The 72,089-nt window shown below is 36.0% G+C and overlaps 3 protein-coding genes and 2 long non-coding RNA genes across 10 annotated transcripts; 2 read left to right on the forward strand and 3 right to left on the reverse strand.

Moving 5' to 3' along the window:
- Positions 1–36,318: 36,318 nt before the first annotated feature.
- On the forward strand, positions 36,319–37,199 carry LOC147488952 (protein PARTING DANCERS-like). The gene is made up of 6 exons (XM_086574532.1): positions 36,319–36,383; positions 36,450–36,545; positions 36,616–36,711; positions 36,798–36,892; positions 36,979–37,019; positions 37,098–37,199. The coding sequence occupies exons 1-6, from the start codon at positions 36,319–36,321 to the stop codon at positions 37,197–37,199; spliced, it is 495 nt and encodes a 164-aa protein (XP_086430658.1).
- Positions 37,200–37,254: 55 nt separating this feature from the next.
- On the reverse strand, positions 37,255–40,032 carry LOC147488953 (uncharacterized). The gene is made up of 4 exons (XM_086574533.1): positions 40,014–40,032; positions 37,981–38,717; positions 37,343–37,750; positions 37,255–37,281 (listed from the first exon to the last, which is right to left on the reverse strand). Exons 1-4 carry the CDS (start codon positions 40,030–40,032, stop codon positions 37,255–37,257), a joined length of 1,191 nt encoding a protein of 396 aa, XP_086430659.1.
- Positions 40,033–41,892: 1,860 nt separating this feature from the next.
- On the forward strand, positions 41,893–44,374 carry LOC147488954 (uncharacterized). Of its 2 annotated transcripts, XR_015201938.1 has the most exons (4): positions 41,893–41,907; positions 42,024–42,089; positions 43,453–43,571; positions 43,788–44,374. It is a non-coding gene; the product is annotated as an uncharacterized LOC147488954 (long non-coding RNA). The 2 variants fall into 2 exon arrangements; XR_015201939.1 differs by lacking the exons at positions 41,893–41,907; positions 42,024–42,089 and adding an exon at positions 43,228–43,311.
- A 1,355-nt stretch (positions 44,375–45,729) lies between these two features.
- On the reverse strand, positions 45,730–49,431 carry LOC147488955 (uncharacterized). 5 transcript variants are annotated; one of them, XR_015202229.1, is made up of 3 exons: positions 49,123–49,419; positions 46,582–48,987; positions 45,730–46,381 (listed from the first exon to the last, which is right to left on the reverse strand). It is a non-coding gene; the product is annotated as an uncharacterized LOC147488955 (long non-coding RNA). The 5 variants fall into 5 exon arrangements; XR_015202230.1 differs by having other exon boundaries at positions 46,582–48,830; positions 48,903–49,418; XR_015202232.1 differs by having other exon boundaries at positions 46,582–48,030; positions 49,123–49,414.
- Positions 49,432–52,595: 3,164 nt separating this feature from the next.
- On the reverse strand, positions 52,596–56,172 carry LOC147488956 (cation/H(+) antiporter 15-like). The gene is made up of 3 exons (XM_086574914.1): positions 55,650–56,172; positions 54,313–55,314; positions 52,596–53,882 (listed from the first exon to the last, which is right to left on the reverse strand). The coding sequence occupies exons 1-3, from the start codon at positions 55,851–55,853 to the stop codon at positions 52,749–52,751; spliced, it is 2,340 nt and encodes a 779-aa protein (XP_086431040.1). The 5' UTR covers positions 55,854–56,172; the 3' UTR covers positions 52,596–52,748.
- Between the last annotated feature and the right edge of the window lie 15,917 nt (positions 56,173–72,089).

A 72,089-nucleotide genomic window follows, 5' to 3' on the forward strand; every position in this document is an offset into this window, starting at 1 on the left:
AGGGAAGAGAAGGAAGGAGGTGAAATTTTAGGTACCCATCGTTTACCGAAAGGTACGCTTTTTTCGTGTTGTAGAAGACATTTATACTCGCCTCAAAAAGAGTTTTCGTGGACTAAGGTTCCGGCGCTTGCAACCACACACTTCAAAGAACTTTGGAGATCATAAGATAGAAGATGGCCCGACTACCAAAATGGTGTACCCTCTATAGAAACAAGATTGAGTACGCCAAACGAAACATCTAGTCAGTGTATACTGGATTCTGAAGAAGAGTCTGTTCAACATCTGGTGAGCGTAATTCATGGTAATGTTTTAGGCGTTGTCCATTGACTTGAAATTCAATCGCTATCTTTTGATTAAGCAAAGAGATTGCCCCATAATGTTTCACAAATGACACAATGAAAGGACCGCACCATCGTGTTTTCAATTTACCGGGAAAGATGTAATAACTGAGTTGTATAAAGAAAACTTTTTGGCCAATTTTGAAATCCTTACGCAAAATGTGCTTGTCGTGCACTCTTTTCATATTAGCTTTGTAGGATTTCAAGAGATCATAAGCATCACTCTGAATCTCCTCCAGCTCATTTAATTGCAGTTTTAAGCTCTCGCCTCGATGATATTGTAATTGAGGCTTTTGATGGCCCAAAAGGCACGATGCTCAAGTTCAACCGGATGACAAGGTTTTCCAAAAATAATGCGGTAAGGAGACATCCCTATAGTGTCTTAAATGCTGTCGCTCGGTATGCCCACAAGGCATCCGATAAGCGGAGAGACCCGATCCTTCCTTGAGGGGTTGACAGCTTTTTCTCGTAATAGACTTTATCTCTCCTTGGAGACTTCCACTTGGCCACTCGTTTGTGGGTGGTATGGAGTAGCAACCTTGTGAGTAACTCCATATTTCTTCATTAAAACCTAAAAATTTTGTTACAAAATGTGTACCCCCATCATCGATGATAGCTTTGGGAACACCAAAACGAGAAAATGTTTTCTTTTACAAATCTCAATGACAGTCTTATGGTCATTTGAGCGATATGCGAGTGCCTCAATCCATTTGGACACATAGTCTACAGGGGACTAAAATGTATAGAAAACCTTAAGAAATAGGAAAGGGTCCATAAAATCAATGCCCCAAACATAAAAAAATTTCCACAATCAAGATAGGATTTAGGGGCATCATATTTCGCTTGGTAATTCGACCTAGGTGTCGACAAACGAATGCAAGCTATGCAATGTTCGTGGTGCATCGTGAAAAAAGGGTAGGCCAAGAGAAACCACATTGTAACACTTTGGCCGCAGTTTCTTCCCACTAAAATGACCTCCGCAAAGATTGTTCATGGCAAAAGGATAATACGCCGGTGTGTTCCCGGTCGGGGAATGCAAATGACGAATGAATTTGGTCGAACAATACTTAAAAGAGGTAGGGTTCATCCCGAAATAATATTTTACAATGGATAAGAACTTTTATGATCGGGGCGACCAAAAGGAGGGACTTCCTCAAACTAGGTAGTTAACGATATCCGCATACCATGGGGATGAGAAAATAGAGTACAAGTATTCGTCCGGGGAAGGAATCACCGATAGCTTCGGAATCACTATCGATGTCACCAACCAGCCTTGATAAATGGTCGGCTACTTTACATTTTCGGTTCCTTTCTTGTCTTTGATTTCGGGGTGAATTCTTGTAAGAGAAGGATCCAAATGGAACAATCGTTGTTTTTTCGTCCTTTTTCGCGAGTAGTAAGTACCGAATTGCTGCATGGTCAAGATATATATGATGGTCGATGTTCCAACTAGGTAGGGCTTAAACTTATCCAAAGCATAGACAACAGCTAGGAACTCTTTCTCAGTTGTGGTATAATTACGTTGAGCGTCGTTAAGAGTTTTACTAGCGTAGTAAATGACAATGGGTTTGTCATCACGTCGTTGGCCTAGCACGGCACCAATAGCAAAGTCGCTAGCGTCACACATCAGTTTGAATGGTTGAGACCAATCAGGGGGTTGAATGATAGGAGCGGTAGTCAAAGCGGTTTTTAGAGTATCAAAAGCTTGTTTGCAATTGAAATTGAAGTCAAATATCGCATCCTTAAGCAGAGATTGGTTAAGGGTCGAAAGCAACTTTAGAAAAATCCTGAATGAATCTCCTCAGAAAACCAGCCATGGCCTAAAAAGGCACGGATATCACGAATCAGACGCGTGGAAAGGTAGCGAAGAAATTTTAACAATTTTAGCTTTATCAACCTCTATCCCGTCTTTTGAAACAATATGACCTAGAACAAGTCCTTTGGTAACCATGAAATGACACTTCTCCCAATTGAGTACCAGATTTTTCTCTTCGCAACGCGTTAATACTTTAGAAAGGTTGGATAAACAGTCGTTAAAGGAATTTTCGTAAATGGAAAAGTCGTCCATGAAGACTTCCATATAACATTCCACCATATCACTAAAAATGTGAAGCATGCAACGTTGGAAAGTGCCTGGGGCATTACAAAGACCAAAAGGCATTCGTTTGTATGCAAAGGTTCCAAAGGGACACGTGAAAGTTGTCTTTTCTTGATCGGCGGGATCGATGACAATTTGGAAGTATCTGGAATAGCCATCAAGAAAACAGTAGTAAGCATGACCGGCTAAACATTCTAGCATCTGGTCAATGAATGGGAGAGGGAAGTGATCTTTACGGGTTTTGGTATTAAGTTTGCGATAGTCAATGCAAATTCTCCATTTCAAAGGAATGCGAGTGGAGATGCACTCACCATTTTCATTTTGTACAACTTGAATGCCGGACTTTTTGGGAACAACGTGGACAGGACTAACCCACCACTATCCGAGATAGGGTATATGATACCCGCATCAAGTAAACGTAAAACTTCCTCTCTCACTACTTCCTTCATGGCGGGATTAAAGGCGTTGTGGTTCTCGCTATGTCTTTGTGCCGTCATCAAGATGTATACGATGCGTGCATATGCTAGGGTCTATTCCCTTGATATCATCTAAGGACCATCCGATAATGAAGTGGTGTTCACGAATGATATGAATCAAACGTGCATCTTTATGCGTAGTCAAGTGCGCAAAATTATTATAGGGTGACTACCATCGAGATTGAGATGCACGCATTTCAAATCGGAGGGTAGAGGTTTTAAATCCGAGTTGGTGGATTGGGGATCAAGGATTCGTGAGGGATCATCTCTTCAATGGAAAAGAGCGAATCCGGTTCTTCTGAATCAGTTTGCACCGAAGCATTAGGGTCAAATAGTGGTACTGACTCTAATAATGCATGGACATCCCTTATGTACGAGTCATCCTCAAACTCCGGATTATCAAAAGAAAGAAATTGGTGTATCTCATCTGGGGGAAAAGAGTTTGTGAAATAATCATGTTCCAGACTATCAACCAAGCTAATCTCGCCCTCCATTATAGGATCGGGAAACTGTTTCATTAATTTGAACACGTTGAGTTCGACAGAAAGGTTCCCGAAAGACAATGTCATTGAACCGTCCCGACAATTTATGAGAGCGTTAGCAGTTGCAAGGAAAGGACGTCCCAAGATGATAGGGATGGAGTCACAGGCTACTTCAGTATCTAGAATGACAAAATCCACTGGGTAGTAAAAATCTTGGACCTTTACTATAACGTTCTCTACTATGCCTTTTGGGTACTTGATGGAGCGATCCGCGAGTTGCAGAGTCATATTGGTAGGTTTTAATTCATGAAGACCTAACCGCTTAAATAAGTAGTAGGAAGTAGGTTAACACCGCACCTAGGTCTAAAGTCAGATAGCGAGATATATATTTGTCGCCCAACGCGTGGATGGTACGGTTAATCGACACGGTCCTGTACTTTACCACACCATTGGTAGTGGTAATCGAGGGAAACCGCCGATGAGGAACGCTTGTTGAGGTACATTCGTACGTTGTTTGGTGGTGCACATGTCCTTCAAAAAATTGGCATGCTTGGGCAAATGCTTTAGCGCATCTAGGAAAGGTAAGTTTATGGTCAAATTTTTGAAGGTTTCACGGATCTCATCAAAATGTTCATCATGTTTGTTCTTTACCAAACGGGCAGGGAACGGAGCTTTTGGACGAAATCGCGTATAAGGATCAGTGGCGTCTTTCCCTAAGGACGTAGGTGTAGATTTTGAAGGTACAACTTCGTCCGTTATAGGTTGCGAGGTAGGAGTTGGAAGGACTTCAGTCGTGACTTTCGTCGATTCCTCGCCTGGCATACGTATATTATTGTCGATGGTTCGGCCAGAACGAAGAGTGGTAATGGCATTTACCTCACCCTGGCTTGGATTACTAGGTCCTGGTGCATTGTTGAGTTCAAAGGCAGTGTTTGTAGGCTTAGGGTTTGAACCGCTTGGCGGGGAACACGCCCTTTGACTTTTATCCCGAGCTAACAAACAAGAGACCGCTGGATAGAAGCTAGGATTTGATTATGTTGATTCATGTATGTCAGGAAAGTTTCAGCCGTTTTATCGGCTGTGGATTGTACCAAGGGAGTAGCAAGAACTAGTTCATGGTTATTATTCACGGGTTGATTTTGGTAGCCATATCCTTGATTAGCGGGAACAAGGTTGCGGTTGTTTTGGTACCCTATATTTGCGTTGTTGGGAAAATTACCTTGCCCTTGCTGGAATTGTGGAGGATTTCCTTGATGATAGGAATTATAGTTCGCGGGTGGTCGTACAGGAACGTTGTTGCCACCTGAAGGAGCTTGTTGTTGGACAGGGGGTGCCCAAGCTAAATTCGGATGTTGTCGCCAAGGTGCATTAGGGATGTTGAAAGCACAAGCCTCTTCAGAAGGTTGGGGAGGACACTCGTATACCAAAAGACAATAAGAATCGGCATGCTCAGGACTTAAACAAAGAGGGCATAGGGAAGCGTTGGCAGCCATGACCTGTTTGGGTTTTTGTTCATTTACTTGTACCGAAAGAGCATCGACCTTTTTGTTTAGGGACTCGATTAGAGTTTTTAATTCCGGATTAGGTTTGACCTCGAACATAGACGTAACTTTGGTAGGAGTGTCTTTAGAAGATCTAGAAGAATCAGTGTTTCCCCAATGGGTGCTTCGTGAGGCCTGTTTCTCAAGAAAAGTGTATGCTTCAGTAGCGCCCTTGTCCATGAAACAATCGCCGTTCATGATATCTAATGTTTCCTTTTTGATGGTCGAGAGACCATTAAAGAATGAACGGACTAATATAGCGGTGTCGAAGTTGATGATGGGGACATTCGAAGTAGATCAAGAATCTGCTCCACGCTCAAAAGGATTCCCAGGGGTCTTTGGCGAAGAATTGAATCTTTTGAAGTATTTCTATAGTTTTCTTCTGAGTATAAAACTTTATCATGAATGCTTGAACAAGTTTGGCCCATGTGTCAATGGATTGCGGCGCTTGTCCGGCGAGCCAAACTGAAGCTTTATCAGCTAAGGTGAAGGGAAACAACCTAAGCAAGACTTGTTCGTTGGTAACGGTCGGATGGCGGAAAGTGGTGACTACTTGTTGCATCCGACGAAGATGATTGTACGGTTTTTCATGGTCTAACCCATGGTAAACAGGTAACAAACCGAAAATGTTTGGCGGAATACGAAAATCACCTACAATCGCATCGAGTTTAATGCAGGAAGCAGGTCCTTCCTGTAAGGCAGTATAGAAATCCGAAAGGGGTTTCTCGACTGTGAGATTTTCCTCAGCCATAATTAAAGGAGATAATGGCAACGGAGATGTTTGACGAGGTTGATTTACGGAGGAGGGACTATGTCTAGGAGATAACATAAACAGTTGTTTCTTGTATTTTCGACGATGATATGTAAGTTCTAATTCCTTATGTTTACCGGACCGTAGTCTCATACAAATATAAATTTTAATTTAAGGCTCATAAGGAACGAACAATGACTGGAGGTTTTAGATTTTAGAAAGGAGGGAGTTGAAACACGTCTTCCTGAGCTGTTGCTAACTCGAGCAGGGAAGCTAGGATAACGTGTGAATATTCCAGCAGCCAGGCCACCTGAGAGAATTAAGGGAGGTTGTTCGTGCTAACACCTTCCTTAATTAGGCAACCTCATTTTTTTTTTTTTTTTATTATTTTTTTTATCAAGTTTCCTAGGCACTGATGGAATAGGATGATGATTTATGATGGTGTATTATGCGGGGTGTTATTAAGATGATTTAGATGAAATTTTTAATTACTATGAATTATATATATATATATATATATATATATATATATATATATATATATATATATATATATATATATATTATATTTATTTTAATTTACGTAATTAGTGTATTATGGAGACATGATTACGAAATATGCAATTAAAAACGATAGATGCCAAAATAAAAACTAACTAACTAACATATACTAGTTTACGCAGAAAGTCTACTCATGCAAATCTATATGACCTATACGTGCAACTATATGTAAGTTATACGTGAGCTAGGGAAATGTCGAGAATGAACTTATGCAATTGAATACCGCGTACGTGAATTGATGTAACATACACATACAAAAATATTCTAAGCAGGTGGTTTGACGCTACGCATATATCAAAATATATTCGAATCATATTAATTGTGTTACGTGAATATGTAATGACGAACCACCTTTACATGCACGGAGTTCTCATGCCAACATACAAATATACGAGGTAAAACAGGTTATAGCGAATAATATCCTCGACAAAGTTTGAGGAGTTTAAGAGTTTGAAACCCGGCGGCCCCGCCGATTCCTCGATAGCGATGACTACTCCCCGAGCTTATGCTTACTAAAAACAGGACCAAAAAGAGCCCAAAAGAGTAATCGAAAAGGAAAGTGGCTCAGACTGAAAAAAACGGAGTGTTGATACTCCAGGTTAGTCTCGCGTGCTACTAATTCAGTCTCGTCCGAGACTCTTTTGTCTATTCAGTACTTCAAATTCCTACGGAGTACTTAGACTGTGCTAATGAAAATAACAAACTTGGTTCACATATATTTGTTAGTAGAAAAAGTTAAGGTAAACTGTTCCGTAACTCGTTAGTATTGTAATAGAAATGAAAATTAAAAAGATGAGGAGGTAGGGGAGGGGGTTTTTATGGATGTATTCCAGTTATTACGTTAAGTCCAGAGTCCTTCGGCGTGCAGCGGTGCCATTTGATAAAACACTCTTTATCCACGTTTATTGGTTTTCAGTTACTTATTTTCTTAAGTCCGAGGTCCACAGTCCAAAGTCCGAAGTCCAAAGACCCAAGTCCAAAGTCCAAATTCCAACGTCCGTATAGTCGTACGTTTTAGTCAAGTTACCTTACTCACGTGGGTTTGGTAGGATAGGTCGAGTAAGGGATCGTCCAAACCTTAGGGCTCGGATAGGTTCACAACTGGAATTACAACTTTTGGTGAGTAGGATGTTTAGGTTTCTTTTTAGTTGGTTTTAATTAAATTAACGGTAATGCAAATAATGTAAATTACTACGGCGATTATATATAGGTAAACAAAAATAGAGAAACAGGGAGAGAGTTAATCATGCTCATGCAAGAATCATTTTTAACAGTTTATATTACCAAGTCACTACATCTCTACTTCATCTCGTTTTCGGAGACAACGTCGAGTATTGATCCCTAGCGCATGCCCACATCTCTAGGTCCCATTTCACTAGCATAAGGAGTTTCAATAATACCTCATCTCTGGTATATTATTTCAGCTCCTGGCTTGATTTCACATTAGTTGGACGAATTGGAGAGTTGTCTGACACCAGAGAGTCGCGCGCGAGACATTTTGGGTCACGCGCGAGACTGTCCTGGAGCATCAGCAGACCAACTTTGTACAGTCTCAGTCATTTTAGGACCGGATGTCAATTCTATGCCTAATTCCTAAGTAGTGATTCTAGAATATTAACGAGTCAATCCGATTTTCGACGACGAGCGGATAACCCTCCCCGAGGGGAGGGGATTAGCTCTTAGGTCATAGAAGGAATAATAAAACTTGTCAGATACATTAAGTAAATAAATGCATGACAGAAATTAAACTAGAAAAGAAATGACTGTTATTAAGGGTAAAATAACTTACAGTATTTAAGCTGCTGGAATGGAAATGGCAGAATGTAAGTACTGAAGGAAAAATCTAACTAAGCGGAAGCTAAAGCATTAATATGCTGAAGGGGTAATAATGAAGGCGACCCTCTCATATATATAGGCTGGAAACTGAAGACCCATTTAATTGAGTTTTGTTCGGTAGCTAATTGATTTCTTCAAAACTTTGAAAATCAAAGTTTTGTTTTGATCTGTTTTAATTTTTTGTCTTTTTGCTGATTTAAGGTTTTATTTGTTAACTCATTTCAATTCAAACCACCTGGTTTGAATTGGTACGTGTCTTCTCTCTTGCCAGGTGGTATCAAATTGAAACCATCCTTTATTTGCCACCTGCCTATTCTGACTCATCATGCCTTCTGGGCCCGCAGAGTGGATCCACCTAGTGTGTCCAGTGGCTGCGCCGATTTTGGCGTTTTTACGACTTTTTGTCCTTGCGTTGAGTTCGTCGCCCGGGTCGCTATGGCAGCTTCACTAGCCAACGTCGGCATCTAGATTTATCCGATTTGAGCTTTGGAAGTTTGCTGCTTCTTTATATGTGGACCCGCTCTGCACTGGTTTTGTTCTTTTGGAAACTTCGGCTCTAGTCAGGCTTTGTTGGGCTTCACGGGGATTGAGTGGGAAACTCCAAATATTCCCCAGATTCCTCGTATTTGGCAGCTTCACTAGCCAACGCCGGCATCTAGATTTGTCCGATTTGAGTTTCGAAGTTTGTTTGCTTCTTTTTATATATGGACCCGCTCTGCACTGGTTTTGTTCTTTTGGAAACTTCGCTTTAGTCCGGGCTTTGTTGGGCTTCACGGGGTCGAGTGGGAAACTTCAATTATTCCCCGTATTCCCGTACTTTGATGCATGTTTTATCACTATATTTATTTTAATTGCGGAATCCTGCAAAAATACGAAAATATAATTATTACATGATTATTAAACACATAATCGACCAAAATGCTATGTCTCTCGGGGTTTAATATTACAGTTTTGGGTGGTTATCATCTACCATCCAGGTTAGTCGAATCTTCATTCTTTTTATTTCATTATTAGTATAGTTGCATCGTAGTTTAGTATTATTGCTTTCTAGTATAATTGCATTTAGGACCTTTTCAATAATTGAAGTTGTAAGTCAACACAGTGAAACATCAAACTCTAGGGTTTCTTGTCTGAATCTTGACAAACAGACTATCGTCTGTAGGCCGTGGTACTTAAGCAATCCAAGTGATTCACCATAACCCTAGAAGAGACAGCTTTAGACAACGGGCGAGATACTAGCTGCAAAGCCCAACCCAGTTGAAGGAAAGTAGTTTTGCATATTAGTTTAATTTAGAATAGTTGCATATTAGTTTAATTGCATTCAAGCATAGTAGAATAGTGTTCGTCATTTTTCGCATAGCATTTTCTAGTGTATTCCCCGTCGCCCATATCGTCGTCCGGTAAGAACACAACAGTGGACAAGGTTTAACAATCGACTCACAAGAATACTAGACGAGATTGATACAATAGCTGCACGCAATGACGGAGGTGTTATGGAACCGAATAATGGTGAAGTTATCCCACCCATCAAGCACAACAGAGGAAGAAGCTGAGCGATTTCTATTCGCCAATCATTAGAGACCCACCAAGCAGTATTGTTTTTCCAGAGACAGAAGCTAATCAGTTTGAGCTTAGAGCATCAGTAATCTCTATGCTTCCAAAGTTCAACGGTTCGCATAATGTTCAAATTTTATGTTCACATGAACAAATTTCTTTCAGTCCTCAGAACATTCAAAAACCAGAATATCAGGGATGAGAGTATCAAGATCATTCTGTTCCCACTCTCACTCGAAGGTAAAGCATCTGAATGGTTAACTGCACAGCCAATCAATTCAATAGACAACTGGGAGAAGTTGAGAACAAAGTTTATGAACAAGTTCTACCCACCCCAGAAGACAGATGTCATGCAACAAGCCATCAGCAATTTCAAAGGGAAGGTGACTGAAGAATATCATCAAAGCTGGGAGAAATTCAATAATCTGCTAGTCTCATGTCCACATCATGGTTATGATAAGAGCACACTTGCTCATTTTTTCTATCGAGGACTCTCAATGATGAACAAGTAGATGATACAGTCAATGCACAAAGACAAGTTTACATTGATGGATGGAGATGAAGCTTACAACTTTCTCGAGAATTTAGCTGAAGAAACACAACAATGGACTACTAGCAATGAGGACGTAGCTAGAATGGAGGGGGAGCCAAAGCAATTTGGTTACCAAGCACATGAACAATCAGATCAAGAACTGAAGTCTACATTGGCCAGCCTGGCCACTAGCATTGAAACTCTGAGTAAGAAATTCAACCAGTTCTCCATGAATCCCTCCAAGATCAACAAATCTTAAGCTAAATCTCTCCCAGTCATGTAAGCTAGCCGATATTGCGAAGTCTATTCAAACACTTCCCATGCAACTCTAGAATGTCCTGGTTACTATCAACATGCATCAGTTGGAGAGTACAATATAAACTCATTTCAGAGGCCCAACCAAGGTGGTAATAACTTTCAAGGCAATTATTGGAGACAGAATGCTAGACCCCAAGGTTCTCAAGATCAAAGTTATATTCCACAGACAAGTCAAGCTTCACAGTTGGTTCCTCAACAACAATTATACTCTCAGCAGAATTCTAATACAAGTGGAGAGTTAGTGCCTGATCCCAGGAGAAATTATGCCCTCACCTGCCAACCTGGAGAATGTTATTACTTTGCTATTATAGAAAAATCAGAAGTTTGAAAGTGTTCTAGAGCTTATTGCACAGTCTCAGCTCAATCTCTAGCAATCTCAGGCAAGTCAATGTTTTAGAATGGAGTCTTTAGAGGCTAAGGTCAACCAACTCACTACTGCTTTGTCTGACACAAGCCACTTAACCTACCTTATTGGAACCGATATCGAGGAGTGAAGATGTATGCCACATTGGGACAACTTCTAGGACTAATCACCTCCATGATCATGTCAACTCAGTTACTACTCTCAGATCAGGATTGAAGATAGACAACAAGGTTGACTTACCTTCTCATGATGACATTGCTACAGAGCAATCGGTCAAGATTTCAAATGAAGTTTGAAAGCAAGTGGGAGAAATCTTTTCAACTCCCATTTGTCAAGATAACCAAGACAGGATAAGCAAGAATGCCAAAAAGAAAGAAGAGCAGACACATGCTGATGTGTTTGTACCAAAGGCACCTTTCCCTATATTTTTTTCTCAAAGTAAAAAGGACAAGCAATTTTTAGAGATGAAGGAGGCATTTGAGAAAGATAAAATAAATATCTCCTTTCTCACAACCATCAAGCAGTTGCCATCATATGCCAAATTCTTGAAGGATGCATGCAACATAAAGAGAAGTACTCATGTTCCAAAGCGAGCGTTTCTAGTTAGACAAACAACATCTATTATCCATCAGCAAGCTCCAATCAAGCTTAAAGATTCAGGAAGTCCTACAATATCATACAAGATAGGAGAAAAATTCACGGGTAATGCTCTTTTAGACCTTGGTGCTAGTGTTAATCTCTTGCCATATCATGTGTACCAAGTGTTGGGCCTGGAGAACCTAAAGCCTACAAAAGTCAAATTAAAGTTAGCTGACCGTTCTACCAAGATTCCCAGAGGCATAGTTGAGGATGTTCTTGTTTAAGTAGCCGATTTCTACTATCTAGTGGATTTCATTGTGATAGACACCCAGGAGGCCTTTGATAAAATTCCAATTATTCTAGGCCGACCTTTCCTCATTACTGTAAAAGCTTTGATAAATTGTCACAACGGTGAAATGAAGATCAACTTTGGTAAGATGTCCATGGACATAAATATCTTTCACCTGTTGCATAAGGATTGTGATGATGCTGAAGGTGAAGAAATGTACTTCCTTGATAGTATGATACAAGAATTCGTCCCATTCAAAGATACAATTGAAAGTGCTCAATCTACAGAGAATTGTGATGAACCTGAGAACCCCACCACAGAGGCATTGCTAGCCATGTTCTTGGAATCTCTACATAAAATTCAGGATTTAAGTGAGCAGAATGGAAAATTGACAGAGAGAGTATCATATCTTGATAAGATGAACTCTACATTTAAGGATGAACAACAGACTTCTACCCAGAAAAATCAGTTGCTAGAGAATCAGCTTAAAGAAGTTTTAGAAAAACAACAGAATCTAGAAACTGAAATGAGTCTTCTGGAGCAGAAAGTGGACCATATTGATAAGAAGCATTGCACTGTTGAAGCTTCTTGTACACCATCATTGTCTAAACGAGAGAAGTATGTGAACCAGTCTGCCGCCCACCTTGAGCACAGTCAGCCAGACATCCATTATCATTACTGTGGTGGTAAAGGGGACATCAGATACTATTGTCCTGTTAGAAAGAAAGATTTTCGTCAATCTTCTACACAGAGGAACCATAAGGCCTATCACACAATCATCAGACCTGAAATAGTTCAAGGTAGAGAAGGAACTTTACCAGGATATCAAGGAGTATTTTTGACGACCCACAAGGTGAGACCTTCTCGTCCTCCAAACATATGTTAGATTTGGGTAAGAAAATCTGATCTCCTTACTCCAAATTGATAATGCATGATATAATACTAGTATTGAGGATCTGACTATAAAGGACTCAAAAGTCTTGAGAATCTGACTTTAAAAGACTCACATTACGTCTTGTGGATCTGACGTAAAAAGACCTAAATTGATTATACTGATATTCAACATCAATGGTAATATCATACCTTTTTCTCATCCATTTTATTTACTTCTTTATACATTGAGGTCAATGCATGCATAAGTAGGGGGAGGGTGTACTTGATAAATGAATTTCAAAAATTAGTTTTCAAAAATAAAAATATTTTTGTTTCTATATCAGTAGCATGAGAAAAATGAATTTTAATGATGAGTCTGGGATATAGACTCTATACGTACTGCTTAGTGTTGAGTTTGATAGATAGTTGATATTATTGATTTCATTACCGCTTAGACTATTTATTATGCTCGGGCATAGTTCTTGTTGATAGAATTCTTTATCAAGGCACCACTATAGTACTTGGTCAGTTTTGTGTACTTTTACTAGAAAAGAGATTTAAACCCCTAGTAAACTGGAAGTAGATTTTTTTTAGACTTAGCTCGTGAGACTTGAGCTTTATATCCATTCTTTGGAGAGTTCTTACGAAAAATCCGAGTCTGCGTGACTCAACCTCTTTCAATTCTTTATTTCATTGTAATATAGTCTCATTATTTGTTTATTTGGTTAATCACAAAGTGACATCAACTGGGGAGATAGCCATTAGGTCTTGTAGTCTATTCGAAATAGAGTATCATACTGATAAGTCAAGTAGTGAACCCATTCAGCCTTAATCCCACCTAGTAGGACCATCATGTTAAACCCTTTTGAGCCTTATAATAAGCCATTTCTTTCATAAAACCCTTTACCCTTTATCCAACTCCAGACAAGGAGTATAGCCAAAACCTTTATCAGCCATACCCATATGTTTTTGAGAATACGAGGGGAACAAGGAGAAAGAAAGAGCACAAAAGGAAGATTACAAGGAAATATCAGAGAGATACAATGAAGACCATCATTCTGTTCAAAGTGAAAGAAGCTAGTGGAAAACAAGCATATCCAGTACTAATCAAGGATATACCACTGAGCTTAAAAAAAAAAAAAAATGAATGGATGGAAAAGCTAAGACAAAGGAAGAATTTTCTCTACAATACAGGATTTGAAGAAATCTTCCAAAGAAAGAAGTAAAACCCTTAGTGTTTTCAGAAACAACCTTTGAATCCTTTTTACCTTTTCTTCATAAACCAATACCTAAGCCAAATTACAACCCCATGACTTATCACTACAGTATGGTACGAAGTCTAGAATAGGTGAGAGGATGCTAAAGTGAAGGACCCGACACTTTATATGTGATTGACATTCTTTCCATGAGACTACTTTCATTTAGAAGTCCATTTTTCAAGGTAGTATGTGGGATGTTCGTATTCATTATTCTTTTCCACACATACATGAGGTAAAATAGTAGACCATCTTCTGAGAGATTCTTTTCTGAGAGTATGACCGGTGAGGATTGAAAGTTGAGTTTATCTGTCTAAAGGTAAACTAGGGATTCCGTTTCTTGGATAGGAGAGTATAGGAGATTGACTAAGTACACACATAAGCCTTGATTGAGAATTTTGTCAATTTTTACTATCTCCCATCATAATCTATGAGTATTTGCAGCAATGTAGTTAGCAATGGAGACCGTCTGTTGGAGTAAGCACTAAGTGGGTAAGGAATTTCTCTCTCTGAAAAATACTATCATTCTTGAACATGCTATTGATTGATCTTGTGGGTATATCACCTGAAAACCCTCACGAGACTATAACTCGTCCTTTTTGGGGAACTTAAAGGTTTAAAGTCTTGTTGCATATGGTAAATGCAATCGCGATACCTATGAAAGTGAGTTAGGATTTTATTTTTGTTATTAGGATGTAATTTTGATCACTTATCTATTTTTTATCTTATTTGCTAAGAGACTAGCAAAAGGCTAGTTGGGAGTTGTGATAAATGCTCAAAAAGTGCAATTTAACCCTCGATTATGCCTCTTGTTTAGCCATCTTAGTGGACTAATAGTGTTTGTAAGTTATGTTTTATGATTCTACAGGTGAAAAAGAGAGTTTTGTAGGATATTAGATAAAAAAAGGGTAAAACGGAGCAATTCAGAGCATTAACGATCACATGGGAAGCCCGCAGACAATCATGGAGAAGGCTAAGGAATTGAAGCTATTAAATATGCGACTTGGACCTATTTTAAAGCCTATTTGGAAGCCCAAGGCCAAAGGATTCATTGCTTGGACCAAAGCCCGCAAAAGAGGAAAGAAGGATGGAGCAAAAGAGGAAAAATATAGTCTAGCGTCTGAGACTCAAGGATTGTGCGTCCAAACGCATGAAACAACATTATAGCCAATTCCTTCTCAGTTTTGGAGACGAAGTTGGACTCTGAAAGAAATTGATTTGTATTAGAAAACAAATGGCGGTTTGGAATGCTCATGTAACCCCTATAAATAGAGGACCTAAGTGCCTCATGTAATTTGCTAATTCACTTATACTCTTGTCTCCAGAACTTGAGGCAGAGAGATTAATAATAAAAGATTCGGTTTTAACTAGTCGAGTCTTAATAAATTAGTCTTTCTAGTCTTATGTTCTTTGACTCTTCTTCTCGTTCTTCGTGTTCTTCTTTCTTTATGGAAGGCTAATCTTCTTCTTCAAGGGAGAAGATGAAGTCGGTGCTTAGGGTTTGATGATTTTTCTGGTTCATGGTGTTCTTCAATCAGGTTAGTTCTTTATGTTTTTAGTTATTAGTTCCATTGCCCAGACCAGGAGATGGAAGTATAGATTAAGGTTTTTATTTATTGCAATCGAATATCATGCTAGTTTAGGGTTTTATTTATCGCAATTAAATATTTGCTAGTGACATGCTTTTATTTATTGTAATTGAATATAATGCTAGAATAGGGTTTTATTTATTGTAATTGAATATTATACTATTATTTTCTACTTTTCTTCTAGTTGTATATTGTTTTAGAGTAAGGGAAGTATTCCTTGTGTTTGCCTTAGATGGTGATTCATTGAATAGCTGCCCAAGCTCACATAAAAGGAAAGAATATATTAATAACATAAATATAGGAACAACCTTAAGTAGAGTTATTCATTAACGATGTTTTGTCCAAGAGGGCATCAACACTCGCTCGATTGCCTAATTGTAGTCTACTTGTGAGAACAACTATAAAGCATAAGGTCACAGATCAAAAATATTGGTGGATTCTAATATCTTGAATTTCCTCTCCTATAAATTCTCGATAGTTTATTTAGTTTAGTTTAGTTTAGCATTAGAATCTACAATATCTATAATAATAGTTTTTAATCCTTCAAACCCCCTTTCCAGTCATGTCCTTCATATAAACATACACTTAAAAGTGGAACGATACCCTACTCATCCTTTACTTATTGAGGGATAATTAGGTTTTGATACGCTTCTATTTTGTTCAACGACCATCATCTATCTACATCATCCATATCTCATCTACAAACACAAAAGAGCACGTGTCAGGTACGACTCTGTATCGATTTCACCAACGTCAACAAGCATTGCCTAAAAGACAGCTTCCCCCTACCCCGATTGACATACTGGTAGATCAAACTTGCGGACATGAACTTCTATCATTTATGGACGTATATAGTGGATACAATCAGATATCACTTGCAGAAGAAGAACAGGAAAAAAAGTCATTCATAATCGAACAAGGAACGTTCTGCTACAATGTCCTACCATCCAGCTTGAAGAACGCCGGAGCGACCTACCAGAGACTTGTCACAAAAATATTCAAAGACTTGTTGGGCGACACTATAGAACTCTACATAGACGACATGGTAGTCAAAAGCACAAAGGCTGACGACCACATTTCTCACCTGCAAGAAGCCTTTGAAAGATTGTGCCAAAACAAGATGAAACTCAACCAAACAAAGTGCATATTTGGGATAGCCTCAGGGAAATTCTTAGGATACCTCATTTCACAAAGATGCATTGAAGCAAACCCAGAACAAATATGAGCTCTCCTTGAAATTCCAGAACTAACTTCCAAACAACAAATACACAAGCTATCTGGCTTGGTTTCAGCCCTCAACAGATTCATCTCACGTGCATCTGAAAAATGCAGACCGTTCCTGCAAATACTAAAGAAGGGCGTAACATTCACATGGACAAACGAATGCCACAAAACTTTCAACGACCTGAAGACTTACCTATCAACTCTGCCCATCCTGTATAAACCAAATGAAGGAGAAACACTGGGGTTTTACCTTGCGACTACCGATTTTGCCATCAGCTCGGTCTTCTTTCGTGAAAGCGAGGGAATCGAAAAACTAGTCTATTTCACCAGCAAGACATTGACAGATTCAGAAAAGCATTACTCTCCAATTGAGAAAACAATGTTATCTTTGTTATACTCTGCTCGCAAGTTTCGACCATACTTCCAGGCTCATGGCATCAAAGTCTTAACAGATGTACCCATCAAGCAGGTCTTGAGTTCTACTAACAAAACAACCTGCATGGCCAAATGGACTGAAAACTCGGAGAACATCACATCGAATTTTTTCCCGAAACGTCTCGCAAAGGTTAAGTCGTTGATGACTTCTTTTCTGGCTTCCCCATCGAAGATATCAACTGGGAACCCGAGCCTATTACTTCACTCCATCAACTAACAACCCCAGACACATGGAACCTCTACGTAGATGGAGCTTGCAATAACAATGGTAGCAGACTGGGGGTTGTGTTAACTTCACCAGAAGGAACCCAGCTACAAAAGCCAATAAAGATCGATTTCATAACATCCAACAACAAAGTGAAACATGAAGCGTTAATCATAGGCCTTTGCATGGCACAACAATTACAAGTCCGAAAGCTCAAAGCGTACAGTGACTCACAACTAATCGTCAAACAAATCACCAAAGAGTATGTGACAAATGGAGCAAACTTAGCAAAGTACGCTCAAGTTGTCAATGATATCATCGCAATGCTTGGCTTGCGATGATATCACCCGGTCATTGTTTAGTTTTAGTTAGTTAGGCTTAGGTCGATTTCTTTTAGTTTGTGTTTACCCCTAAGGGTACTTTAGGTAATAGAACAAATATGGATGATTTCTGAGCGGGGTCGGAATGGAATGGGGGGACTTTTGTGATGATTCAAAATTTGGGGGGTAAACACAAAAGCATGTCTTAAAATGGGGGGTTATCACTATAAATAAAAAAAAAAAAAAAAAAAAAAAAAAAATCGACCTTCTCTTCAGCTACCTTTCTTCTCCAACAATTCTCTAGCAACTTGGTACCCAAAATAATTAGTACCCAACTACAAAATAAATTACCCCTCCCATCTCTCTACCGCTCGCGGTATACAACCATTTCTTAATGATTGTTGTCGACTTGTACCTCTTTCGAGCTAGTTTTTTTGCAGTTCAAGTTTTTTACATTATGATTCATATTTTGCAAACATTCTGCTAGTTTTTCAGCAACAACAGACATCCCCTTTTCATGTAAAATCACATGATAAAAATTGTAAAAGAGGACCCCATTCTTACATGTAATGCTACATTATAATTTGTCGTTAGTTAGAAGTTCAAGATTTTCTTTGTGGTACAACCTCGACTCTTTATATTCAGATGAGATGTTGCTTCGTCTGTACCAAAAAACAAAGATATTGCTTCATCCATTTAAGCACAGTGTTAAAGTTAGATTATAAATAAAGTGCCTGATTCAAGTCGCCTATTCCATTTCCACTACATTAATCTAAAATTGCATACATAAAATTCATGAACTAAATATAGAACCAAGACTACCACTAAAACTTCATTACATAGAAATTCATTGGACGACATTAGAAAAGTGAGTACACTGAACATATAAATTCATCACATAACACTACTTTTTACATTGAAGTTCGAATTCCTTCGACACGGTATCGGTATTATCGGCACATTCAATCATAATTTTCATTTTTTTTGAAGAGGAAGAACTTGATGCCGAAGAAAAGCTGGGGTTGAAATTTCATTCGATCAGCATTGTGTTCAACCATTGGAAGTCATTACCAATAGTATATCCACTTATCCCCGCTTACTACTATCTACATACTGTAGAGGTAGTATTTGCTCGACTGAACTCGGTTATGTCGAGCTGCCTATGTATCGAGTTCTTTAGTAAACTCGAATCAAGTCGGACGTAGTTCAAGCTTTTGATTAGTTGATTGGATGAGAGATGGAGATAGATGATCGAGAAGATGGAGAATTGGACTCCTTTGAGAATGGAGAAGATGCCTCCTTTTATAGGTGTAGATCTCCCTTTTACGCTGTCTAGATGATTGCTTTTACTCCTTCTGTTATGAAGTAATGATCTCTCATTAATGATGTTGTTAACTAGTTTGCAGCGGTTACGTTTCCTAGGTCGTTTGGATGACTTGACCTTAGGTTGTATGCACGACCTGCTTGTAGTCTGGAATATGGTCTGCCATGAGTTGTTGAGAATGGAGGGTATTAACATAACCCCCTTTCTTTATATCACTATTTTTAGAATAGTGGTGTAAAAAAAGATAATAAATGAGACCGCATGTCTTACTTGGTTGAAAATGGAGATTGTTGCGAATTGAATTTTCTGTGTTTGTCCGGATGTCATTTGTTGCTTAAAGCTTTGTTGTGAGTTAATGTGGTAGGTCCTACATCGTAGTGCACAAATCGTAGCTCGTAGTACGTAGATCATAAATCGTATGTCATAGCTCGTAGTGCGTAGATTAGATTTGACTGATAATTAGCCTTTGAGTGGTAATTACAGTTGAATCAAGCTTAACCTTATTAGAGGCCTTAAGTTGATTTGTGGTCCTTTTGGGAGTACCGTGGATTGGATTTGAGTGATAATTAGCCTTTGAGTGGTAATTACAGTTGAATCAAGCTTAACCATGGCGTTGGTATTAAGTTGATTTGTACGCCTTTTGGGGGTGTTTTTGTTGATAGTTAGCCTTTTGAGGGCGTCACTGGTTGATAGCTAGCCTTTTTGGGGTGTCATTATGGTTATTAGTCTTGAATTGACTGTATATTGCTAAGCCCAGTTTTGGAGCTTTGAGCAACAAAGTCAGAGATGGTTGTAGCTAGCCCCCAGTTCGTAATAGAAGCAGCCCTTTGTGGGTGTTAATATTTTTTAGCCCCAGTGTTGGAGCTTGATTGACATGTTTAGATGACAATAACAAATCCCAGTTCGGAGATGGCTATGGCTAGCCCCCCCAGCTTGATTGGTGCTTCCAATAAACTACAAGGGAGTGAGCTTCTATTTTGCAATTTGAGCAACTCACTGGTTTGTAGTATATACAAACTATCAAGGAGGGAACTTCGTGTTTTGAATTGTTATATCTGATTCGGGAACACTTATATGCTTCTCGGTTTGGAATTTCTGATTCCTTGATTCGACAAAGTATTGCTTCCCCTTGATTTGTTATTTCAATTGATGATGGATATGTTGGCAACCTTTTGTGTGTGGTATAACTCCATGGCGAGCGAGGTTTTTAGATTGACTGACATCATCAACGCGAGCTTTGCCGTGTGGTCAGTCTGGGACGACGTTGAATATTGGTGTTCGTTCAAGCTCTAGTGAACTGATGACAACCTGTGTATAAGCTGAACTGACAGTGATTGTGTTCAAGTTGAACTGATAGTTGGAATACTGGTTGCTTTTTCCAGGTTGTAGACCTGCTTTAACCTGACTTGAGGATGACTTGATCTGAGGACAACCTGACCTGGGGATGACCTAAGCTGAGTACGACATGATCAGTGGATGATCTGATCTGAGGATAACCTGACTTGAGGACGACCTGATCAGAGAATGAGCTAATCTGAGGATGACCTAACTTGAAGATAAGCTAATTTTATGATGACCTGACTTAAAGATGAGCTGATCTGAGGATGACCTGCTCTGACTTCACTTGAGAATGACTTGATCTGAGGACGACCTAACCTGAGAATGACCTGAGCTAAGGACGACCTGGTCAGAGGATGATGCTGATCTGAGGATGAGCTGATCTAAGGATGACCTGAGTTGATGATGCGCTAATCTGATGGACGACCAGGCTGAGTGATGTAGAAGGATCTGAGTCAGATGATGTTGAGTTTTCAGATTGCCTATTGATGGTACTAAAGTATCATGAGTTGGCAGATTAGCGCAAAAATGGCAAGTAATCGCGATCTTTAGCTAATTGGAGTAAGTTTGGATGTTTTTTAGTATTTTGGCCATAACTTTGGCTACAGTTGTCATAATCACCCGTGTGACCCCAATTCAGAAAGATCTTGGTAGTGTGCACGCTGTCACCAGTGAGCTACGAGCTCCGTAATGGCCATTTTTTAGGTTAAAATCTACTATTTTCTCTTGCAAATTCACTTTTTTTTGTTTTTGTCCGACCTGAGCTGATGATATGCTGATCTGATGGATGACCTGGCGGAGGATGACCTTGAAGAGGACGACCTGGAGAAGGATGACCTGGTGGAGGACCACCTGGCTGAGGACCATCTAGCTGAGGACGACATGACTGTTGACGATTTGGCTAATATGGACGACCTGGCGGAGGTCTTTGCATGAGATCTGGCTGAGGTTTTGATATAGCTCTGTGATGAGTTGTGTTGGTGTGCACTTCTCCTTATTGATATAGGTCAATAGATTAACATGCTCTGAAATTTCTGTTTGAGATTGGTTGAACCAACACATTAGTTAACCTGGTAAGGAGCGACCTATAAGCTGGATTCCTAGATCTGTATTGTCACCAATTCACCGTAAAGGAACGTGTGACATGGTGGTAGTTGCAGCCCTCAGGTCGGTACTGGAACTGATCTGTAAGTATGAAGTATATCTTGCAACATATAAGTGTGCACAGATTATCCGAACTTATCCAAAGATTAAATATTAGTATAAATGAAGGATAGTTGAATGTAGACTTATCTCTTAGAACGCTGACTTTTCGCTTGCTTCCATTGATAATCCACACCAGCGGCATGGAAACTTCAATGACGTGCTTGCCATAAAAGAATCTTGGAAAGTTTTCATTTGATCGGCTAAAGCTTTGAGATGTCCTTCCATGGTGGTTTTACCAAGTTTCGTCACTACTAAAAGAAAGGTTTTTTGTGTCACTTTTTAAGTGACACAAGATGTCACTTGTGTCACTTTCGAAACTAATTTTGAAGTGACCTATAAGCCCCAAACACATAAAGTTCTACCAAAAGTGACACAAAAGCATTACTAAATGTGTCACTTTTTGTTAATAAAAGTGACACTTAAGAATAGCCTCTTGTGTCACTTTTAAGAAAGAGTGTCACAGTGCTTGTCAAAAGTGACACTAGTTGTATCCGTTTAGGACTAGAATGGGACATAATTTCGTTAAAAGTGACACATTAAGTATACTAGTTGTGTCACTTTTGGACCAGAGTGAGACATAAGTACGTCAAAAGTGACACATTAAGTATACTAGTTGTGTCACTTTTGGACCAGAGCGAGACATAAATGCGAAAGTGACACATTAAGTATATTAGTTGTGTCACTTTTGGACCGTGAAAATAAGACATAAGTACATCAAAAGTGACACATTAAGTATACTAGTTGTGTCACTTTTGGACCGTGAAATGAGACATAAGTGCGTCAAAAAAGTGACACATTAAGTATACTAGTTATGTCACTTTTGGACCAGAGCGAGACACACAAAGTCGTCAAAAGTGACACAAAAGCCCCTTACTTCTTGTGTCACTTTTTGGGAATCAACTCCATATAACTCATTATGAAAAAGAAAGACACATACATAAGAGTGGTCAGTTGTGTCACTTTTAATAGATATTATGTCACTTTTTCCAAAAGTGAGACAAATGAAAATAATTTTTTTTAAAAAACATTTTCTCATTTTTGTATTCGATCGTATTCATTTCTCAACCTGCATCCTATACGTCATAACCATAATCCCATTAACATGTTTTATGACATAAACAACATCCACATACATTTATCAAAACATCACAACCAAAATCACTTTAACCTGCTTTATGATATGGAAACAACATCCACTCGAGAAGAAAGAAACAACATTCAAAACAATTAACTTCTATTGATTTCATCGATCAAATCAAGTATATATCATCTAGTTTGACTCCCAACAAAAGAAGTCATTCCAATACCAAAAAAATCACAATTAAAAAAAAAAAAAAACCCTACATAGCGCCAATGCTATCCTAGCTATATCTTAGCTTGTTGCGCGCACTTCCAACACCAAAAACCTAGCTGCCATCTATTCATTTGTTAATCGATCCATGGCACCTACATCATATCATGAAGTCGTCATTCCACTAGTATATAAAATTAAAAAGCAAGTGAATCAAGAAGGGTATATTACACAAGTAAGAAAAAAAAAATCGATAAGAAAAGTAAATATACATAAAGAAAGGGAAAATATAGAAACCCACTTACCCAAATTAACTACTCAGATAAATTGTTGGATAAAGTTGATGAATTCAAAATATACAGTCTTGGTCCTATAACAAATAAGCAAAACAAAGACAACATTATCTAGTAACAAATTTGACGCAAACATTTAATCAACCTTTGAGTTTAATTAAGAAAATATTTTTTTACCTTCCCATCTTTAGATTTAAGTTTTTCGGAATCCACAATGCTCTTTCCGTAGTCTATTTTTGACTATACAACGAAGTGTACATCAAGTTAGTATATGTGAAGCACTTGGAATAAATGAATGAAAAAAGCTGCATATCATTCCCTGCATTTACTATACCACATTGAGTATAATATGGTTAAGGCAACTATAGAATGAACTTACCTGTACATTTTTCGACTTAAGTTTTACTGAAGTCACACCTTTTTTTTGTTGACCACCATCTTTTCTCTATACATTAAATATGAGTTTAGTTAAAAAGAACACTTGAAATGTGTAGAAAATAATAAATACAAATTTAAAAGCCAAAAAACTTACCTGCTTAGACTTGGCAATCGCCTGCTGCTTATTATCACTTTTGGCACTATTGGATTCCACATTTTCTAATGGCAGTGAGTTGACGAGTTTTGGTCCTTGCTTGATCAACTCGCTCAACAGTTTTGTCATCGCTGGTGAATTAGTCACACCTTGCTCTTTAAACACATGTAACACCAAAATTTTCAACTTCTCGTTTTGAGCTTCTTTCTCTTTCAACTTTGCTTCCAAATCCTCGTGATATATCTTTGATCTTTTATTAGGAAGATTGAAGTACATAGTGGGAGTGGTATATTGTCCACCTGCCCTGACTCGACCACTAGGCTCTGGAGTTCCCAATGCCATAGTAAGTATGTCATTCTTTCCTTCTGTTGCCGAAACCCCCTCCTCTACCTTATTTTTCAGCTCTTCCTGCAAAAATAAATAAGAATCCAATATTTCTATCGGTACAAAGGCGATTACAAAAGGAACCCGAATGGGAAACCGCATGAGAGATGGCTTTGAATATGATGGAAGGATCAAAAAGCAACACGCACAAAGGCAATACAAAGGATCCCACTATTTTTTTGTCGTAGGTAGCAGCAACATGCATGGGGGAGATTCACTACAAAATAGGTTATGGTGATCACAAAAAAATCATGCCGAGCAAGAAAATAGAAGCATTGATAGCTTAACTCAAGAACTAATCTCCTATATTTTACTCCGTTCTCTGTTAAAAGAACTTGTTCGGTTCAAGTGTAAAGCAAAGTCATGGCACAAAGATGATCACTAATCCTATTCTTGCCAAGGAGATTCTGCTGCTGAAACCTTGACTGCTGCTGAAACTACTCGCTTTTGATCTTGATTTCAAACTACTGCTGAAACTACTCGGTTCAAAAAGCACATAGTAGTTTCACGTATGAAGCTTTACCAAGGCAGGGGAGTTGCAGATTCTCGAGATTTTGCCTAGTGCCTAGTCTGCAAAGCAGTAAAAAGCATGACGTATCAAGATTGGAGTCACCTAAGCAAGAATTTCCAGACATAGCATGCTCGTTCAGCAGTCAAGTAGATTTGGAAACTAACAAAAAGAAAGCAACAAATCGGGTACGTATTATGTTTTGTTTCAGGACCCACTGACCCTATCAAGATTATCCAAATTGAATGGGTTTTTGCTGTTTTTGCAGCAAACTTCACCAAAAGCTTGATGACCTGGTGTGGCAACGAGGGTTGTCCGGGGCAGTGTCAGCGTCAAAAGCAGCCTCGGAGCCTTCTGGGCTGCCCCTCTAGAGAAGTTGCTTTAAACCCCATCCCCCTAAAGAGGTCGAATTGCTTCTACAGCTAACCCGCTACCTCTAAGAAATCTGAGTACTTAACATTTTCGATCCCATATTGAGGAAGTGAGCCAAAATGAGCCATCAATTCCTAGCCCAAGCCCAAAGGCAATAGCTGACCAGGCTCTACATATGTAAGGAGATGCTTACACAAACGAACAGAACCTAACTCGACTTTTGTTTTTCTTTCTCCTGCTGCTATTCTCTCAACAGATCAGTTAATATCAGTAGTGGATAAAAGCGGAGTAGTCCCTGCTCATCAGTTAGTAGTTGAATAATCATCTTGCTTAGCGGAGTCAACACTTAATGGACCAGCAGGCAGACCAAAGATTTCACATCGCAGTCTAAGCATATTATTGGCCTGACAAACTAGTTTGCAATCTTCATGCTCACTGGTCCAGATTGTCAAAGACACGGGAAGTATTAACATCAAGAGAACAACTGAAAGGATAGCTAATTGACTAGTAAAGCTTTCTGTAGGGTTGACCTTGTTTATGGACTCAAATATCCTGACAAAAATTCTTAAGATAGACCCTGTTGGCCTCACTATAGAGTCAGAAATATATGATTCTGTCTGATAAACAATTTTTAACACAATGGCTTAAGAGCAGAATTTTTTTAAGTCACTGACCAATACTCACATATAGACACGTTCCAACATTCAACCCAATGGTGTGCACAGAAAAGAAAATGAAAGAATGGGAATGAAGGTATCAAGGGAAATACAAAGGAGGTGTAAGAGTAAGCATCTTTCACATGCATCATGCCTGTCAAAAGAACTATTGTTTGCAAATTAGAAAAAGATTTAAGTACCGAAACGTAGACTCAAAAACAAAACTTTGATCAGATTAATTTTGAATAGCATCCAAAACATCACACAATTTCTCAAACTAAGTTATCGCAAGAGATAAACTAAAATTAAATAAAAACGAAAAACAATATTACCTTTATTTTCTTGCTCGCGAGAGAGAGAGCCGGTGAGAATTAGTTGGGACTTAGGAGGAAGAATGGTGAGGTCTCTTCAGCGTACCTCACCGTTCTTGCGAGACAAAGTTTTTCTTTTTTTTTTTTTTTAACCCCAAGTGTTCTTTTCTTTTTAGGTTTAATAAGTTAATTCTTTTTGGGAGAGAACTAAAAATATACCCGCACGCCCGACTTTCAATTTCGTGACATAAGGCAATTACTAGTGTCACTTATTTATTTCGATAATTTGTTAATTTTGTTTTTGATTTTTTTACACCTAGAAGTGACACAACAAGTCAAACCACTAGTGTCACGTTCAAATAATGGGACACATAAAATAAAATTACTTGTGTCACTTTTCCTAGAAGCAACACATTAGCCATCATTCCATAAAAAAGTGACACATCAAAACTCTGTGTGTCACTTTGTTTTAATAAGTGACACTAGACAAAAAAAATAAGTGACACAAAAAGCCCTTCTTTTAGTAGTGCGTGGGCTTGAGAAAATGGTTTGAATGTTTTTTCTCAAGAAGACAAATCGGCAGACGACGCCAATGTAGAGGTAGTATTTGTTCGACTGAACTCAATTATGTCAAGCTGCCTATGTATCGAGTTCTTTAGTGAACTCGAATCAAGTCGGACGTAGTTCAAGCTTTTGATTGGTTGATTGGATGGGAGATGGAGATAGATGATCGAGAAGATGGAAAATTGGCCTCCCGTGAGAATGGAGAAGACGCCTCCTTTTATAGGCGTAGATCCCCCTTTTGCGCTATCTTGATGATTGCTTTTACTCCTTCTGTTACGAAATAATGATCTCTCATTAATGATGTTGTTTACTAGCTTGCAGCGGTTACGTTTCCTAGGTCGTTTGGTCGACCTGATCTTAGGTCGTATGCACGACCTGCTTGTAGTCTGGACACGTGGTTTGCCACGAGTGGTTAAGAGTGGAAGGTATCGACACATACCAAGGCAAAAAAGCCTATCTCGGTTACTATTTACCCTTTACTAATAAAACAATGCAACACCATCTCCACCTTAAAAATATCCCCACTACAAAATACACTCTTTGCATTTAGATCCAAACACAACCCTTCCCTTTTCACCAATTAATTACAACCACTACATAATAATAATAAAGTCACCTTAACCCAATTATTTGGGTAGAGATAGAGAGTCGTACTAATTAATTGGACAAGAGAGGGTTGGGTTGCTGGAGCTGGAGAGTCGATCCAAATTTTGGATTTTGTAGATGAGAAAAGAAGTCGTACTAATTATTTGTCGGGGCTGCTCTAACTATTTGGGTAGAGAGAGAGAGTCAAGGAGTTTTTTGGAGAAGAAAGTATTGAGAAGGAAGGGTTAGAGAAGGAGTCGATATGTTTTTTTTGGGTATAGTAGATGAGAGGGTCCAATTCACCTTATTACCCCCTCTTATTTTGCATGTTTTAGTTTAGTAGGAATAACATATCTGGTCCATTGATTCTTGTAGAATGGGTGGTATGGATAGGGAGTGGCTAGTAAGGGAGTGGGTCTATCCACCTCTCTCTCTATATATATATACCGCGCGGCTCTTTAAAGGACCTTAAATAAGTACTAAACTAAATACCAAATCTAAAACAATCTACAACTTCACCTACAAAATAAATTAAAACCTAATTTTTTGTGGATATGATCTACCAACCATAAAGATCATCTAATAAACATGTAAATGTTACGTTATTTACACCTAATTTTATATCAATTAGTCAATTTATTTTATTTGTTTGATTAAGTTAGTGCATTTTTGGTAATTTTGCAGGAATTGGAGTTAGTTGATTAAAAGTGATAAAACTCCAAAGATTTGGAATATATCAGTGCATTTATTGATTTTACCATTCAGTAGAGGTGCCCAGTGTTGTGAATTCACTATTTGGATTTGGATATGGCTTAGTTTATTTGGATGGGCCTTGTTAGTTGTGATGTTGGGCCCAACTAAAGAAAGAAGACACAAAAGGAATTAAAAAGGGCAATGGGCTTTTGGGCTTAAGTGGAGCACATGATCAGCACCCAAGATGAAGGCTTAAGCTATTGCTATACTCTACCACTCCTCAAGTTATACTAGAACCGGACCACGGGATCAAAACAATAGTTTCCTTCCATCTCCATTTCTCACGAACATGAAACAATCCCTCAAATTCAGGTGACCAAATCAAACCAACAAATCAAAGCACACAACATCATCTATCATTTCTATTCTCCCACCACCTGATCACCCCTCATATTTCTCAATTCCAATTCGCACGAACAGACATCCCTCAAATTCCGATTTATTCGATCGAACACCAACAGCCTTTCCAATTCAAATATTTCCTTTAATAAATTAAAACCAAAAGAAACCCATATATAGAGGACAGAAAAGTCAACAATTGAACTGAAGGGCGCACGCCCTCATCTGCATCACGCACAGAAGAAAAGGAAAGACCCCCAGCACGTCTCTTTCCAATTTGGTGGGAATGAATCCTGAAAATCTTGAGACCGAATGAGAAACTCCTAATTCTATTCTATCATGACTTAAACAAATGCATATAAATACGGAGACAAAGGCAGTTTTAAGGGAGCCTCTCCGGAACACCGAAACAAAGAACAGAAAGAAAGAAGAACAGGAGAGAGGCCGAGAATTCTAGAAATAGTAAAAGGGAGAGGCCAAAACTAAAACAGGTTATATTTTATAGAGGCCGGGGTTTGGAGCAACACAGTGAATTGGATTTGTGAACAGAACTCGTGATTGAGGAGAAAACAAACTTACGGTGACAATATGGTTAACTAGTATTACCCCCAAAAAAAAAATCAATTTGGGTTGATCATGTTTTTTTGTGTGTATTTCGGGAGACCCTAATTTCCCATCTAGTGGGGGAAATCCTAATTGGATCATCTAGTGGTGGGGGTAATATTCGTTAACCCGTGACAATATAATGAGTTCTTATATCCTTTGTTTTGTTTACTATTCGATTATTATGTGTAGCTAAACTATTAGCTAGGGCTAAGATGAAGCCCTAGACTTGTATAAGTTTTTTTTTTTATGTTTAATTAGTTTACTATTCTTGGAATTTAAAGATACATTGATTGTTTTCATATTGATATTAGTAGTTTACCTTCATTAATTATATGCATGTTATGTCATGACGTAACTAATTAATAGTTAGATTAATATTATGTTCTTATCAAAGCATTGATTTTATCGTTTACGTAAACTTGTGAGAAGTCGTGCATGTGGTAAGGAGAAGATTTTTGCTAGGAGTTTATATTTTCATTTGCTAAAATTCAATCAAACCAATATATAAATTTATATAAGAGCTCAACGTTCACATCTTCGAGCAATCTAGGGTTACATTTCCCTCGTGCTACTGATAATTAAAAGAGAACTTTAAATTAGTTGAACTAAGATAATTTATAATGGTCTAGGGTGGATTCGAATGCCTTAGTGTTCTCTCTAATATTCAATTGTACCCACCCAACACACATTCTCTGTAGGATCGACCTCGTATTTGCACACCTACTACAATAGACCTCTACAATAGACCTCGTGCTCTTGCAAGTATTATTATTATAAAATAGGATTAAATTACCCTGTTTATATAGGTTAGTTAAATCTCTATCAAATTTTTGGCGTCGCTGCATTTGTTTGACAATTTTAACATTGGCAAAAGATGATTGCAAAAACTCGATATCTTTGAACCGTTAGATATTTTTTCAAAAGTGAACAACAATTTTTATCTAAATTAGAGGATATCAAACGAGTTGAAATTTTTTAGAGATGATCTTTATGGTTAGTATATCATATCCACAAAAAATTAGGTTGTAATTAATTTTGTAGGTGAAGTTGTTGATTGTTTTAGATTTAGTACTTAGTTTGGTACTTATTTAAAGTCATTTCAGGCATAGAACAAAGTATCACGATATGGGTAAATATCAAACCACATCGATATATATAAATGATTTATATATATCATAAATAATTTTGTAAAAATCAACGATAGAATAAAATATCGACGATACAAGAAATACCACGAAAATATATCAAAATATCGACATGTAAAGGGGGAAAAAATAAGAACAATTGAATCCAAAGATTCTTAGTTCCTTTAGAAGGATGTATTTGGAATCAAAATTCAAAAGGTTCCATTGTAAGAAAGTGATTCAAACACCAAAAGATAATTGAAAAAAATAAAAGGTAAAAGATTAAAAAGAAGGAAAGGAAATTATTAATGTGATTGTTAATTAGTTTTTCTATAAAAAAAAGAATATATAGTTTTTGAATGATTAGCATCTATCAATTGATTGATCCGGATTTTTGAAATAAAATAAAAATAAAATAGAATTGAATTAATTCAAGCCTATCAAAATTTTGGAGTTTTAGATCAGATCCAAAATAATAAGGAAAAAAAATGAACTTTTCACTTTATTCAAAAAATAATAATAAAAGAAAAAAGAAAAAAAGTAGAAAGAGAAGATGGGATTCAATTATACATTATCTCTACGTCAAGAGGTCTTAAATCTCCTCTTTATTCAACTTAACAAAAACTCCAACCTTCTTCTCCTCTTAATTGAACCAATCACAAACTCTAACTTGTTTCTCCTCCTTAGATCAATAAGATTAGTAGAAGATGACGAAATTTTTACTCTATGAGTCTAGAGGAAGATAGCTAAATGAGTATGTCTTAATGTCTTTGAGCTTTTGAAGTGTATAATGGTGAGGAAGAAGAGAAATTAAAGAGTAATTGTCAATTTTGTTAGAATAAAAAGTCTGTAAATTTCGTGATATGTGTAAAATATCGGCATATCGTGATTATATTGCGATTTTTGAGGATATATCGTCGATATTTATACTTGAGTCATTTGAATGTATCATTCACATATCCGGGATATTATCATATCCTTTTTCGAAATCTCAATAGATCGATATCGTGATATATCACGATATTTTGTACTATGCTTTCAAGAGTCGAGCTGTATATATATACAGTCCTTCTCTAAAAAGTAGCTACTTAAGTTAATTTTAAAATAAGTACGTAAGTAAAACTTCACCTACAAAATGAATTCAAACCTATTTTTTGTGGATATGATATACTCAATATTAAGATCATCTCCACAAAATTTCAACTCATTTGGAAATCTCTAACATTGGCAAAAAACGATTACAAAAACTCAACATTTATAGACCGTTAGATTTCTTTTTAAAGATGTCAACAATTTTTATCTATGTTAGAGGTTTTCAAATGAGCTGAAATTTTGGGAAGATAATCATTATGACAAATGCTTCGTAACCATAAAAAATTAGATTTGAATTCATTTTGTAGGTAAAGTTTTACTTACGTACTTATTTTAAAGTTAACTTAAGTAGCTACTTTTAAGAGAATTCAAATAAGTAGCTACTTTTAAGTTAACTTACGTACGTACTTATTTTAAGTTAACTTAAGTAGTTACTTTTTAGAGAATTACTGATATATATATATATATATATACTAGTTTTCGAACCCGTTCTATGAACGGGTGCCGTTATATTAAATTATTATGAAAATTATAATAACTATGTGGAGCTATGAGGTATAAATATTATATTGGTTTTACTTTGTTTTTATGTGGGTGGTTCTTTGTCTTTTCCAGTTCGATTGTGTAATCAAGTATCCACATATTCTATGTAGAGCTATGAGATATGCATATTATATTTTCTTTTACTTAATTTTTATATGGACGGTTCTTTATCTTCTCAAGTTCGATTGTGTAACTGTATCCACATGTTATATGTAGAGCTATGAGATATGGATTTTATATTGGCTTTCACTTAATTTTTTATGTGATTCTTATGAATATCATTAATTAGTATATCTCATTTGTCACGTAATATTGCTTCAATCTAGTTATTAGATAATTATACTGGGCTACACAATGAATAAATTATGATTGAGCATTTAGTAATAGTTTCTTGCTGTTTAGCAAAAAAGTGTTAATCTTTTCAAGTTTACATCCATTATCAGCTATATTTTGTGTGTTTATGTAAATCAATTGGGAAATAAGTAATTATTGACAGAGTAGAGGTGTAAATTGAAGGTGTCCGAAAACTGTAGGATTTGAGGAGAAAGGTTATTCGGGGGGTTGCATTATCCCACAACTCTTTCGTTGTATATAGAACTTGTTGTTGATTGGACATGATGTTATTTTTCAGTTTTTTAATGTAAATGGCGTAAATTTATAAAATTTTGTAATGGCAGAAAGTAAAAGCAACGAACAGCAGCTGTACATAATAAATGTTATAAATGCATCTCTGTTGTATTGATCTTATGGGATAACTTGTTGTAAAAGAGACAATAACTGATTTTCATATTTCACTTTTCAAGTGAATTGAAGTTTTTATTTCCTCTTTCTATGCATGTTTCATTGTTTTTTTCTAGGATAAAATAGAAGATGATGTAAGGAAACCAACGTGAATATTTTGTGCCATGGCACTTTATCACCATGCTGAAATCACTGGCCTCATTGTGTTGATGAACTTGGCTTGAGGTTTTATAAGGAATGGTGAATTTATAAGGAAGGGTGGGAATAATTTGATGCATTCTAGGCAAGTGTTACCTCCTTGTGCACTTTACGTCTATCTTTATGTTTGCCTATGGAGCAAAGAAGTACGCATATATTACTCGGTGTCATTTGCCAACAGGGCATAATTTTGAATTATTAGGATTAACAACTATCTTAACTTTGATGTATAAATTTGCACTTATTAGGAGTTTTGATACATCAGTAGATTTAAATTGTAGGTTAAAATGTTAAATAAGTGGCTCGGTGTAAATTTACTGCTTTGAAAATAAGACATATTGTAAACATTTGTCTATGAGCTTCAAATGGGCTTTGAAATAGGTTATGCTATTTTGGTTTGGTCTTTGGTTATTTTCAATTTTGTTTTTTCGGTTTATTTTGTTTCTTTTATTTGTCATTGAAAGACGACGTTAACTGAGATTTAATTGTTTAAACACACAAAAAAAAAAGAATTTATGATGTTTGAAGTTTGTTTTGGTTAAAGTGTAGAAGTTCTTTCGTCATCATTCCTTACACCTCCAGCCACAAAACCATTTCCCCTAAACTCCTAGTTGTCGTTCTCTGCTCTCTTGGTTTCATATTCGTTGTAGTCTTACTTATCTACTACCGTAGACGTCATGGATGGGTAAGTTTCTTTAGTTAAATATTGTTTTAGTCCAATTGCTTGAGATACTTAAGAGACAAAATGGGTTGAGTTGTATATGTGCATGTGTTGGGGCCTTGGGTGTTATCTTTATCCTAATTTATGTTTTGGCTGAATTGAATATTTTATGTTTGATTTGACAGGTTTAGTAGTGGATCTGCGTCAGGAGTAATATTTCAGATTATGGATTTGGAAGACAACTGTGTGGCGTTGCAAACACAGAAAAGTATAGCAAAGTCCAATAATGAAGCACATATGGTAGCTTTGGATATTGTTAAGAAATACTAAGTGCTGTTTTGTTAGTTTTAAAAATTAGGTGTTAGTTTTTATGTTTTTGGAGGGCACTTTTTTATGTTTTGAAATATAATATGTTTTGATACTTTGCAAGTTTGAAAAAAGCTTATACTATGGCATATGCTTATATTATTGGATATAACTTGGCTCTTGGTAGAGTATATGAGAAATGGTTTACTCCGCGATCTTTGAAAAACGAAAAGAGATAAAAAGAGCATTATTCTTGATCTTTAGGCATTCTTTTAGGCCCATATATATTTCTAAATATGTTTTTTTTAGTTATTGGGAGATGATGTTCGAATCCTCAAGTATCTTATTGTTTGACCCATTTAACTACTCGTTATAAGATTTAATTTTTCATTGCTTCCTCCACTAAATTTGAATTAATGTCCGCCTATTTTTAGGTTCATTCGTTTGTGCATGAACTTCAGTGAAATCAGAAGACTTATTTTGTAATGTTGCAGTTCTAATAGCACATTAACTACAAATATATTTCAAAACAACATTATTTTGCTACAAATGAAGTAAATAAATGAAATTAATGCATATCTAAAGTTTAAAATAAGCGTTTAACAGAAAAAATACTATGTGACCAACATAATAAAATTTTGGTATTCAAGTACTAATCCTCATGGTTTTCTTTTCTTTATTATGGAACTCTCCATGCCCTTCATTCCTTTAATTTTTTCTTCGAGATAATATATTTTATCTTTGTTGTGTTTATCATCAACCAAACAATCTAGCATAATATTTTTTGAGGATGTCGAAGTTGATTCGTTTCTCTTCAACTTCTATTATTTTCTTCATAAGTTATTTGAAATTAAAGTCTTCAATTTCCATATCACGCTCATCCTTTATAAATCAGATTGTGTAAAAAGTCTGAATCCTCTTTTTGCAACATAATATGTGGTGCTTCCATCAATTTCTTTAACAATGATGTCTTCATTGTTAAAGAAAAAAGTGTTTTGCACCTTTAATGTTACGGTGCTTTTGAATCGTCCGCTCTCTAATTTTGTGTTGTAGATTTGGATCTTGTTGAATGTTAAGTTCGCTTCTAGAATTTCCTTTAACATTTTTTTTACCTAAAATTGTAATTTTCATAATACGCCATTATCTGCAATAGACATAATAAAATGAAGTCAATAAATAATTGTAAATAATGGAGAAGAGGAAGAAAATAGGCTACCCGTTTTTCGATATGTGTAGTTCAATTGTTTTTTTTTAGGTTAATAGATTATGTTTTACTAAGTGATTGGAAGTTCACTTTTTGTAGGATTATAATTTTGTATATATCTTAAATTTTGATATTTTGGAACAGCGAGTTTCTCTTTTTTTGCAGTCTCCACTCTATTAGGACCCAGGATTATGACACGTGTTGGGTAATTTGAAATGTGGATTTTGAGTTTTATGGTGTGTGCACGTGAAAAACGTGTGAGGGGTAGTTGTGGTATTTTGAAAGGGCATAACACCAGACACACCACAATAGATGGTCAAACTTGGTAAATGATGGTTAACTAACAATAGGGTTACCTAAAGCTAAGAAATGTAAAAATGTGGGTCCAACGCAAATACCTATATTATTGGAACGGCCTAAAGCTAAATCACCTTATTTTAAATTAGATTTTTTTTTTAAAAAAAAATTAGGTAGAAGCTTTTGGGTTTTAGAAACCTCTAAGTTTACTATTACTGTTGGGCCTAGGCCCAACAAATTTGGTAATATATGTTTTAAGCGGGTATTGTATTTCAAATTCTATTCAAATTTGACTTGCTACCTCTTTTTCACACTAAATTGCTCCAATCTTCATGGTAAGATGTGTATCTGATTATGTGGATGTGTTCTCAAGAATTGGATTGTTAGCTTTTCTCTTAATTTTCTCATTCACATTTTTTTTTTTGGAAGTCTGTTATGGAATGGGCAACCAGTCTAAGGTTGTTCCCAGTGCGACTCAATGCTCAAGTGAAATTCTGATTCAGATCAACTTGCTTGGGGTTTAGGTTATCGTGTCAAGAATCTAGTGGTCCTACGCTTCACTGCACTACACTGCCACTCGATTACTTGAAATCGATAAAAATTTGAAACCAAAGAAATCCTATCCATGAAAATTCATTCTCTATTTTTTGAAACGTCATGACTCTTTAAGTTTCAGCATTCATGGCGTTTCAAGCTCAAGCTAATGTATCGTTTCCTTCTCCATTCCTTCGACATTCTAGATTCTCAGCTTCTCCATTGAAATTCAAGTTTGAGAGGAAAAAGCTCACACTAAATTCTAAAGCGAAAAAAGAAGACAAAGAGGTATTGGTTTTCACTCATTTTCATTATTACTGCTGTTGAAACTGAAATTGCTATTGATTTTGTGCCAGGATTATTTGATTGATGCACCTGTTTCTATTGGTGATGGCTTTTCTTTCAGTGGATGTATTGCTTATCTTCATGAGGACTGTAAGCATCGTTTTTCTGATTTATAGGTTTTAATTAGTTAACCCAGAAACTTGTGGTGGTTTATACTTTATAATCCATAGGTGGAAGACTTTCAATCTCAAACAGTGGACCTTCACGACCTGATCCTTGGACATGGTTATTTGAACACATTTCTGTTCAGTTCATTATATCCATACACATTGTACTGACACAAATTAAAAAGATGGAGCATAAGAGTTATACGCTCATATGACCCAATCCTGAATGTGCAGTACTTCTTCCATTTCCGTGATCTGTGTTTGTTAAAAATGGTTTAAGAGCTGTGTTGCACGGGTACGGCTGAGACACACCGGGGACACTCGGAGATAATGACATTTTCGGTTAAAATATGGAGGTCCGACTTCGGTACGGCTTCCATTTTCGCGATACCAAGAATACGCTTTAAGAGTATGGCAAGGTAAGCTCTTCCTCAGAGTATTTAAAGGTCATATAGGATTCTTTGTTGCCAAAAGGATTTCTTTATGATATGCTCCTTTCTCAGGGAAAATTCATTCCGACTTAACATTGTCCCTATATCGCCGATTAAGTGCTTTTTCTTTTTCTCTTCACATATGTCAAATTGGTTTTCATTTATAGCCGTGGGGAAATTAAGAATTCAGGACTTCATATTCAATTGTGGTGGACTATCAGTAGCATTTGTTTTTGTGACGAACTGGGATTCTGATTGTATGTCCTCCATCTTTAGCAGGTAATATGTTTATTACTTTTATTCTAACCCTTTTTCCTTGAGCTCGGTCTGACATCATGATGTTACTCAGGGTACAGAAGCTGAAAGGACAATTCGGAAATCTCTATGTGATTATCACGCTCCCGACCACAGAGCAAAATGATTCCTTTGTTCGTAATTATTTCAAGTGAGTTGCCAATCACCTGTGATCAAACTGGTTTTTACATGACAAAATTCTGTTTTTGAGGAACTTGGATATGTTGGTTTCCTAAGGTATGGCATGGAGATTGGCAGGCCAATATTTGTTCCAGTCCAAGACTTAGAGATGGGATTTGAAAAGATTGTAAAGATAGCACATGCTCGTGGTGGTAACTATATAATTTGGAGGCTCTTAAATGAATCTTTATTACTAATTCTTCACCTAAAAATTACCAAATGAAAACTTGTACCGCAGTTTGTAAGCGGCAAGATGTTCTCTCTAAATTGAAGGTTGAGGTCAGTGGGTTAACCAAATTTTTCGTTTTTCTTACTGTATAAGGAGTATCTGAAAAATGTGATATGTTGTTTCAAAAGAGGGAGCAATCAGTGGAGAGGATGGATGCATTTCTCAGAGTGGTCACTTCCATACCTGGGACAACCATGACAGTTTTTTGTTCGACATTCAATCCACCATGAAGCTGTAAGTACTGTGAGGAAAGTAAATTGCAATTATAATTTAGTTCCTCTTGTATCATTCTGTTCTCAGCTTCATCTGCTTCTGGGATATCAAACTTATAATCTTTTAGACTCCACCCATTCTCGTTCATTAGAATTTCAACTTCAAGAAGTGTTTTCCTTTCCAGTTCCGATTTAGATAAATTTGGATTAGCCCTTAAGATATCATCAGATAGTAACTCCCAATGGCAGTTCCACATATCAATAGCATTGGATAACTCACAAAACACTAAGAGTGTTACAAATAACTGGCGTAATGACGGACTGGAAGACCATTCAGCTGCTTCTTTAATGGCAAGATGCCATTCATTGTCATCTTGTAAAAGACCAAGCGCACGACAAGCTGACTTGTAATCATCATAGAGAGTACCATTAACAGTTCTGATTTCTTCAAAATTTCTAGCTCCCTTTACAATGTTTAGAAGCATACGCATATAGTATCTTTCCCCTTGTGTTGGCTGAGCATAGAATATTCTTCCAATCTTCAATCCTTGGCTTCTTCTTTTCCATTCCTGAAAAAATTAACAAATATGTATGTTATGAATAAATATAAATTTTATATGTAATTTCAAATATAAATTTTTCTTTGGAAATTGTAATGTATTGAAACCTTGGCATTTCGTCCCCACACAAATTGTAAAGGGAAGTCAACATATGTAAGATGTCTTCCACTCGAAGTCTTTTTTCATTAATACGATCCACTTTCGGTGAACATAGTTTTTGTCTTTTTTTCACTTGCAACAATTTCAGCTTTGGATCCCCATTTGCACGAAAAACAATATTCTCGCTGATTTTCAAGATGGAAACTCATTCTTTCAACAGAAAAGATCTCATCTTGGATGTCAAATTCATAAATCCTCCAACTTGCTTCTGATGCAGATACATATCTGAAGTCTAGATAGTGCTTAATCTCATCAACTTGATGTACGACCCGCTTCTGGTTATCTTGGTCATAGACATTATTTTCTTCAACAATACCTGTAGCTCGATCTTGCCCTTTTGAAATGTACTTGAATAAGTACTTAATCATCCGTGAACGGTTACAATGTTCAACATTGATGTGACACTGAAATTCTTTGGTAAGTTCAGGGTTGTAAGGAACAACCCACTGATTGTCAATTTCAACCGGATTTTGACGGCCCACCACTGCAGTTCTTTTATTATCTCGCCTTCGATAAACTGCAAAACCTTTCTCATCAAATGTCGTTTCACTGCAAAAATCCTTTGGAAATTTCCTTGTACATTTCTTCTTCTTAGTGTCCATACATGGAGAACCCTTTTTCTTCTCACCACACGGACCGTGAATCATTGTTTGGACTACAATATCATACAGTAGAGGTTCACTGGCTTTGTCTGGCAATTCAGCTGATATCATCTTGTCTATATCCGAAGCACTTTTAGCTTTATCTTCCGGATGTAAAAACAATAAAATGTGAGCATGTGGCAGTCCTCGTTTTTGAAATTCAATAACATACAATACTGCACACAAAAAAGAAAATTTTATTTATCTTCCGAATGTAAAAACAATAAAATGTGAGCATGTGGCAGTCCTCGTTTTTGAAATTCAATAACATACAATACTATACACAACAAAGAAAAATTTATTTAGTAGCAGTCTTTAAATGATCTTATCAATAAGTAAGAAATATATCTTCCTATTAAGAAGTGAAATAGATGGATCACTCAGAAAATGAGACAAACCGTAAGCATCAATCTTAACAAATTGAATTTAAAAGGGTACTAAAGTACATTAACTAAGTAAATGACACCTGGACACAACAAAAAAATGGGTAGTTTTCTGTTAGATGGATGCTAGTTCTGCTTTTGTGGCTGAGTTCTATGAGGACAGTTTTCATTTCATTGGGGAGTTATTCTTGAGTATCTCTGAAGGTCTAACTGTCATACTGTAGCATTTACCAACTATGCCCAGAGTGGGTGCTCGGACTTCTTACTTCTAAAATTTGGTGCTCGGACTTCAAAATAATAACAGTTAGTGTGTTTTTTCACTGGTGAAGGTAGCTTCCTTCTTTTTTCCTCCCATCTCCTCTTCATTACGTATCTGGTTTCTAACAACTTTGACTATATATTATCTTAGCCACAATGCACTGTTTTCCATAAAAAACACATAGCTCAATTGGTGCTCGGACTTCAAAATAATAACAGTTAGTATGTGTGTTCTCCCCTGTCTAAATATAGGATGTTAAAACACATAAATTTACATTTTACAGTTAATAGCAAACATGAATTCCACATTTATGAATAAATTATTAACTATTGTTTCACATTTTGTAGGTTTTTCCTCTACGTCAATTTATAGTCTTACTGGACATTATCTATTCTATTAAAAAAAAAAAAAAAAGGTATGTGATTATAACCTGCAATGACTCTGCCGAAATGATTTCCATAATGCAATCTTTTCATAATGCACTCCAACTTCATTTTGAATACTCGACACACAACGTCAGGAACATCATTAGGCAATAGTCCAGGGTCTTTTTGTAGATAACTAAGAATTTCATTCCAATTTGGATTGCAAGTCACAAGTAATAAAAGATCGGTGGTCCCTTATATATATATGGCAATAGCATCTTGGTAGGTCTCAGATCATGTATCTAGGGCCTCCTGTAAATGTTGATGGAAGGATCAAACGTTTACCAATTGATGCTGCTTTGTAGTATCACCTGTGTTTATTTTAAAACGGGTTATTGATAGATTAAAACAAATTATAAGCTAATGGAAATAAAATTTAAAAATTAAATAATATTACTTATATACCTGCGACCACTGCATCCATTACATTGCTGTATAAATCAGCCCTAATTTCTTCTTGGTGTGTCCGATACCAACACATTCTTTGATCTTCTATACATGTATAACCATCAACAATGACTGTTTGATCGTAAACATCCGCCTATCCGGTAGGCTTACTTTCTAGTGTCCTTCTTTGCAGTCTAAAAGCCCAATATTGTCTCATACTAACCGTGATCTCTTTTATGATCATCTATATTAAAAACTCTTTCATTTTCCTCACTATTAGGAAATCTTCTATAAGGAATCCTGTGTCTATAGCCATCTTCACCACGGGAAACATTAAAGGATATTGCAAAGCCATGAATTTAGGATGCAATTCATTTATTCTCTCCAAACCTCCTCTAGTTTCAACAATTATGTCCCTAAAATCATTAACATTAAACCCATCCCTTTCAATTAAAGCTGCAACTTCATTGCCGGTTAAGCGGTGTATTGTCTTCCATCACTCTGCCGAGAATTAATAAGTCTTAGGCGGACATCAATCATTTCATCTTCTTTAAATCTGTCTCTAGCCATCCTAAAAGACTGTACAACTTTATTGTGTTGATCAAACATTTTGATCAATCCATCAACAATTGCAGGATCAGGAAGTTCATTATATTCATTGAATATTTGCATCCTATTCTTCAATTCATTTTGAGTATCGTATACATATAACTGGGCAAATTGAGGAGGCTTATTTTCGAATGGAAGAAGAGACCCAATTTTATGATGATTTTGTCCACTTATTCTGAAAACGAAAGGACCTCCTCCATCATTGATAGTCTTATCTATCTTCCCTCCTGCAGAAGTAAATTGAAACATGGAGTTGTATGTCCGTATATATATCTTCTAAATTTAGTAGATCTTATTCCTCCTTGCAAGTCTAAGAGTTTATTAAGAAACTCAGGAGCAGTCTCAAATAGTGGAAGTTGAACTTTTCCTTCTCCACAACATATAGAGAATGTTGGAACAGATGAATTTCCTTTGTTATTTCTTTCTTCTTCCCAAAGAATTGCTCCACAGTACATACACTCTTCAGTTGGTGGTCCAAAGTCATGAACTCCTAAAATATAAAAAGTAGTTGTGAATTTGGCAAACATTTTGAATAAAATATCAAAATTGAAGAAGAAAACACATACCATCATTGTTAGTATACTTGCTTAGATCACGATGAATTTTTTTTTTTTGCTTTTGCAAATGTTTATTCCTTTCACTGATATTTGTGATTTGAGATATTGAAGTCATTATACGGCGCATAGCATCTGTAAGATTCAAAGTACCTATTTGGCCTGTGTAATAAAAAATATGAAATTTCAAAAACTCTAATTAATCCTCAACGGAATATAAAATACAATTTTACCTTTATTTGAACGCAAGTTGTTTTCCTTTGGATGCCAACAAACGATTACATTTCTTTAAAAGCCAACAAACGACTTCGATTAAAGGCTATTTTAGCGAATTGTTCCTTTGTAGATTCAACATTGACTGTTTTAGAATTTTACCAAAAAAGGGTCAATTTTAGCCATTTCTTGTGGAAAGGAGATTAAAATTGTTGTGTCATTATAAAATCAGTAAGTTTATACCAGTACTATTGCTTAAATGATTGCTCTGTTGCTCATTTAATTCCTGTCTGTGTATCAATTCCTCTGTAATAAAGGCATAAAGAAAAATATAGATATCAGTTACTTACATCTATACAATATCTTAAAATCAAATGAGAGTATAAAACGGTAGTTTTTTATTTCTCAAGTTACATACCAGTGTGACTTTGATATTCCATTAGCTGTGGATGTTTTCTTCTATACTCTTTTAACACTTTTTCTCTATGGTTGCTCTTTGTATTTGCAGACATCATAATTCTTCTATGACGCATAAGGTTAGAACCTTCAATATATTCGCATAATGTTAGACCCTTCAATATATTATTTTGTTAGAATATTTATCAAGTGTATAAAATAAAAATTAACACTTCGTACCATTATTCTTTTTCAGTGCAAGAATACATCGTCTATTGTACCGAGCAATTCTGGAGGTATATATTTTTTCGTCATCCATAAGGTAAACCTGAACAACTCTTCCTCTCTTTGGCTAAAGCTTTAACTCTTCTTATAGCTGCTACTCTTATTTACTGTAGCTAATAATGATTTAGAAATTGTGTTCTTGGACAGCACTCCTTTGGGCCATTATAAATATTATATTGGAAGCATTAGGATATAATCAGTGCTATGATTAAGTTGCAGGTGTTTGGGGGAATTATTTATATTGACAGCTGTGCTTGGGGTGTTAAAACTCTTGGAGGTGCTAAGGGCGTTGGGGAGTTTACTACTTTTGTTAGTGTTGTGTTACCTTTAAACTTTTAATTGTATAGGATTTGTAATTGTGTAAGAACTGAGTTAGCTTTAGAGTTTTAATTGCATAAGACTTCTTAAATTTATCCTTGGACATTTGAGTTGTAGTAATTTATTAGGTTATTTACTTATTTGAATAAAGAGTGTGAAACAAAATCAAATTCCTAGTTTCATCAAGATAAAACAGGATCCTATTCCTAGATCCTATATAATAGCTCTGTTCATGTTTGTGCTAGCTCGTGTTAAAAATGAAATCTTAACACGATATAGGTGCAATTTTGTACGTCACCAAAGATTGAACATCAAAACCTAATTGTGTTCAATCCACACCACCTTTTTTTTTGTATGTTCACTGTATGAGTGTCTAATACTCCAACAGAAGGAATCTGAGGAGTTGTAGAAATATAAAACACTCAGAGCTACACTTGAAAAAAAAATCAATAGTGAAGTCAAGGAAGGGCACAATTTTGCTGAAGGTTGTTTACAGCTGAGGTAAAGGAGTAAATCGAAATTGGTATGCACGAAATAGGGTTAGATTCTCGAAGAAAAAAGTGTGATCTTAAAACTTTGTGGTTGTGCTCACTCGCCCACTCCTATAGACTGCAGATACGTAGTGTGCGGTTGAGACCTTACTACCATAATCTAAAATACGAATATACATGCCAGAGCCATGCTGAAGTGACATACTCATGTGCATATGGTGCAGGGTGTGCTGAAGCTGCACCAATGTTTGTTGCAAAATGTTTCTATGGGTAAAGACTGAGAGCAATGTAGGGTGGGATCCGGAAAAAAAAACAGTTGACCTCTTGTATATGAGTTCACCTTTTGTGTGCTATATGATGTGTATGAGACTTCATTTCTGATTTTTAATGTCTAAATGAAAATTTTAAGTAGTTCGCTGCTGCAGAAAACCTCTGAGTTTACTTTAATAGGTAACTGTTGAAAGCAGACTTCAGTATTGATAGACAGTTTTAGGTTTGTTTGTTGCTAGTAAATATTATCTAGTTGTCGTGTATCTGGACATTCACTGTCTGTAAGCTGAAGGTCATATGTGTCTCATTTTGCTTCTCCAGGTCTTGTCCCCAGAAATGAGCTTAGCCACAGTTCGAGCTTATATATGGAAGAAGCCCGATGATTTGGTTCTCAGTTACAGAGTGGTACAGAGCAGATAATACTTTGGAGGACTGTGGAGGTATGCACCACTTCGTTGATCCTATTAAGAAGCCTCCGCCTCCTGTCATAAAATTATATATATCATTTCTGAGGACTTTGATTTCCTTTAAAGTGAATCATTTGTTTGCCGAAACAGAGTCCTAAGGAATTGTATTTCAGTCTCTAAATTAACACATGTTTAAGGGATAAAATCATAAAATATGCTGAGGTAATATCTTTTTTTGCTCTCGTGTAGATGCTCGAGGCTGGTTTGGGATGGAGAGATGTCAACCTACGATTCTTGTAAAATTCTGTATTTAATTCTTCAATCGTGCTGGCTCAAACCATATCTATTTATTGCTTCCTCATAAATCTGGAACACTGTTCTCAGACAGCGCTCCTTCAACGTTTGAAGGAAGTACCGATGAGGTAGAAGAGGTGCTACTTGCAGTTTTTTACTCTGCAATGGCAGGCATGGAAGATGGGTGTTATTATGGAGAATGGTGCTGCTATAGGTCCAAGTTTGTCAGCTGAAGCGAAGAGAACAACTTGTAAATTAGAATGGCCTCCCGTGTCTTGGAGGATCCATAGTAGTGATAATGACGACGATAGCTTTGTAGATGAGAACATGTGGGGGTTGCCTAACATACATACTCTTAGGTGGTAATTATCTTTCCCATTTAAATAATATAGTTTTGTTTTGTTAAAACTTTAGCCACATTCGGTAAATTTTCGTTTTGAATGTAGAATTCTACTCTTTTTTGCACGATGATACATTTCTAATATCTCAGCGAGTTTGAAGGATTGAAATATCTGAAGAGGGTAGGAACATTGATATCAGCATCATTTTAGGGTGTCAATATTCTCATCCCAACAACTGATAATGTCCCTGCCTCAAAATTAAAATACACAATATACCCCTATGTTTAAAGTTTAAACTATCCTTTCTTCTCCTTTAACCACAACATCATCTCCAATATATAATTATCTCCTATCATTTCACTCATTCAAAATTGTGTTGTTATTGCAACCTACTGAAACTACAAAATAAAAATATTGTCTTGAGCTGCATCAACTAATCATTGTGGACATCAACCAATCAATGTCAAAATGAAGTAAAATATAGGTGCTGCAAGACAACGTTTAGATAGTTTTGGGGCGTTAAGTATTGAGTTCGGCAAATCAGTTGTGAATATCTTTTGCTCCAACCTGTTTCCTCCATGTGGTTTTGTCAGTTTGGGAAGCTGGGATATGTTATTTCTATTGTATGATAGAAGTATTTATTGTTAGGATTGCATAAGAACTGGATAGAAGGAGGATGCCATCCATAATTTATATTTGTCATGTGTGTTAATTGAAAGCTTGCCAAGTTAAAGTTCACTCAGCAGGTGATGTTTTGTTATCAGCAAAAACTTGTTTCATCTGCTTAACTAAAATCTTGTAGACCCATGTCTTCAATTAACAATCCACTTATAGCCACTAATCATCTTTGATTTTGATGATGACTTAAATTTTACTTTGAGTTGAACCTCCAGTGTGTTTTGAGACGACCAACTTTCTTCTTCATTAGTCATGCATCACCTGTTCTATCAATATTTCTGTTTACTTCCAGGCATTCCTAACCGAAACAGGGGACTGGGAAGTTATAAACAGATTCTTGTTGCATCAACTGGCTTTTTTTTGTTACTTTCCCTGATTAATTAGTTAGTCCTTTAGGTGAACCCTCACCACGTTATAACAATTTGCCCTTTACTAATATAGAAGGGTAGTCTCCACCCAATAGTGAACACAGTAGCTTGATTTTCAAGCAACGTTTTAGCATGAACATTTTACATAATCTTTTCGACCTTTCGGGCTTATTCAAATCATTTTGACAGAGATCACTATAAAGAAACCATGGCGCGGCCTAGAGTTGATGTCCCAAGCAACTGCGAAAACCTTGATTTGGTGAAAATACGCGCGCCCCGACATTTTAAGGTGTTTTTTGGACATCAAATTCCCATGCAGAAATCTCTTTCTTGTGTACAAAGACTTTCTGTCTTGCTCATGCTTGATTGGATTGCAATCAAAGCTATGTCGCAGAATTTGGATGTGCCTTAGTAGGTGGTAGATAGTGTGGTACTACCAGATTTATTGTCACAGTGAAATACTGTGACAGACAAAAATTAAATATGGAAAAAAAATGTAACAACAAAATCTTTCTTTTCAAAAACCGCTAAAATCCATTAGAAAGATGATAACTAAAAAATATCAATTCAATACAAAAGTCCTACGTTCCAAATAACAAACACATTTCTACGTTACCTACCTCTAAATGAAAGACGGCAAGAACATCACATCTTTCTGCTTCTGCTTTCTCATATCCAATACTTTCCTATGAGAGTTTGAATGCAGGTCACCAGAGAAAGTCGGGCTACTCGCTGGCCGATACTCTGGCAATAGACGGCCAGACTTGTACCTCACACCACATGCATTACAAAGTGTCTTCGGGCCAAGCGGCCCTGCTCTCCATTGCGGAGTCTTTTCCGATTGGCAATGCAGACATCGCCTGCCACTCGAATTGGCCATTCCCGCCATTCTTGTCACTCCTGCACTCTTCTTCTTAGCTTCATATTGATACCACCATTGTCGACCTGCAAAGTCCGAAAACAAACTCCGTCTTCATCTTCTTCGTTTGCTTCTTGCTTGCACCGGAATACGAATTATACTGTCACTATTCCCAAGAACCGATATATGACTCTGGTTCTTTGGGACATTGTTGTTAGGCTTCATAGGAAGAATATCAAACATTTCTATCTGCGGAAATGCGTCTTGGTTCGATAACCATTCAAGTTCTTCTTCAACTAACAACTGCATTAAAAACCAAAAGTAACATATCAAAAACTCACTCAAACATTATCACTGAGTTAACTCACAATGGGGCATGACATTTTTACGTAAAACATATAAAAATGCAATCTTTTTCTAAGTTAAGTTACACAGGACCCAGAAGAGAATTCCATCTGACACCTATTCCACGTTACATTCAACAAATTATTGCTTTGGATTACCTTAAAACAGCAGTGTCAACATGTATAAACAAACACTCTGCTTCACAAAGAGAACTTCAAGAACCAAAGAGAGAGAAATCCCATTTTTAAGAAGCCAAGAACTATAAGCCGTCATTATTGGAAGAATTATAGCTAACAAAATCCTTCATCAAAATACCACCACCTTTTCCATCTTCCATCGACAGCTGTAACTCTCGAAAAGAAGAGAAAATTGGTGCTTCTGCCTCCTATTGTGATGCCTTCTTCTATGAGTATCCCTTGACACATCCTCACCATCATCACTTGATGTGTCTGAATCAGTAGACTATCTTCTTTTGTGTTGTCTTGATCCATGTCTCTTACTTTTCCCATCCCCGTCGTGATTACTGGTATAATATGAAGGGCTAGAATCAGATCTTGAGACTTGATGTTTGTGCTTCCTCTTCTGGTGCCTTGCTACATGACCATATTTGGTCATGCCTTCAACATGATCACTTGGAAAGTCCGAAGAGCTGGAGTTTGATATCAAAACCCGATCTTTGTGACTCTTCTTCTAGACTCGCTTCTTTCTCCTCTGCCCTTCCTGTGAGTCACTCTCATAACCATCATTGCTGCTGTCATTACCTGAACTTGATGAGCATTTCATAAGCTTTCGCCTTGACTTCTTATCCTTTCCCTTCTCACAGTGGAATGAAGAGTCTAAATGACTATGTTTTCGGTACTTCTTGTGGGCCCTTTTCTTTAGCCTTCTTTCCCTACTACTGGTATCACTTCTGTCATCATCGAATCAGACATAGATCTTCTTTTCTTATAACAGCTCTCAGCTTTGCCTCCTTTGCTTCACGATCAGCTTTTTGCTTTTACAAATGCTTCAAGCTTTTGTTCCCATTTCAAATGAGCTTCTTTTTCTCTTCAACCAACTGCATGAACTTCTTACTATCCATTTGGATACAAAAACAGGCTAAACAATTGCATGTTTGTAAGATGATGACTGGAAGTGCATCTCATAAAAGAGAACGAAACAATGTTAGTTTTTTCGCCATCAGCAGCAAGTTTTACAATGAAAAGGAATCAATACATTATCATGTGTCAATTCAGAAAAAGTATATGTATTAGAGATCTGAATGATCACATCGGCCTTTCTTTCTCTCTTCTTATAAAGATGATCACTCATCTTCTAGATGCCTACAGGGCTACAGGGCAACACTTTTTACGATGAGAATCATATTATTTAGAATTACAAAACAGTTGTTACCCATTACAGTGTTTTATTTGAGAAGAAAGGATGTAAGATGCTGGAATCTCTAAATGAATAAAGACAGTAAATAGTACCAACCTCAACTGAGTATATGTTTGTCCGTCCAGCAGTGTCTTTCTCAACATAACCTGTCCAACCCTTTTCTTCAATGGAAATGTCCCAGTTATCTTAGTCTTTTCCCCAGCCAACCATTCTAGGCTCACTTTCCCAACCTGCAAGAATCAGTATTTCAGTTCAATGTTGAAAGGCTAATATTCTTAGCTAACGCACAGCAGACTCAAAACTGATCCCAACCGAAATAAGTTTACAAAACAAACTTTACACGGTTCAGTAGTGCGAGCTCTCAGGAAAGAGAGCTTAAGTTACACGTTAAATTTGCTCCTCCCACCAACTTCATTGTGCAGAGTAGTTTCATTTCTAATTATACTTTTCATGATAGAATATGTCTCACAGCTCAAATGTAACTAAACAAACTTTTTCACACTCACAGAGCAATGACTTGTACATTTTGGAAAAATGTATATTAAATTATGCCAGAGATAATTGATTACAGCCAAAAAAGACAGAGGCGTAGCAATTAACAGCACCACTCAGCTCACCAGACAACTGAAACCAGGAGGCAATTGAGAAACAGTGGAAAAAAAATACATAATGTCAAAATACGAAGAAGCCTTCTCAAAGTAGGATAAAAAAGATTTGAAAAATAAATAAAGATAAGGAAAAGGAAGTCATCTACACACACTTGGATCAATAGAGTGTCGTCCACACGAACTATTTTGTGGAATCACTCCACTTGCAAAATATATAGCAATCCACCTTGAACTTGTTATTTCACCATAAACTAATTCCATATACTCTGAGTCCCTCTCGAAGCACTCGATGCTTTTGCACCCATTCCCTCGTGCCCAATCACCGGCCTTCATGGACATGTATAGACGTAGTAATCATCCCTCCCCACCCCAACCCTTCAATTTAAGCTGACAAACATGGTCGTGTTTCCCAACAATTTCTCCTAGTTTAATTTCATTTTTTCACCATCAGATAAAACAAAGAAAAAAGATGTAAAATTAAATGAAAAACAAACCTGCAATGACAACACCCCAAATAGAACTTCCAGAATTGGCCGAAAGTAGGATAACGATTGCAAGAGATGAAAAGAAAAACCATGCCTTTAAAATATGTGAGGCACAAAATAAAATTAGAGTGCTAAAAAAATTTAACTAACCCTATCAAGTTACCTATTCAATAGATAATATACATGAAATTAAGTAGGCATAACTGCATGATTTTGAAAACTTCATTACCCGGGAAGAGATGAAGTTGAGCTACTTGGCTCAGGAGTTGATTTCAACTGATCGCTTGGCTCCTCAATCTTGGTATTAGCCTTAATCTATGTTGTTTTCTTCACTTTCGCCAAGAGTAGTAAAAGGAAGCTTCTTCAAAAGTGCTCGCTGTTGGACTTGCAGTTACTAAAAAGCATGCATCATTTTTGAGGTGGGGTTTCCATTTTAAGTGGGAGACATCTATCGCAGTTTTTTTCTCCACTTTACTTTTTAAGTGGTTCGGCCAGTTTTTTCTCCACTTTTTTCTCAATCTATCCTGATTTCTCGTGAGTAAAACTTTTTTTCTACTTAAAATTAGCCTAAAAAGGGGGACAATTTGCTACGTGAGAGCAGGAAAAGGGACTGCTATTATATATATATAAAGATTTGCAATATTCCAACATCAAAATTCAATACAATAAAAATATACGATTGCACCAACCAAAATTGGAAAAAAATAAATAATATAAACCCTAAGTTCTAATTTTAATTTTTGTACACATATATACAAGAGAGAGACCTGAAAAATAATTAGTAGCGGTGTGCTGGTGTGGGTGGTGGTCAGGTGGACGGTGGACAGGTCAGAAGTGGTGGAGTATTTCTAGTCTTCTAGAATTCCAGACAATGTTTGTACGTTTGTTTATTTCTTAATTTATGGGGATTGAGGAAGAAGCTAGTTAAGAGCACAGGGCTAGCTTCTAAATGATGGGTGTTTCTTTGTATAGTTAGGACTTGGGTAGCCCAAGATTAAACTTTTCTTTATTTGTTTTGGTCTTTCTTTATCTTGAATAAGTCCAAATGCAAAATTGGTATGAATATAATACTACTTTTTTTTGGACAAAACTTACTTCGACCTTAAGCCCGGGTTATCCCTCTCTTGGCTTCGCCATTGATTCGAATGGGCTGTTGGAAGATTCGAACTCTACACCTCTGGTACTGTCATTGCAAAAAATTCGGAGTACGGGTTGGATTTTCTTGTGTCGTGTTGATTGTTAAAGGTTTTATCTTTGTTTTCATGCATCCATTTTGTACTGATTGTTCTAAAGAATTTTTTTTTCTCATATATTTTCATATATCCATTTTAAAATAACATTTGCATCATATATGTTTAAGAATAGGAATAACTGTTTTTGGTCATCTCGTTGAGGACAAAACCTATTGTTGAGATGTTTAGTCCCACACATGAGATATGTTAAGCCATACACATAAATAAATATTTATTTTTTGGGGTCTTTACACTTATCACCAATTGGTTTTAAATTGGATGTCTATATTTAATATGGTATCAGAGCGGGCTATTGTGTTTGGCCCAAAGGCCATATTGTTTACTGCATGTAACCCAAGCATGTTTGTCTATGTGTTGGGCTTAAATAATGTCACACATAAGGGGGCATGTTGAGATGTTTATATCTACCCTATCTTGCCACGTTGATATGATACTATCTCCACTTAGTCAATGAGGGCCTCCAATTGTGTGGGGTTTTTGACTCCAGACACCAGCTTTCCAAGAGGGGACCCATCATTGGATTACTTCCGCCAAAGCACGCTTAACTGCGAAGTGCCCACGAAAATCGTAGCAAAACAATTCAGAAAAAGACATCGACATTAGGATTTAGCGGATCAATTACTTATGCCCCACATATCGAGCAACTTCACAACTTCCTAGGCACAATCCTTACCCCACAAGCAAGGTGCACTATAAATGCACTATTTTAGTCTCTAGATCACAACAAACATGATGCCTGCAAAGAGCTGGCATTTCCAATCATCATTCTTTATAGTTCACACGCAATGAGATTAATCTGCTTCTGTATGGATACATTTCTTATTGAGTTCGGCTATGCAATAACTGGTTACTGGGATGCAATCTCAGTAACCGCGTTGATTTACATGCCATCTGTCCCCATTTTTAACCTAACCAACGTCAACTTTTTCATTTTGGTTTTCTTTTTCTTTTTTATTATACCTTTAATTTTTTGTTAAACTACTAAAACAAAACCCAACGAACAGGAAAATTAAACGCCCCTTCCTTCTTCGTCTTTCTCTTACTAAAAGTAAACATTGAAACCCATGATAACCAGAGAAGAAGTATGAAAGTAATTTCTTTTTGTGTTCATATCTAGAAATGATTGTGGAGATTTTGTGTGTGGATTCTCGGTGCCTTTTAAAAGAGCAAATGCAATGTTTATGGAGTTTTATGCGCTAAGGTTGGGTCTTATATGGCAATTAAGAGTTTGAAAATTGAACGTGTGATTGTGGAGGTAGACTCTTCTTTTCTTTTTAATGCAGTAGTACATAAGGTGGACGATATACCGGTGGAGATTGTTGTGTTACTTGATGATGTTAAATATTTGACGCAAGAGATTCCTGAAATTAGAATTGTCAGGAATTATAGAGAAGCGTGTGCCGTTGATGCCTTTGCTAGGTATGCTTCCAATCTAGCTACAAATGAAGAATGGATGGATAACCCATGTCCTCAACAATCTGATCAACCTATGGAAGTTCAACATCTGTTCAATCCTTTCACTTCATTCATTATGGTAGAATCAGTGTCCATCATTTGTATCTCATGTATTCTTGTCTGATATACAAGGCTTTTGTACAAAACGTATAGTATTTCACTAACTAAATATAATTATTTTTACTAAAAAAAAAATTGTAAAAAAAAGATTCAGAAAGGACTTGCGGCGCAAGTTGTTGCACACTTGTCCTAATCATTTGTAAAACTCGTTATCATTATCAATAAAATTTCCACTAAAAAAAAAAAACTCTAGCCCAATTCCCAACCATTTCCTATATTTCTTAAACCAGCAAAGAATAAATTTTAATATCTTTTCAAATTTGAGGATGAGCGAAACTGTCTGCCAATAAGGATGAAAGCCGTTGGATTTCATTATGTGCTCACTGTCAATTTGATTAATCAATTTCGTGTATCATAAAAATTGACTCCCCCAACGTGGAGAGCGGAGTTTTTGATAATTTAATGGAAGAATCTTCTAATTTTTGTTGAGCACTGTGCCACAACGATTTAAGGCAAATGTACTGCGGAGTTTAGTCATGGTTTGAGACATCTGTTCCCAGAGGAAATCGAAATCGTGGCTACTCATTCGATTGGGTATAATTGGACTCGGTCCAATATTGGGCCGGATTCGCGGGCTTTACGAGGCACGAAGTGGGAGTCTACACTTCACGCAAAGTTCCCTCAAAACTTATGAACTGATTAAGATACGAATTCAATTTAGTCTGGTGTTGTCTCGTCGCAGTTTTCTAACGCTGGAAGCTAGGAGACTAGGACCACTAGAAATACAATGCAAAGTAGACTCTTCAAGTCTGCATTGAACTCAAATGCTAAGTAGATTGTCCATCCAAGTTCTTTTTGTCGTGCTGGTTTGGGAGTGTTGAGTGACAGGCGTTCTCTGAGAATTTGGTAGTAAATTTACCAATTCAAAACTATCTAAACAAACCAATTATAACACTAATTACAATAACATCCTAGCTCATATACGTCAATAATAATACTGTAAATTTTTGAATATTTGACGTGATTTCTAATAGAAAAAAAATGTAAACCAAATCTTGTCATACATACAAACTCTACAACTGAATTTCTATACAACAAGTATTCTGTCGGATTCTGAATTAGAAAATTGTTGGTGCAAAACCAAAATGGAGACTCCGGTATGTGAATTTGATGTAGCAAGCATATCCCCTAGGAATCCCAACTCAGGGAAGTCATTCCACTCTGTGAGTCCCTTAACAAAAGGCGAGTCTACTCCATGTTGTCTCCCTACCATTATAAGATCATACTTCTCTTTCAATGACATAATCACATTAATAATCGCAAGTCCATCTCGTACCACTTCTTCTCTGTACGTGACCCTTTCATTTCCCATAAATTTGAGCCTAAATTCATTTATCAAGTCAGCATCTAAATTCTTGTCATTCCTTGTATTTGTCATGTCATTACCAATACAGAATCGAATCAACGTGAGAGTAATGTTCAAATGTGCCCCCATGCGCATACCATATACTATTGCCTCACGATCATCTAAACCGCCTATGAAAATTATGCCAACATGGTACGAAGGCCTACTTCCAAATAGGTAACTACTGGCACTGGTAGTCCCTCTATCGACTAATATTCCAATGGAACATGGAGCCAATTTAAGGACATTACCGTTCACATTTCTAATAGGATTTGTTATTTCCAATAATCCGTCTGTATTAAGCTGCCTATGGAATGGGAGGATTATGAGAGATGTTCCTTTATCAATGGCTACTGAACAAATATCTTCATGCATGGTTGCATATGGAGACACAGCTGTGAAGGAATTCAAAGACAATATACCTTGGTTGCGATGCTCAAAAGCTTTAAAAACATTGATAATGTGTTTGGAAAGACTGTAGTCACTAGAACTGGTGTCATTCCTTTTGTGTGCTATTAGAAGAGGGGTAGCGACACGTTGAAGTTCAATGAGGTGTAGAAGGTTGACACAAATAGGGCTTTCCCTGCTAGGATTTGAGGCTTCAAGAAGATCGATGATGGCTGGAGCATTAATTTCGCGATAAACACAAGCGAGAACAATAAATTCAGAACTATGTATCATCTGTTGAAGGGTTCTGCTTCTCTTACACATGTATCTTCTTGAAGGTTGGTAGATGTATTTCACCAAAGGTGAGGTTATCCCAGCTATCCCGATGGAAGAAAAAACCATAATGCTGTAAACTCCACGAGTGATACCCTGTATTCATCACAATAAAACAATCTTGTATAATAATTGATATTTGCTTAATGAACAGCACTCAAAGAAAATAAGGTGACTTTTATGGATTTTCTTTGAAGAGGAAACAAATCAAATTCTAACAGCTAGAAAAACATGTTAGTATGAAACGCGCGCTAAGAATTGTACGAACAACGGAAGTACAGTTTTGGGGAATACTTTCTTGATCAAATAATATATAATATTTATGCTCTTTCTTGAGAAAATAGTTCGACAAATCTGGCCTAAATGTGAAATACAGTGGATAGGTACTAGCTAGGAATTGATAGTGCCTCCTAATTAATAATTTAAATGTGTACCGCCCATCTTACATTCTTACATATTTTGAGGTTATTTTCCTAAGCATCACTATTCTAAGCATTATTAGTTTAACAATGAAACACAAACTTACGTTCAAATAAAGGGCACGTCTGTAATGTTGAAGATCCACGATACCTTGGGTACTCATGACGAGTCCAAGCACCACTGCGTCCTCTAAGGGAATTTCACAGAAGAGGGCAGGCAAGACAGTTCCAAGAACTTTTCCCAAGAAAGAGAGGAGGATGATTGGCTCCAGAACGGAGAATTCCATTAAAGTTATGTACGAAAAACCAGCTCTTCCCACAGTTGCAACATAGTACGTTGGCATCAAAACAGATGTAACGAAGGAATCAAGCTTGTCTTCAATAAATGATCCTAATGGAGGTCCAGGTGGTACCGCCAATCCCAGTATCATAGGGCCTAATATATAATGTAGTCCTGTTATTTGCCCTAAGAGTGCAGAAAACAATACCATCAAAACCATGATCAGTAGGTGTACCTCTTTCATGGTTTGTCCTTCAGGTGTTTGTCTGATCATCCAAAACATAATAGGCCTCATTATACATAATACAACCACCACCACCACGATTATCCACGAAGCTCTTGTCATTAATCTAAACAAATTCGTTCTAAGAAATTCGTCCCAAAATATGAGGATTGCTACCAAAACAAAGCTAAATGCATTGCTAACCAGTGATGAAGATAGTGCTAGGCGGCCAATCTCCGAATTGAGTAGCTTAAGATCAGCGAGGAGACAAACAACAACGTGGAACGAAATTTGCGACTCGGTCATTGCAACTATGCCGAGCGATCGCCCTAGTGTTGGATCGGTTGTCACAAACATACTCAAGAGTAAAATTAGAGGTACTGTTATAAACAGTGAAACTATAAATGCTGAGATGCCTATGATTATCGCCGTTCTGCCTGATTTTGCAATCATGGCTGTGTCAAACTTTAATCCAACAAAGAATAGAAAAAATATGGAAGCCAAGTTCTGAAAAGTATCAAATACATAAAGGCTTTGCGGTGAAAATATCCAATCTCTTAAAATGCCGAAGCCCCCAAAAATTGACGGGCCTACTATAGTTGCTCCCTGCACAACAAATTAAGAACATCATGTCTGGGCGAACACTTAAAGAAACACTCTTCCTAAAGAAACTTTGAAGTGTACGTGCTAATTATTATGAGTCGGTTTACGTGTCAAACTTGTATATCCCTGGAACTATTTTAGCTTCCCACAGTACGTATACGGTATGCATTATCTATCAATACAAAATCTCTAAACCTCTAGACGAGTTTAGTATAAACAATCAGGCGAGATTAAAGACAAATTACTATCAACTATATGCCAGATAAGTACAAAGATTTACTCACAATTATTTTGATGTTCAAATAAAACAAAAGAGAGGAAGCAAGCTAGAAACGTACCAGCATGTGAGAAACAAATGAACATTGACCAATAGGTCTGAGAAGATAATCAATGAGCCCGGTGAAAAAAGAAGAAAGAGCTACTTGCAACATAAAAACGGGAGTTGGATAGGTGAGAGGGTTGTCTCCCAACCAGACACCCTTAGAGATGACGGATCTGAGTGGTATACAATTTACTATGCTATCCCATGTCATCGAAGACATGACAACAAATTGAACTTTGAGAAATTTGAGAAGAAAGAAAGTTAGATAGAAGGAAGAAACAAATGATAGAGGGAGATAGCGAAGGAAATGGTTAGCAAACTATTCATGCATGATCCAGAGCTATGGATGGGAGAAATGAGCGCTGGTCAAACTTGATCTATTGAATCATATCTGAACTGGCTTTTAATTAAACCCATATATATACATATATGCACAGGCTAGACTAGAACCAAAAGTACGAAATCTTGTGTGTGGAATTGTGGCTGGATTTTCTAAGGGTAGCCTTATAACAAAAAACATTTCAAATTTGAAGCCCGGCATTATATCTGGCTACAATAAAAACTAAAACTAAAAAGCCATAGTTTTTCTTGGAAGATCGAGATATTTCGTTTTTTCAATTTACGTGGATTTGTAACTCACATCGGCAGTAGGTGTGGACGCATATAAGCGGCTGTGATTTTTTTTATACTTGGACACCAATATCTGAAAACCTCTAATATATAAAAAAAATAAAATTACAAAACATTGAAACTATTTGAAAAAAATGTATGTTTATAAAATACTAGCTTTTAATCCCGACATATGATCGAGTCGGGCTTCTACATTGATAGTTAATTATCATAAAGCCCTAAGTCCATTAGAAAAAATAATTTATGTACATTAATTGTTACTGTTTCAATATCCCAAAGTCCACTTGATCATTATCTGTTTGAAAATCAAAATTTTGGTTTATTTTATTTAACTTATAGATAAGAAAATTAATGGATTTTCAAGAGGAAAAAAACTTGACATTGAAACAATTTGAAAGAGTCTTGTAGCGACAGAGAAAGTGTGAGTTTTTCTTCTTGTGATCGGAGATGAGAAAGAGAGAGGGAGAGGTAGGAAGGCCGAAAGAATGGTTTTTCATTTGGACCTTTGTTTGTTTATTTTCCTTAAGAGGAAATTTGTCCAAATCCCCCACTCTTGTCACCACTTTATAATAAACCCCCACATTTGTAAACACCCCCCCCTGACTTCCATCCAAATTCCGTTGATATTTCACCTAATACCAAAAGTACCCCTCCCAAAAATGGATTACATTTTGTCTAACCACCCCCCAAAGAGTATTTCATTTTGTCTAAACCCCCCAAAATAATGTTTTCATTTAACTCTACCCATCAAACCAAATGGTACTTTTGGTATTAGGTGAAATACCAACGGAACTTGGATAGAAGTCAGATGGAGAGGGGGGGAAATCATGATGTTTACAAATGTGGGGGGTTTATTATAAAGTGGTGACAAAAGTGGGGGGCTTGGACAAATTAATAATGATAACGATAACGACAACGACTACCATCAAACAATGTGCAACATTGACTAAAAGGTTGAGCTTCAACAACCAAGTTAAGTAAGCTACTTAGTAATCAGTAAATCATAATGAAAAAATGATGTAGCAGAATATGAGACAATGGGCTGAACACAATCAATTCAAAGAATATAGGTAAAACAATACCACTGTAAGAATATTTCTATAACCAACATGGAAATATAGCCAACATCGAATATGATGTTGCATATTAGAAAGACAATTGACAAAGTATGTCTGTTAGTTGCAATAAGTTTCATCACAAATAGTTTAAATGAAAGACAATGACCCAAAACAGTGGCGGAGCCAAGAAATTGAGTGAGGGTGAGCTAACCCCAACCTAACCAAGCATAAAAAAATAACTCATTTTTTAAACTAATTATTCACAACTCTTATTTGAAATTATTATTGTCACACAAAATGAAAAGAATCAAAACTAAATGCAAATGCAAATCTCTAGACCCATTAATGTTGTTATGTACTAATGTCTAGATTTTTATGAATAATTTCAACAATTCTTGTGCATCTACATTTCTTATTTTCTAATTCTCTTAGGTGTTCTAGATATGATTAGGTTTTACTAATGGCACATATAGTGATGCAATTGTTCAAAGAGGGGCCCTGTTTTTTGGTTGAAGGGGGTCGGGACTATATACAGATATTATTCCAAGTTCTTCGAGGAATTATATACGTACTGAAATTATTTTTACCGGATTGTGAAGTCATGTATAGTAATTTGGAACTTCAATCATCATCTCTAGAATTACAAGTCAATCATTAAGTCCAATATAGTGTCTCGGATCAACTATCCATAGTGCGCATATCGCTTTTGCTTTAACTTTGGTTACGACAAGTCATAAACATTTATCATCTGACTAATGCAATTTAGATTTAAAGAGGCGGAACATGAGCCATTACTAGGTGAAAAGTCAGAAAACCTTTTAATTCGATCTTCCAGCTTTCTTCTGGTTGCCTTCCATAAATCAAAGGATTAAGAATTGACCAATAATAAGCTAATCCAAGACTATAAGCATATATATAGAACACTAAAAAGAATTAGGTTGGGTTTAGTTGGGTTTTTTTTCTCTTTTTCTGCTTGGGTTTTTGGTATAGAGTGAAGTATATTTTTTTCTTTTTTAGAAAGTGAGGGTGAGCCATGGTGTACCCTGGGACCCCCCTGGCTCCGCCACTGACCGAAAAAGCGAAAAGTGAGTTTAATGTAGGTATATTATCCTTTGGACTAACAAAAATATCTAATAAAAGTAACTTTCAACTTATAACTTGAACATTTTTGGTATGTCTCCAACGTAAAAAAATTGGCGTACTTCGTCGTATATGTCAGGAGTCCATTGATGAGTCCATCACAATTAGTCCTGCAATAAGAATAATTTTAAGTGTTAGTTACTTAATATTTCGATTTTTTATTTATGACTATTAGTGAATGAGTAAATTACCTGAATTTCTAGACATTATTTCTTAACATTTGGTTCTTTATCATCTTGTTTGATTTTAATAGCCTGTTTTTCAACATAGTAATAGAATATGTGAGAGATATATACCAAAACGTAACAAATTAAAAGCATTTTACAGGCAAAACTAAGATAAACCTATGCAAGTGTTCCCTGATAGATAAATATATTAATATAAAAGAATAATAGTACAACCTTAACCCAACAATATCAAGAGGCGAGTACCAATTTAAACTAACTAATAACTAATATCAAGATGTTTTCTACTATGTATTTTATTTTTCCCAAGCCAAGTGTCCATTCCAGTTCTTTCTTTATAGTTGAATGTGTTCCGTAGTTGTTGACTTTAGTACCGCCAAAGAAACTTGAAGTTTCCTTCAATGTCATGTCTTGCAACAATCAGTGGCCAATGCCACCCATATCAAATTTTAACTTCTGTAGGGAAATCGATTAATTACAAAGTATCTCCAACATGCTAAGTCACTACCAAAAAAGTGACTTTTAGCGGCGGACTTTTTTGCTGCGGCCATAGTTGTAGTGGCTGGATGCAGATTGTTGCTGCGGGAACTAGAAATGGTGGCTAAAGGCGCCCTTTTGCCTCGACAGTATCCTTTGGTAGCAAAAAGTGATTGTCTCGCAACAACTTCGAGCCAGCCACGGCTAAATGTGTAGCTTTTTGCAACGACTAAGTTGGGGCCACGACTTTAGGTATGCCTTTTGTGGCAGCTAGATTGTGTGGTGTCTAAAAATTAATTAAAAATCAATTTTTTAATTAAAAAGGCATAAAATATGAGTTCATTCAAGCAAACAGTTTTGTTTTTTCCCACCTTTATTTTGGCGAAAATGGAAATGACCCAAAATCCGAATTCTCAAACAACAACAAAAAAGAAAAAGTAGAAAAGCCAAGAGCTAGGGTTTCATTTCCATCTTCACTACTCCATTACTTCCGCGAGTCGTTCTCCATCTTTACTACTTCCACCAATTGGTCTTCACTCTTTAAGTTACTACCCAGGTAAATATACTATTGGCCGAAAGCTAAGAGTTTCACCAACGCACTTCAAATCACCAATTATAATTGTTTTATCTTTTTTCTTTAATTGTTATTCTCTTATCTATATGATTCTAGGTAAAAGGTGTGATTTACTGGTTTAAAGCTTGTGTTTTCTTCTTATCTAAAGGTAAAGTTCATAACTTTGATGCATTAATTAATATATTCTCTTGATATTTCTATTTATTCTATTTGGAATGATCTAAACACTCACTTCTTTGAGCCAACTATAGTTTATAAACTAGTTTCCTATACTGGTTTATTCGGCTTTGTTTCTTGTTTGAGCTACTGGTACACAAATAATACGTAAGTCTTTCTTAACCCATTTTGAACCCTTTCCATCATGCATACAAATTGTTTGACACATTGACTTGCACATATTGTTTATGTTAGGACAAGAGCTGGGACATCGAGAGGGGATCAGTTTTATGCTTCGTTTCTAGCTGGGACAAAATTACTAACTGACACTGCTAAGGTTTTCATTTTATTTTTATACTTGCTAGTTTTGTAAGTGTAACTTATTTGTTTTTTAAAAACGATGTTGTGTTGTTTGCTTGGGCAGTTATATAAATCTGCCCTGGGAATTGTTTTGAGATTCAAGACTGGGGGCCGATAGTCGATAGAGTTCCCATTCATGACTAATTAAACATTTTGAGCGACAAGGAAAACCACCTTTTACGTACCACTCTGGAAGTTCAATGCGTGTTTTTTGTAATTTTTGTATGCTAATGGAATGTGTAATTGGGAGGTGAAATGGACTCCTGAGCTAGAACTTCATTGCTCAGGGGTCTCGTTAAGACAGCAAAATTACATTTAGCTATAATAGTTAAATATTGTTCCATGACCATTTTGGAGGATCAGAGTTGAAATTGGGAGTATATTTCTTTGCAAGTCTTGAGCTAGAATGATGAATGACTGTAAAGATTAGGGGAGCATGGTGAGTTGGTGACTGGTGAGCATTTTTGAAAGAGTAGTAGAAAGACTAGATCTCAATTTAATACCATATCTATGGGGGTAGCTTCAATGGGCTCTCATTTGTTCTAGGTGTGTATGTAATTACTTTTAGTTATCATTAATGAAACGACAATGGTTTTCGAAAAAGAGTAAGAAGAAATTCAGGACCATCTATGGAATGCATATTTTAGAACTGTCTTTGGACACATTTAATTGTTGAAAAATGAAGCCAGTTCGAAATAAAATTTCTCTTATCATTCATTTTTTGTTTCTTCTTTTATTGGAACTAATGACTTATTGGTTAGTTATCCATGGTGTAAGTTGAGACATTTTCCTTTCTCTTCCAACAATATATGGCACACCTTCTTTCTCATGGACAGCTTGATGGAAGTGGTGTATAGAGCAACTAATGAACTCCCAGTGGCATGGCATCTCAAATACCTCTAGGTGATATTTGAACACATTTTTCTGTTTATTAGTGTTGCCTTAGATGATCATATTCCAACTTTGGTATGTCGGAAGTATAGTTTAAGTAAACCCCGAATGCTTTCTTGAGTGTTTATTTAGACTATAATTTTATATACATTTTATGCATATATACCGGAAATTAGCCTAATGATATTTAGAGTATAATTTTCTTATGACGTCTCCTAACAAAAAGATGAAAGAGGATATGCAAAGTGTGTATGGACCCCATCTACTTGAATTTGTTCAGTATAATTGCGTGGACATCCAACCTTGAACTGGAGAGATCATACTGATCGGAAGTTAGGATTGCCTTGGGAAAAAAAATAGTTACATTTGGAAAGGGAATCAATTTTTGAGAGACATAGGAAAAGGGATAGTACTTCAAGTTTGTTCTGTTTTTGTTTTGTTTTTTTGTTATTTCTTGAAGTACGTGTTATTAAGTCTTTCATCTTTATTTGAGCTCTTTTGTACAGGAAGAGAATAGGTATAACTCCAGCAAAGGCGCACACATAAATCTAAAGCGCGTGGAGAATGCTCGCATTCTGGACACAAAATTTTAGGTATCGTTTATATCAGATATTAATTAAATGGACATGGCATTATTAAAACATAGCAAATATTTGCGGCATACTCCAAATATACATGTTTCTTTTAATTGATGGTTTTCTTTTATCAATTCTATGTGTAGGAGTGGGCTAATTCAAATTGCTAAAATTTTCTTTTGAAAACTTGATGCGGATTTTTTTGAATGTGGTTCTAAAACTTGCTTCTGAATTATTATTTTGATTGTTGCTCTAAAACTTAATGTGTGATTTTTACTTTTTGCAGTATAAAGAAGACGAGAGCATCACTCATTTGGGATCTGATTATTGGTTGACTGGAAAAACCAAGCCATATGATCAAGTGGCTGGGTGTATGACAAATTGACAACATGAAAAGAACTTAAGCTTGTTTTATAGTATATATAATCTTTTTCCCTTTTGTTCTTCCTTGTACCAAGTTATTTATTGAATCAATGACGACATTTTGTAGCGAAGAAATATTTGATTTAATAGAAAATGTGAGATTTGTTATGTTAGAATTATTCTCTGAAGTAGTTTATAATTTTATATATGAATACTCTAGGGAAAAAAAATAAAAAATAAAAATACAAACAAACAAACATTTTGCCACAACCGTGGCAATAAATACTTTTAGCAACCACCGTGCCCGTGACAAAAAGAAATTCATTTATTTTGACAATTAAACTAATTCAAATAAAAAAACAATGTCTTGCCACGACATGATCGTGGCTAAATGTTCATTCTCTTGCAGCGGTGGTAAAAGTCGTGGCAACAAACTTTTTTCCGCACCCTTTTTTACCTCGAGCGAGGCAAAAAGTTTTTTCGTGGCAAAACACATGTTGCCACGAATTTTGGACTTTTTGCCACCACAACTGGCCGCGGCAAAAAATCATATTTTTAATAGTGAGTCCTTGGCTGATTCCCTGGCCTCCCTTAACGAACTTGTTAACAAAGATCTTATCATTGCAAGATTAAAACTGACTATTATACGATTGTGACGGCTATTCTAAATTTTCTTTGTCTTTCAGAATTCCAAGATTTGCTAGCTCGCCTTCTTTCTGTGAGACTCAAATTGCAACACCTGGTTAGATAGGGCAAGTTTCTCACACTGCTCTTATGCTTACTCAGTCTCGTGGTAACACTTTTGGGCATAGTCAGCTTTATGGCAATACCTCTGACCCAAGTTAACCACATGATAATTGAGGCAACTTTTGAAGTCCTAATTGGATAGATAGGGGTCGTTGCTAGGAAACTAAAATTGAATCAGTTCCAGTATTCTTGGTGTGCATACTAAATATATTCTTACTTGCAGATATGCCTTCAAACTGATCTTTCTGTTTTCACTCACCCCCCAACAACATCCAAATTAGTTGGGGACCAATCAACTTAATACTGCCTTTGTTGGATTGCAACTCACTCAGCCTATGGATCATATCCCAATTGGTACCCCGAAATTGGTGCCACCCACCATATGAATGGAGTGTTGCGCCCTTACATAATAAGAACACTTGTACTGACTATAATAATGTGGTTCTTGGTAATGGTGACATTGCAGATCGCCCAACTAAGTGTTCTTTGATAGATACATATATTAATATAAACTTGGAATATTAAGTTAGAGGTGATTCGGTGAATGTACCTAAGACACAGTGCAACTGGATTTTTCGTCTATAAACTGTAAACATGTTAACTCCTATTTTGACCAGCTCTGCTTGAACTTGCTCATATAAACAAAGTATCCTAAGTCCTAACTATCAATTAACATTGGTTTAAGATTAGTAAGAAGTATCTCAACTCCAATCACTCAAATGAGACCACAATCGAATTTTTTAGTGTAGGAAAATGTAAAATCCCTGGCACCATGCCACCATCTGTGCCTGTGCTTCACAGGGACCAGGTAGTGCCACTATCTGACCAACTGTGCTCACTTACAGTAAACATTTATGATTTCCATAAGATGTCTTCTGAAGTCTTCTTGATGCAGAAAAAAGATGTTTGTGTTATGTTAAGGCCATGAAAAGTATCTCCAGTAATTACTTAATGTAGAGAAACCATTTACACGTTGGATTCTTAATTCTATTGACTAATGTCCGTTCCTGTTTAGAATGGAATGGATGTCCATTGCTCCATGCGGTAGGGCACTATTGGTTTCAGGATCTGGCTATAGTTGCTTAGGCATCTATGCGTCATTATGGCCTTATGGGAAACTCAACACAACTCTCTTGATGAACTTGCTAACACAGTAACACTCACACTAAAATCAGATTCAAGGGTGCTGCTCTGTAGAGATTTCTTTTGACAAAATTTCTATTGTCCATCATCGGGTTTAACTGTAATCACGTAACTTATTAACCTAACGATGTTCAAGTTAAACGAAAATAGACTAACTATTAATTTAGGTAATCTTTTGATTTTAGTCCTCTAACCAGTATCCAAAAGAAATTACATACATATAATATATGTGGAGTTATTTGATTTAGTCTAACAGAATCACAGTGACCTACACTTTCCTTCTTTCCCAAATTTATAATAATCTGAATAAATAAATAGAATTCCATGAGATTCAAGAGTCTTGCAATACCAACATTAACATTATATGTAAAGAAACGGTGATATTAACTCTAGCATGATCCAAACAAAAATAGCATACCAGCATTAACATTACATGTAAAGAAACGGCGACGGAACTAATCACAACTCTAGCATAATCCAAACAAAAATAGCAAAAGAAAACTTTATCCATTTCATTTATGCTATGTTGGTGTATTCACTACTCTAAATATTGGCCAGCAATATATCCTTTAATTTTTCTTATTTTTTCCAATGCCATATCACTATAACGACTCTAGTTGCCTGCTTCAAGTAATTACTCACCTTAATAAAATAAATTCTACTGATACAATGGTAGCTTAACAAAATTATAATAAGTTATAAGACACCAATAAATAAACATATATCTAAAAAGTAGAATCTCAATATTGGAAATCAGACATTGTGAGCATATGAAAAATTAACATTTACCTAGAGCTGGATTCACTTTAGAGCTATAGGAAAGGGAGGGACTCCACGCTACGCTTCACTGCAAAGTGCAAACAAAATCATACATTACACAAAGGTGCCGACCTAAGACTAACATAGTACAATACCCGTGGATGTTGTTATCCATCTAACTAAGCAATATCTTTGAGTTCAGTCAAATATTAATATCATAAATGAAGAAACGTGATAATAAGAACAATAGAATAATGCTACTTTCTTATTCCTTTAAGTCATAATAGTGATATATTAATGTCTAACTCAAAAGGCATCTTCATAAAACCAAATTGTGAAGTAAATAAATTCTAATCATTTTAACAGCCTGAAAACCAAGTAGAATTTTTGTTGGTTAAAATAGAGCCCAACGTGTAGACAGATTTAGTTCACTAAAAGCATTAATAGAATAATAGCAGAGGATCTATTGATAGTCATGTGTGACCTCGGATCTTAACATTAATAAAAAAAGACAGCAAACATTAGTAGCTCCTAGTAAGACGACTGATTGTAGAGGTGGTAAAACACCCCAAACAAAATCACCCACGGATACAATGTCAACGAATTTCCAAAAGCTTGGATTGCTTTGTGATACCCTTCAACCCATTGAGACCTTTTGACAAACACAACCACCGAAAACAGATACAACAACGAAACTATACTAATCTAACCATATAAATTCAGCCCATTCACTTCTTTAAATCCTAAATAAGGATAATTAATATTTACTTAATAAGGTAGTGGCATAAGGAAATATAATTCACTGATGCAATATTTGCTCGAGTGAAAGATACCCACTCTACCTATCTCCTCATTGAATAGAATTTCACTCAGGCCTAACCGGTGTATGAAGCTACAAAACGAACATTGAACACATGCATATAATTAACTCTATAAGCAACATACCTTTGTGAAACCAAAATTTAGATAAATGTGTCTTCTTTCCTCTTTTCTTTTTTGGTATTCTTTTTTGTAACCAAACATATATGAGTACTTTGCGAATCTGAAATAGCTTTGTAACCAAACATCCATCCATTTTGTTTCTCAATCAAATATTGAAATAGCTTTCTTAACCAACAACTCAAATTCACTGTGCTAAGCACTGCAACATAAATCTATAGTTTTCCATGAGTACTTTGCGAATCTGACTCCAAGTTCAATAGCTTACTACATTCATAAGAATATGGATCCCCTATATCCGAAGACTTTAGTTAGCTCCTTACCTATGAATTACTAAATCTAAGACAACTCATTAAAACTATTGGGAGGGTTTTCTTTTGTAAAACTTCGATAAGATACTTAATTGATAACAATATACACAATCACAAACAAACACACCATACAACAATTGCTTCCAAGTATTATAATCAAACCAATATTTGAACACCAATATATACCTATTATTTATTATTTATTATTTCTGAAAAATAGGAGAAGAAATGAACACTTGAAACAATTCCCTCCCATCAAATTTATTTTCCCATTTAATAAACACCGAAGTACCAATATCCGAAGTTTAAAAATAAAATGAAATCGCAATCAATATTATCGTAGTATAAACCCATGAACAATTCTGATCGTATATAATTATTTGTTTTAAGGAATTATGATTATTTAAAAAATAAGATAAAATGAATCGGTATATTTCTACACATACACATGCAAGTTTGAACCCATAATTCACAAATATACATAAGAAGGCAAAACCCCATATATTGTTCCTATTATCAAACTATAATGCTATATAGTCTTCATACAGTTCACAATATGATTGCATCCAACAACAGATATTAGAACTAAAACGCATGTTTATAACTAACGTTTAAGAGAAAGAAAAAGGAAGAGAACCAAAATCATTCACGAAATATATAAGGTTCAAACATAAGTATATTTTTCCTAACTAAGATTAAAGTGGTTGATATGCATAATAACAAACAATGGATAATGTAAGTTCACATTCTCCTAGGAGAAGATCATTATTTGTAAAAGAAGATAATGTATGGGTATTATTGTGGTAGAGAGGATCAATTTAAAAATGGTTAGAAAACAGACATATAGCAAGGAGCTCCAGTCTCGGTGTTATTTTGGCATGTGCCTTTCCACCTTGATGGAATTGGTCCAATTCCGTTAATGCTTGGCGATTCTGGCCATGCCCCTACGCATTACACATCGGTTAAAAGTGGAAAAAATGTCAAACATGATAATAACATTGACAAAGAGACAAAATACTAAAAGATTAGAGGATAAGGCATAAAACAAATTTCCTTGATACCAATGAGAATCAATCCCTCATTTTTGGGCTCTTATGGATACCATGTATCTTCATTGTCAAAGATGACTACATATCATTCCATGTTGATCAATAAAGGCATGCGTACAATTATAACACAAAAGAAGCAGTCATTTTTGTTTGGAAAATATAAAATAATACTCATAAGTAGACAAAAATTAAAACTTAAATATGATTGGGTGTTTTCCTATGTTACTCAAAAGTGCCATCATATATTGAAACAACATTACACATAAAAAACAGTGATCAGTCACTACCAAAAAATATAAAATAAAAGAATAAAAAAGTAAAAGTAAATCACTAGTGTCTATATCTTCATTAAATATCGTCTTATTCCAGAGTGCATGAGCATGCACTTCTTTGGTGCATAAATACTTGAGTTATCTTTTACCCGACAAAAATAAAAAAAGAAAAAGAATTGAAGAAGAAAACCATGTTTGTTTTAGTTCTTAACAAATTAGTTTGCCACTTATTCTAACTTGTAACTGGTGAACCACCCTTTTTGTGTTTTTTTCCCCCCAACTACTTATAAGTGGTTGACACTTATTTGCTACTTATAATTACCAAAAGTGTGAGAAGAGTCTCCGGCCTTTCACCAACTTAGATGTAGCAAAACACATATAAGTACTAAAACACAAACATGCATGAAACTCAAAAAATCCATATGGAAAATTGGAAATAACTTGGTACTGTTGTACTAATAGAAGGAAACTACCACAAACTTGCAGCTGTTTTTTAACAACTTCAAGAGAGAAGGCACAAATAATGAAACACGCCATGTAACCACGCTATACTAACATAAATGAATATATCATTTTATTATATATGCATGTGAATGAAAAGAAATAGTCGCATAGACACACACCTGCCAAAATAACATCGATGAGGATAACTGTTTAAATCTTGTGTCCACGTAGAGCTGAGTAAGAACCTGCGTGTTTCATCTGACACACATAATAAGCTAAATTAGCAATCATTTATTGCACTTCAGTAATCAAATGACAATGTTATGGTTTTTCATTTAATCCCTCTAACATACCATGTATCCATCTCTCCAAATTAAATTTTTTCCAAAAAAATAACTGGAAAGAAAAACTTATTGTGGAAAGGAGAAAGTCGACTCACCATGTATCTTTGCTTGAAAGTACTTTTTCCCTGATCGTCGTTCTCAACTACCGCATTGAATGGTATTGCAACTTGGTTTCATAAATGGATTTGTTCTAGTTGCGATAAAATTGATCTTAGAATCACAAACTTCAATAGCCAAAAAGTTCTCCATGACAGTAGTAACAAATGGCATTATTGGTTGTTACACCAACTCAATTTTCTCTACTACCCCTAATACCCAATTTTTCAATCACCATATATTCAAAGGGTTAGAATTCAACAAAGAATTTATTCAAAAAAGAATGAAAAGAAATCCTTAATTAGAAAAATAATAATAATAATAATAAAACTTACAGAAATATAGTCAAAATTGAAGATAACCTTATCAAAGTTGAAGGTTAGAGCATTTTAGGTGAGATACTATCCTAGCATCAAACACCAAATTTCTAATAATTTGGCATTTTTTCATCTTTAGGAGAGACACATGTTGATGAAAATACCAAAAAAACACCAAACCAAATACCAAATCGGCCAAAATTTGGTTCCAGCTTTGGTGCTGTATCAAATCTTTCTTGCGGTTTTGGAAAAACCGCGTGGTTTTTTGAACATCACATGGGCTTGGGCTAGAGTGTGGGCTTCAATCATGCGGTTTTGCAAAAACCGCGCGAGAGATTTGGAAAGAGAAAAAAGAAGAAAGTTGATGTGTGCAAGACCCAAAATATCGCCAATATATCCGATATATCGCCGATATATATCGTTTTTTTGGTACACCGATATGGATATATTCGATATATCTCAACCGAATATTGAATTCCTTTTTTCCTCGATATATATCGCAATTTCTCGATATAACGATATATATCGACCGATATATCCAATATAAATTGTTGACTTTGACTGATATTGTTGACTTAGACTAAATATTGTTAACTTTGACCGATATATTGACGATATTTCTGATATATCGACATACAAAACAAAATTTTGACTGATCAACAAAAAAATAGATATCTCCGATATATCCGATATATATTGGTTTTTGGGTACATCGAAATATTAACCGAATTCGATATTTTGGGCCTTGGATGTGCGACACATCGCACGGTTTCTGGAATACCGCGTGGGCTTGGGCTTTTAAGATGGACTTCAGTGACGCGATTTTGAGAAAGTTGTGTGGGCTATATGGCGCGGTTTATCCAAAACCGCGTAATTTGATGTCGAATATTTAATGTTTCTCTTTAAATTGGTTTGTATTTTTTTGGTTTGGTGTTTGGTTTGGTTAAAAAATTTGGTGTTTTCTTGGTTTCTCTCCTAAAGATGCTCTTATGAAGAAAAAAAAATGCTTACTTGATTGAACTGCCTACAAACATTAAAGTCAAATTGTGGGAAATTTTGTATTTGTACAATGAAGTAGGTAATCTTTTTTATTTGATGAAAGAAAGAAAAAGAAATGAAATAATGTTTTTAGTGCTGTGAAGCTAGTAAATTTACAGGGTTAAATAGTATTACCCCCTAGATGAGCCAATTAGGATTTTCCCCCTACTAGATGGCAAATTAGGGTCTCTCCCCGAAACACACGGTCAACTTGGTTTGACTGTTAACTTTTAAGTCAAATGGCTGAAAATGACACAATTGTCCCCACCTAATTAAAATTGAACATTTGTTTTTTAAAATAATGAGGGCATTTGTGTAATTTTTATTTGCTTGACTTGAAATTTAACGGTCAATCCAAGTTGACCGTGTGTTTGGGGTGTTTATATAACCAACATGAAAAAGCTTTATTCTAATCCAATCAATTGCACCAACATGTTTCTACAAGCCACCTCCCTAAAAACTTTATCATCCAATTTATACAGCCATTTGAATCACAAAACATGCAATTCCCTGATGCTAACATAACACGTTAGCCACCACACCTGACTATAACCCATCATATAATTTAACCTTCCATGTTATTAGCTGCATCAGGGCCCATATTGATAAGGATGTCATTCATCAGTTCAGGTCAAAGGTGTATAGAGAAACACTTTAAGAAGATATGCAACCTATAGAATCATCTTCTTGACCTCACATTTGACGTGTAATAGGGAAGTCTATTCTTTTGTAGCTAAAAACATCCAAGGTTCACAAAGGTCGTCCAGGGAACTAACTCTAGTAGAAAAATAAATCACATGACCTACAATGTTGGTAACTAAGTTTCCACTGCAACCATTCCCTTGACATTGGACAAATACAAATCAAGATCCAGAAGCTCAAATACGAACACATTTTGAGGTTCACAAATATCATTGAGAAAGAAAATACCTTGAAATACAACTAAATGGTGTTCAAACTCTTATCTCACCTTACAAATAAAATAACACTAACTATAGCGAGTAATACCAGTTTCAAATTGTTTCTACAGGCAGACTCCCTAAAGACTTTATCATCCAATAAGTACAACCATTTGAATCACAAAGCACGCAATTCGCTGAAGCTAACATAATGAGCTTTCTTACACCTTTTCAAATATCCGAGTTTAAGACAATTAGCTATTGCCTTTTCCAACCTGAATTGAACAACCCCTAGTAAATATTTTAGTACTCGATATTCATTCAGTCCAAAAGAGTCTGTCACATTTTACACCCTACTACTTCCAATTTTATGTACGTTTAGCTAACTTGTAATGTCTCAAGTTTTCTAAAAAAGGAAATGAGCAGTGGCCAAAAAAGCAACCACAGTTTACACCATACGTTTACTCTTACATCTAATATCTCTAGTACTTCGCGCACAATAAGTAAATGAGCAGACTTTAGAAAATAATTCAGTGAAAAAAAATTGGAAGAAACTTGATACTGGATGATTGAAAAATTGTAAATCTACTCAATCAACATATGTGATTTGTATTAGTTAGAACTCACGATTCAATTACAACACAAATATAGCTAATAACACTAGTACACAAATGACCTTACCAATTTTCTGAGGTAAAAAATCATATTAACTTCCATTGCCTTCAAAACCCGCATCCGTCAAAAATATATAAAATTAGACCTATAACAGTGTGTCAATGAAAAAAAGAGAGTTTATGTTAAAAATTCAAGAAAACATATTTTGATACTTGTATTGACAATGTGGGAAGAAAATTGTATATGACCACCAAAGCTGGGCAAAATGAAATCGTGTCAAATATACTTTACGTACATGGGTTTCATTAACAGTTTGAGCTTGGGTTTGCAAATGTACGTAACCTTTCTCGTTCAGCGCGTACGGCTGAATGTTACCAGAAAAATAAACATAATGTTAATAAAAATAAATATATATAATGTGGCTACAGTGAATGTGGCTCTATCCCTCCATATATATATATATATATATATATATATATATATATATATATATATATTAAGACGTGATAGCATAACAATACATGAACATTTCTCATAAAAATAAATTACATGTACCTCAGCTTTATTCACCATTTGAGTTCGAATTTTCTTACGCATCCTTTCCCCATGAATTTCTACATTCGATTGCAAATGGAAGAAGTATCCAATACATACTCAATGATAGCTTGAGAACACGTAAAATGAAATTATGACAGAGGAGAGAAAATGTATATTTTAGTGTTTAGGCACAATGAAGAGAAAGCCAGAATTTAAGATAGCTCCCACATTCCCCTAAACTCCACAGTAATGGTACTTCATCCTACCGACTTCCTTCAAAGTTTCTGATTACCGTCATTTTAATTACTTCAAATTGGCAGTTTCAGAAACGCGACCTTCACCTCATGGTCTTTGGAGTCTACAAAACCAAATTCGAATCAAAATGAATTTTTTCTAAACAAAATGGAATGCAATGGACAAATTAAAAGACTTCAATGAAAACCGAAATCACAATCAGGGACCAAAATGCATATATTTCTTTAAAAATAAAAACTTGAAAGATATCTGATTCATTGGTTGTGTTTTTATTTTTCTTTT

The sequence above is a fragment of the Coptis chinensis genome, chromosome 7, assembly GCF_015680905.1.
Source record: "Coptis chinensis isolate HL-2020 chromosome 7, ASM1568090v1, whole genome shotgun sequence".
Lineage (NCBI taxonomy): Eukaryota > Viridiplantae > Streptophyta > Magnoliopsida > Ranunculales > Ranunculaceae > Coptis > Coptis chinensis.

Bases quoted from the DNA above. Each gene is read 5' to 3' on its own strand.
- LOC147488952 (XM_086574532.1), top strand. From the start codon at position 36,319: ATGATATGCTCCTTTCTCAGGGAAAATTCATTCCGACTTAACATTGTC. The intron at 36,546-36,615 runs GTAATATGTTTA...GATGTTACTCAG, and splicing joins ATGTCCTCCATCTTTAGCAG to GGTACAGAAGCTGAAAGGAC. The intron at 37,020-37,097 runs GTCAGTGGGTTA...TTGTTTCAAAAG, and splicing joins TCTCTAAATTGAAGGTTGAG to AGGGAGCAATCAGTGGAGAG.
- LOC147488953 (XM_086574533.1), bottom strand. The intron at 37,751-37,980 runs GTTGCAAGTGAA...TAATTTTTTCAG, and splicing joins GGGGATCCAAAGCTGAAATT to GAATGGAAAAGAAGAAGCCA. The intron at 37,282-37,342 runs GTTGAAATTCTA...TTGATATCCCAG, and splicing joins AAAGGAAAACACTTCTTGAA to AAGCAGATGAAGCTGAGAAC.
- LOC147488956 (XM_086574914.1), bottom strand. From the start codon at position 55,853: ATGTCTTCGATGACATGGGATAGCATAGTAAATTGTATACCACTCAGA. The intron at 55,315-55,649 runs GTACGTTTCTAG...TTTGTTGTGCAG, and splicing joins CATTTGTTTCTCACATGCTG to GGAGCAACTATAGTAGGCCC. The intron at 53,883-54,312 runs GTAAGTTTGTGT...TGATGAATACAG, and splicing joins GACGTGCCCTTTATTTGAAC to GGTATCACTCGTGGAGTTTA.